The sequence below is a fragment of the Barbatula barbatula genome (genome assembly GCF_947034865.1).
Source record: "Barbatula barbatula genome assembly, chromosome: 10".
NCBI lineage: Eukaryota > Metazoa > Chordata > Actinopteri > Cypriniformes > Nemacheilidae > Barbatula > Barbatula barbatula.
Window position 1 is genome coordinate 396,615 of NC_136773.1, and position 70,014 is coordinate 466,628.

Below are 70,014 nucleotides of genomic sequence, written 5' to 3' on the forward strand. Positions count from 1 at the left end.
AGTATGGTGTTCCTAATAATACTTTAGGTGAGTGTATATATATATATATATATGAGAAGAGGCGTCTAATGGTTAGCTCTTGCCTAAATGACCGTGCTCACTACTGCGGGAGACAGGTCACTTAGGATCTCCACGTCCCGTCCAGGGGCCAGACATGGAGGTTCCAGAAGTCTGGTCACAGGTGCCAGGCCGTGCCCTTTCCCCGAGTACCTGTGCGAGGAGGCTCACTGGGGGAAAAGCGTTTCTCCGCTTGTCCCGCGGTCAGCTTTGTGCGAAGGCATCCTTGCCGAGGGGACCTCCGGTCAGGGAGTACCAACGCAGGGACACCACCCACTGCTGACTCCGGAGAGGGAAAGGTCGGCGAGTTGCAATATCTACCGTGAATATATGCCCCTGGCGGATGACATACGCTACAGCAGCTATGCTGTCTGTGTAACAGCTCTAGCTTGCCCTGAATGAGAGGCAGGGATCTCCTCATCCCAATCCAAGCAGTCAGCAACTCAGGGAGAAAGGGAGTCTCTTGGAGACCCGGAAGGGCCCGGCTTGAGGTGGGACGTGACCAGGACCGTCCCCGTGTGGCTAGACAGCGATTATATGGCTGGGGCAGCGCCCGATGTCCTGAGTCTGCCTGGGTGGTCCCCGTCCGGGCCACTACCTGGAGGGCTACTGATGGGGAGTTGATGTGGAGACGCCGTCTGGGACCTCGACATCCATGGTGAGTCACACTTCAGTAAAGGGGCAGTTTTCGTTATTAACAAACCATTAACTACGAATTTCCCCCTAATAAACTCTTAATTTGTTGCTTATTAATAGTTAGTTATATAGTTATTAGGTTTAGGTATTGGGTAGGGTTAGGGATGTAGAATATGGACATGCAGAATAAGTGATTTATAAGTACTAATAAACAGCCAAAATGCCAATAACAGCATGTTAATAACAAATAGTTAATAGTGAGAAGTTCCCCCTATACAGAAGTGTTACTCAATCATGTTTTCATTGTTTTTAGTCATGAAGTTATTTTGATGGATGTCTTGGCATTTTGGCAAAAAACGGAACAGACATCCGGACACAGAACACATTTTAAATGAGAAAAGCATTATATGAGCTGTAGCATTATTTTCCAAAGAAACATGAATCTGAACTTCAACATCATGTTAGCTGAATACTTACGAACATATTATAGTATTTTCTGTATTAAGTACTGTAAAATTATTTCATACAGCTCATTTAAAGAGTACAGAAAAAGCTCACAATCTATATATTGGCTGATTTTCTTTAATCATCTATTTAAAAAAAACTTTTGTTTGTAATAAAATGTCTACTAAATTAATTTCAGACGTTTAAGCATACACCTGTGCATTCGAGAAAAAAAAACAGTGCCGTAAATTTGCAGTAGTTGTAGAATAACAGATCGGTTACACACACCACTCTGTTACAGTATGTTATCAATTCTAGAAACCACAGAGTCTTATGGTCATCATTATGATAATATCAGACAAATATTAGCAGGTGACAGAATAAACCAGCCCTGAGTGATTGTATTAGCATTACAGTGGCTTTGGATACAGTTTTTGTTACCTAATGTTGTAATAACAATATATATATTGTTACAGTAGCTGAAGCATGTGAAGAATACTCAATATCAGGTGAGGATATAATATGAGAACTAACAGCGGTTGAGACCTCTCGCTGTGTGCATTGTTCTTTTCTCTTAGCGCCCTCTGTTGGCTGGCTATGAGATGGCAATGTCGCATATTTCCTGCTCTGTCCCACAACACCAGCTCTGCCTGAGGAGCACAGCATCCTGAGGAGTAAAACATCATGATGGGCTTCCCCTCAGACCATTCACTGATTTGTATAGGTGCTTCTCCATTTACTAACTGAATACGTCTTTGAGATTTTGGTCCAGTTTCGAAAGGCTGACTCTTGTTAAACTTGAGATGACTAACTCCTGTGGTTTCCTCATGAAGGGGGGAATGGTTTCTGTTTCTTTCCGAAGTCACTTGAGACAGGGTGAGGATACCTCCACCTTGTGCCAGCTGTACAGATGCAAGTCCAGAATGACCTCTGTCTCGGGCCATGAGGGAAACTTTCCAGCTGCCTTGAGAGCAGACGGCGGGACAGGCAGACTCCATACGCAGGGCAGAACATGCAGGAGGGCTTGTGTCTCGTTCCTGTGAAGGAAATACAGACTCTGGTTTCTTGTTAAAAAATGAGACATGATTTACCTGTTCATGTTGTTACCTGGATATGGGTCAGACAGGAGATTTTTCCAATTTAAGCAATTGGCAATGAAAAAGATCAGCAAACAATTAATACCGTCATTACTTACACCCTGTCAACACCGGTTGCTATGTGGTGCAATGCAACATGACAGAATGCAATAGAATCATAATTTTGTCCACAATCAAACCAGTTAAGAAAAAGGCATTTGTTGCGTCACATCAAGTCGCTCGCATCTGGTGTAGACAGGGCGTAACAATCATTTCATCATTAAGTTCATGTCATTCAAAGACTTCACAGAACACATTTCTTGAAAACGTAAAAGTAGTCCCTAGAACTGGGTTATATTTCATGTTTCCTCAAACCATACAATAAGCTACTGCTTGTTCACCATTAAAATTTGAACACGATGTAATAATCATGTAAACGTCACCTTGGGTATGACGGTCATATACACTACAGCATAGTTTGAGTCTGGCGAATCTTCAGCATGCACAGTCAGCGTCAGAGTGATGGATCGTTTCGTTTCAGCATTGTGAGGTGTATATAGTTCAATCTCCCTCTTCACAGAGCTTCTCTCAGGAATAAACAACTTATTTCTGTTGATCAGGAACATGTTTAACTTACCACTTGTTTAGTCATTGGCTGACAGAAAGTAATATTTATGGGCCAGAGTGATTATACTACTGCATCATCACCTGAGTTGCTCGGTGTGGGAGAGGTACCCATGGTCATCTTCTGCTGAAGGAATGAAGTGACGGTTGGGGCCGTGATTAAATATCTCAAACATCACAGTAGAGCTGTGACCTGGCAGAAGGTGTGGAGCAGAGTGGACCTGAGGACGAGGGCAACTTTTTCATTGAGCATATTTTATCAGACCATTATTCTGTGAATGTTCTGCATTTGTACCTGTATCTGCACGTGTGTCGGTTGAATCAGCTCAGAAGAAACTCTTTCCAGGAGGTTTCCCCTTCCATCCTTTCCAGTTAGACGTAAACTGAACGGCATTCTGGGTACTGAGTCCATGTGACCCACCAGCTCCTCTTCAGACCAGTAAGATGATGAGGAGTTCAGCAACACCTTCCGTAAACTCTCGCCATTGGGCCCCAATAGGGTCACATGACTGAATAAGGTGTCCTCATTAGGCGAGAGGCCTGTCACCGAAACCACTAGAAACACTGCAGTGCCTGTGAAGAAATGTGTGTTTAGATATTCAAGTATTTCTCAACGTTAAATCTGTGAATGAATCTGCAGAAAGGCATCAGACAGACCTGCTATAGGACTGCCCTCTACTTTCCTCAGTCCTGGATGTGTCTCATTGGCCTCTTTTGCAAAATAGTACAAGAAGTCCAAGCTGCTGTCACCTAGAAAACACAATTGAAGAGAATCTGAGGCACGCCTGTTAATCTGCAACATTGCTGCTTTTGCTTAAATCTGCAATCATCTACTTTTTGTAAAATGGTTAGTTTCGGTCCATGATTCGGATTGTTCAATAGCTTTACGTTATTCACAATAACCACTTCACTTGGCGATTCTGCACAGATATATATAACTTAATGCCGCATTCGAGTGCTGCAGGCATGTAGATGTGTCCGCTTTTTGGGAATATCAACTACATTTTAAAAGTAGCCTTATTCCACAGAAAAAAACTAGTGCACTAGTTAGATCAACCGGAACCAGGAACACTTCCAATAACATGCAACATGAAACGTTGAATTTATAAGTCGTTGTTATGATTGTACAGTCATGTACTTGTTCAATAAATTATTTTTGTTTCTTTTTAGCCAAAACCAGTGACAGATTGCAGATGTACGATAGAATTTTGAGCATTCAGTATTAAGGCTGAAAGACTCTTTAAAGAGTAAATATTTAAGGTCCTACTTTGGTTTATGGAGTGTCCAATAGCAGGTTTACATTCATAAATGGTGTAAAAAGTTTCTAGTAATAGGCAGTTATTATTAATTAACTTCTTGACTGACTCTCAAATGATTCGTTGGGCGATTCATCCATCTAATCCCCTCCTTTCTGACAGCCTACTCTGATCTGATTGGTCAGATGGCCTAGTCTGCTGTGATTGGTCTACTGCGTGCAGTGTCACAAATGGAACGTAGGCAGGCATTACATGGAGTACGGAAAATCTGACCTGGAACTGAAATGAGAACGACAGACGACTTGTTCGAGTGAATCAGAGTCGACTCCTTTTTTCCAAGGGAAACTCTATTTTTTTTTTTACGTTCGGCTTTAGAACTTTTCAGACTGATTACTTTCACACACAGCAACATTATAGGTTGACAACCCTGATCCTGGTTTAGGATCGTTTTGGTGCAAACATGACTAATGTTTTAGTGACAGACGCAAGTTTAGTTAGGTAAAGACTGTCTGGTTGGCCAGCATCTTTACCTTGAACGTTAAAGGTAACTGGTCCAATGGCTCTCATCGCAAGCTGCCATACACCTGTTTCCAGTGGCGGGAGTAGGCATATTCTGCTTAGACCCTGTGATGAATACAGCTCTGCCAGCGGACCATCAGATCCAGGAAGAAACTGACGAGAACCTTACAGTGAGACAATCAAACCCATGAACATGACATCACATTACACAGTATAGCCAAGCTGGAAGGTGATGTCAAGGTCGACGGGCTGATACAGTCAAGATGTCTTTGAGCAAGTGTTTGTACCTGAAGGGCTGATAAGCTCACAGTGTTTAATCTGACCAGTGATGTGCAGCTTCACATTCTCCACAGCTCCATCCACTTGAAAGGAATTGAATGAATCCATCTCGCTCTCTACGTGAAGCAAAGTCACCTATTCATAAGAAAAATTCATATTTAATTTATGATTTTATGACCGCAATGATGACTGTGAGTGAAATATATATATATATATATATATATATATATATATATATATATTTCTTTCTTGACCGAGGCTTTCGTCTACTGGACATCTTGTTGGATTTACTGCACCTTACTGGAGGTGGTAGTGTCTTCTACAATAGCTGACACTTTGTGGATGTCTTTGTTTGTTGTAAAGATGGTCATTCCCCCAGACACAGATGACAGAGAAGAATACAGAGAGAATCTATCTGGGGATAGGCTTCCTCTTCTCTTTCTCCACAATCTCCCTCTTGATGTGAGACTTGGATCCTCAGTAAGCAGAAAGTTCACCTAGTTGAGAGATAACAATGCATTAAATCAAAGGAAGGAGACATCAATTGTCAGTTTTAGAGTACACTGATGCCATAGTAGAGCCGTTTTTTAAGAAGCAATTCTTTCTTATTTCTTTATGATCGAAGTATCAATAAGGAATTTCAGGTGAAACAGAACAGGATATTAAAGGGATTCTCCACACAAAAATAAACAACAGCACAGTTTTTAGTAAAACATGCCTGTGTGGGTATGAATGGATTGTGTGTTACCTTTATCTGCTTCTCCAGTATGAGAGACTGAACTGCACTCTGCAGGTGATGATCTTTAGGGGAAGCATCTGTGAATACGAAAACCTCGGACAGCGGAGGGCTATGGGTAAGAGCCAGCTGACAAAACGCACACGCACACTTAGAGTTAACTGTGTAACTGTGCCCTAGAGATTGAAACCCTAAAATTGTCCAAACTTAAAAAGTCCACTTCTTCCTCACTTCTACCCTCTACCCTGCAACACAATGAATATCTATCATAGTTACCTGAAGAGCAGAGAGACACATCTCTGGTTCATCTCCCCCACTGAGAGCCATTAGATTCTCCATGTACTGCATGAACTCGTCAGGGTTATCTGTCTCCTTCACTGGTCCAAAATCTAAAATATAACATTCATTGAACCATTTTTGCTTTTTTAGAAAATGTTAACAATGAAATCAGGATCAGACAAGGTTCATTGAGGATCCAGTTGTAAAGGCGTATTTAAAAGTCTAGAGTTGTTCTCTTCTTCTTTCCTTCCATTAAAATGCAGGGTAAGGTGGTCAATCTAACCGGGGTCATGGAAGGGCACCAGAATGAAGGTTCCGGGCAGACTGGTTCTGCGGCTCCTTTCACGGGCCTGTATGATGGAGAACGCACGGAGACGGGCGGCCGTGATCTCTTCAAACATACTGCCGGTGGTGTCCATGACGAAGACCAGTGCTGGGGGCTGCTGGACACTGAAAAGACTACAGATCCAACACAATACATCAAACATACCGCCCATAGTTGAGGAAACCTACACAATTATTCAAGCCTAGTACAGATTTTGTTTTTGTTTATACATTTTTGGGATTATCTGTACACAGCAGAGGCTAAGAGATGTCTGGATATTTGTACAACATTTGTTTTTAATGCCCCAACATATGTGATTTAAAGTGGCTAATCTTTGGCTGTTTCGAAGCTTTGATTATGTTTTAGGCGTTAACAATGGATGTTTATGTTTCTAGTTTCAAAAAACGCTTTGTATTTCACATATTTCAAGTCTATTGTTCATTGCTGTCCCTCTTCTCATAAAAACAATCAGCTTTTTCTGGTTTGTATAAAGTCCTTCCGAAACACTCTGATTGGTAAAGCTGACCTGGTCTGTCGTGATGGGTTCCCTGCTTAGGGTTATGTGTGTGTGTCTGAAGACCAAATCAGCGAGCTTCCTCTTCTCAGGCTGTTGTGATTGGTCGGTCCCCCTCTCAGTACATGTGTATTGATAAGCTTTGGCTTTTAGCAATAAACAGTTACAATGGCGTCAGCTTCACTTCATCAGTTCGATGGATGTGTAACGGAGGTCTGATGCATGTGAAAACCTCAATCTTTGGTAGAGAATGTTTTTCCTACTATGGCGAAGGAAATGACACCGGACTGAATGGCGTCAGACAGGTTATATTAATTAACACTAATAACAGCAGCGTTAGTTTTGCCTTATTATATTGGACCCGAGTTGGATAATAAAACAAGCCGATTGACCCGGAGACATTTGCAATCAGGACTTCAGAGGATGTTTCATAGAAGTGTTATAGAGACACACACACACACACACACACACACACAATATCCGTGTGTTACACAGAACAGCTTTCACAGCCGATGTTAAAGTCATGGAAGCTGTTATTTGGTTATCTGAATGTGTGTCTGAATTCTTATCATCAGCTGTAGGACTGAGATGAAAGTGAAAGTAGTTTAGTGTGTAGCTCAGTCAAATATTTACAATCTCTGAGAACCAAACACTGCTCTAGCGGCTCCTCCTTTTCTCTAAGCAAGGCCCCGCCCCTTGTTTGGTGTATTCCTGTGGGCGGAGGTTATTAAAAGCACTCGGAATAGTGACATCATGTTCCCGGGAAGTAAAGGGCCGTGAAAAGTGAATTCTGTTTATGCTCTAACAGAAACATTACACACTAAATCAAGTTTGAAAAATGGCGCCTGAGTAAAAATTTTCCAAAGCTGGACATCACTTTGGCTGATGCTTTATCCTTGTAAAAGTAGACAAACAAGTTTTTTTCTCTTGTGATTTAGCAAAAATAAACCAACATGTCACAACTTTTGGTTGCGGTTAACTAAAGGAAATTGGCTGTTTTTAGGATGTTCACAAGAATCTGAACACATTCATTAATTTTATGTGTTCTTTAAGTGCTTAAGCACGATGGAGACCAAGCGTTGCGGTATTAAAAGCAGACAACATGGGTTCCCCTCTCTCCACCCTCCTCCCTTCTCTTCTCAAAGTAAAACTCAAATTCCTCCTTTTCACATGGCTGTAAGCTGTTGCTATAGAGCAAAACAAAATTGACCTCTGACCTGAGGAAGCTTTTGGGTCCCACCTCTTCTCTGAGGTCTTGCAGCACTCTGAGTGTTGCCGTGGCAGCCAGATGAGCTGCCTCTTTATGGAGGTAGTGATGAGGGGAGAACAGAGGAGATGTGCTGTCTTTGTTGATTCCCCCTTCAGCTCCGTGGTGACGACTGCTGTCCAGAATCCCACCGTGGCTACACTTGCCTTTAAACAACCAACAACTCATTTCCTTTCCTTATATTTTTCACAAAATATTCTGTGTGATCTCATTTGCATTTAATCATTAAAAAGCCATCTAAATTGACATGTCACTCCAAATCACCCCAAGGTCAAGACAATTTATTTTTTACAAGACAAAAACATTTAAACCATTTATACATGAAACAAATTAAAATGCATATATTGAAAAGATATTTTATATTTTGATATTTAATGGCAAACATCTTCTACACTTTTTATTGTTGTCAGAAGAAAATGGTGAAGAGAATGTGGTCATTTACAATAAATAGGGTTGACAAGGTTCACATTAGATAGTGTTCTTCTTCGTTGATTTTAATGTGCAGTGAGGTTTACATTTGCTATCAGCATTTGTTAATACAGAAGTTTTTCATCAGAACAGAATGTGATGTGCTATACTGTGTATACCTGCAGGTTTAGCCGGGAAGTCGCTGAAATAGCCAGTGGTCAATCGTGGCTCTGCCTCACCCCGGATCATTTCTTCCAGAAGATTATTATAACAACTAAACCTGTAGCATGCTGCACAGGTAGGAATGTCCTCTGAAAACAACAAACAAGACACTTAATGAACTACACTAAAAAAAGACTTCAAAAGGTTCTTCGATGCCATAGGGTTAGGGTTCCATAAAGTACCCTTAAGTATCCCAAGAACCTTTGGAGTTCTTCAGGTTATACAAAAGTAAGATAGGGATGTTTTTTCTATTGCATAATTGTGAAGAACCTTTTAAGCACCTTTATTTTGATGAGTGTACTATAAGACCTACCCAAACTAAAAGAAAGAATCCGATGGGTGTGTGATGTGCTGTTGGAGAGACTCACCAGAGGCCACAGGTACCGCAGACTCTTCAGGATGAAGAAGGTGGAGGTAAATGTCTCGCTTGCCCATCTCCACCCAGTTACTATGACTGTAGAAGTCCTGCACACACACATTTGGCACTGTATTTGTGTGTTCGCTAACTTTGGAATATTAAAAACAGTATACTTACTTTATGTAATGATATAGAATCCATGCATTCCTATCACATAAATGTCAATGGGTGGTAGTTGTTGTACCTGTAGTGAGTGGAAGAGCTGGCCCAGGCTTCGTCTGGCTCCCTGGTACTCTTTAGATTTGGTCAGCAGTAGCGTCTGTCTCCAGAAGTCACGCAGCATCTCTGTGGCTCCTTCCACCCGCTCCGAGTCAAAGTGATAGATGGGATCAGAGCGCGTGGAGCTCAGAAAGTCCATGGCAGCGTTGGCACTTGCTACCTCGCCCACAGCGTGCCAAAATCCCCGACCAAGCCCGGTATGCTACGACACAACCGGTGAATGAAAAAATATCTCGCTGTTCATCGATAAACAGGACATTCATGCAAGGAGCAGCTTGAGTTGTACTTCATAGCTTGTTATAATTGCAGATGAAGCCGGCTGCTGAGTCTTCCTGGTTAGGGTTACATGTACGCTGTGGGCAGTTGCTTTTATTTAAAGCTGCTGACAGAAGAGTATTGATAGACTGTCTTGGCCTTTATCACGAAATGTATCATGTCACCTAACCAGGAAGACTCTGCTGGTCAGCACTCTGCGGCCAGACATAGCTTTCCGGTGTCTCAGTGGTTAGAGCAGGACGCCAGCAACACGAGGTCGTGGGCTCGATCCCAGGGGATTGAAAACAAAGGTATAGTGCAATGCAATGCAATGCAATGTCTGTCGCTTTGGTTAAAAAGTGTCTGATAAATGCATCAATGTAAATGAACAGTAAATGTCAAAACACACAATACTTTACTCAATGTGCGACCATAATACCCACCAGCTCTTCTTTATCTCCGCCCTGTGCTTGTTCCATGATTGTGCTTAAGGTTTCAATGGTGATGTTAAGTATAGCCTGTTCGGTCATGTACTGATGTGTGGATGAGTCCCAGGATAACGTCAGTACACGAGACCAGAAGTTGGGCAGAAAGGCTTGACATATTGGCACAAAGAGCAGGGCACACAGTTGGGTCATGGCCCTGATGTTGACACGTTGACACATCACTGATCCAAACAGCTGGACTGCTCAGAGAGAGAAACACATCACACATGCAGAGGTATGAGACGATGTGGTGAGCCCGTACAACAAACACACACTTTGATATATTTGATAAACTCTTGAACTCTTTGCTTGTTTGCATAAAGCAGTTGAATAAAGCTACAGTACGAAAATCACTACAGATATCCAGAAAACAAAACTAGACTTATTACGCTTTTGTTATTACATGACAGATTTGGGTGTGGCTTGATTCACCTGCTTCATGTTTCCAACCATCGATTAAAGTTTCCATCAATTTCTATCACTTCACAACACTTTTACACATATTTGTATTTAGCATGAGGAAATAGAGATTAAAGTTCTCTTACCTCTTTGAATGATTTCCTTTTCTGCTTTCAGTTGAGCTTTTCTCAGCATGTGTGTTTTTTATTTGACAGGTACATGTTCTCGATTTGCCAGTCTGCATTGAGCGTCTGGTGTGGTTTTAACCCACAGGCAGAGAGATGTCGTCTCTTCACCACATAACGTGCAGCCTTTTAACTAACACAGGTTTAAATAACACGTGTGGTGATTGTGAATATTTCCGGAGATGCACCTGTGGCTCTGAAAGAAAAACATGTTTGCTACCTGCTGAAGTGAAAATGAACATGAATGTCCCAAGTACATCACGAATCCACTGGTGAATGTGTTTCTCTTCTTGTCTTCTTTCTCCTCTACACCCCCTTTCTCGTCTTTCTCCCGGCATTTGTCCCATTTCAGCACACTGCTTTGACCCCACACAATAGGCTTGAATATATTAAAGGGGGCTGGGTCCCCATTCCCTGCTTCTCTGCTGTCTTTTGCTTGCTTCCATCACTTCCCGCAGTGCTTCTATTGTGACATCACTGCTCAAAGACTTCAGACAAATCCAACCAAACTCTTTCATTAGACTTCAAACTAACTTTTTAGAGGTGATGAGGAAATCAAATTGTATCCTATTATAGATGTTTCCTTCGCTTCCTTTGTTTGAAGAGTCAATGGGTTGAAAATGAGATCGGTAAATACTGCTCAGTTCAACACCGGCTTTTTATTATACAGTGATACATCTTGCAAGCAGCTACTTGTCACAGCAGCTCATCCTGTTGTTTGTTAAATTCTGTTATCACGCATATATCTATATATCAAACTTTCTACAAAAATGGCTGTTGGGTGGAAACTAAAATAATCAATGCTAATGATTATTGCATAATTCTATTTTTATACATAATATCTATATACTTTATACATAATGATATTAGTAGACAATCTATTAGAGAATCTTCATAGAGGCTACTCAACCAGAATAATCATTCCTGTCTTTAATGGGGGGAAATCAGCAGTGGTGTCGGGGAATATGTGTGTGTGTGTGTGTGTGTTTTACAATAGTGTATAAATGGGTGTTGAAGCAGAAAATATCAGAAGGACAATAGTATGGACTGATGTTCTGACCAAATCAATGTCAAAATAAATCATTGAACTGGTTAATCCAGCAATAATGACACAAAATCAGACCGACTGTTGAATCATCTTACCAAACCATTCATTTTTTACATTTACATTTAGTCATTTAGCAGACGCTTTTATCCAAAGCCACTTACAGATGAGGAAACATTGGAGACAATTATAACAACATGGGCAACTAAATACATAAGTGCATCAAACTAGTCCATTAAAGCCTAGCACAGTATACAAAGTTAAGAATAGTGAAAGCTAAATCCATGAATGTAGAACAGACTCGTGTCTTATAAGGACATATAAGGAAAATATTAGAAAATATATGATATCCAAAGTCAATGCCTCCAGAGGCAGATAAGAACCGCAGGCATGAGCACATATATTTGAAATACATGCACTTTATATTCATACATATACAGCTCACACCAGAACATTATTCACAAGCTGGACGAAGGACGTGGCGACTCTACAAAACTTCAGCCGCTATTAGATTATTAATGATAATTTTAAATCTAACTTTTTTTTATTTTGCCTTGTTGTGCGCGCACTGTCGAGCTTGTGCAGAGGCAGCAGCTTTTGCCAGAGGGGAACTGGAATCCCCTGGTCAGGCCTGGTACTGTTTTGCACTGTTTGCCTGGCCGGGGGGGCTGCTAGAATTTGATAGTCTTATTTAATTAACACTGCATATAGGAATTTATAGTGTGTCTGATATTTGACCTGTGTTTTGACTTCCATAACCTTTTATGTTTTACTTATAGTCAATATTTTCTTGTACTGCTGCTTTGTAACAATGAAAATTGTAAAAAGGGCTATATAAATAAAGCTGACTTGACTTGACTGTACAAAATGGCCTGACTCAGGTACATCTGTAAGACATCTGCTAAAGATCTGGAGATCTGGAAAACCTCTGCTCTGTAAAAACATCTGCTGAACATCTCAGGAAGAGTACATCCATTCTAAATCATACACATCTTACAGACGTCTTCTTGAGGTCTATGTGACATCTGTCAGCAGACGTCTAAGAGGCGTATTGCAGATGAGCAAACAATGTAATGCAGACATCAAATAGACGTCTGCCAGATGTTTAGTTGAACAACAAGCTTTTGAAACACTACCCTTTAAAACGTCAACCCAGTTGAAATACTTGGGGATCAATGTCACTAAGATATTTACAGATCTGTATAAATTATCTTTTTCCAAATTATTGGAAGGAATTTTTTCAAAGACCTAAATTGAAAGAAAGAATGGGACTTCCAAACGTTCAGATTTATTACTGGGCGAGTAATATAAAGACGATGGCTTACTGGTTACAAAAACAACCCAACTGTGGGTAAGCATAAAACAAACATGCTGTTACCCTTCCTTACTTTCTGCCCTGTTATTCTCACCCCTGCCCACCGTACGTCCTGGTTTAATAGTCAATCCAGTAGTCTCACACACACTCAAGAACCGAAAGTTTTTTGCTTGGCAAGAGGGTTCTCTTCAAAGTGCTATTATAAAATATAATGAAACATTTAGTGCTAGAGAAAATTCTCTCTGAAAGACAAAGAAGAAAAATGTCATTGCATATGACAACCTTTTATAGATTACTTCAATGACATCAACCCGTTTTAAAGCAGTTAAACTGACCCACTCAAGATATATCAGTGAGCAACATGAAAAGAGGACGGAATTGTCATCTAAGGTATATAGTGGGCTAAAGCCCTCTACTCCTTTGGTTTACATACTGTATATGGTCAACTGTTGTTTGTCCCTGCTGCTATTTTTATTTATTATATATATATTTTTTTTATCAAATACATTGTAAATAATAAATGTTGTCTTCCATTGTGTCTTTCAATGGTTCTGTTATGTTCAAGGAAAAAATGCCATAAATAAAGTTATTAAAAAGACACCCCAAGAGGAAAATAAGAATAAATGCGAATTCACGTGAAGTGTTACAATAGACTGAAGTGTGTGTGTTCACGCCTTCATAACAGTTCACTTCAGTGTATGAGCACTGCCTCTTTCTCAACAGTCCTTAGAAACTGAATGTGTGAAGTGACAGCGAAACAAAACCATCCTCAGAAAGAACATGACTGGCTTGCTTCTGCTCACATGTAAGTATTACTGAAACGGCTAGATTACAATAAGCATAAGCACGTCATTTGTAATCGATACTGATGATTATATGAACACTTTCAGTGGTCTTAGTCAAGCTGCTCCTTCAGACTCAAGGTAGGCTATGTTCAAATGCTACATTCAATTATTGTAGTATTTGTACTGTTGTGTTTTTCTTCAAACTGTAAATGAGGTCACCCGCAGCTTTTGAAGGAATCTTTTCTTTGTACAGGTCAAAACATCCATCGTGCAAAGATTTACAGTGTTAACAGAGAGGTAGCAGAAGGTGGCAGCCTACAGGTTACCTGCAGCACATTTGCCTTTACAGTAAAGAGAGTTTATTTATATCTGTGTCACAACGCTAAAGCTAAAGAGATGAAAAAACAATCATATGAAGAAGACGTCACCTTTATAATCAACGGTATAGAACTGAATAACTCAGGCAATTACAGCTGTGTTTTCTCAAAAGAACCTTTGAAAAACACTCAAGTGACGGGATATGGTGAGAATTACATCTTCATTCATGTCACAGGTGAGATGTGATAGAAAAGTACAATATGAAGTTTGTTGCCGTCATGACACGATTATTTGAATACTGTGTGTGCTACTGTTAAATCTGCCAGACAAATGTGCCATAGTTTTTATTCTAGAATTGTTTTGTATTATTGAGTTGAAAAACAATGTTTACCCAGAGTCGTTTTTTTTCCTGCTGAGATACGTCTGTTTAAGGCTGAAGTGTCAGAGGGAAGTGATGCCGAGTTGAACTGTTCAACATCAAACCCTTTAAACATAATCCAGCCCAGGAAGATGATCTTGGTCTTTCACTTAAAGAATATTCAAGTGAATACTTGGGATACAACAGACACAATGACAACATTCACCCTCAGTAACGTCCGGATAGAAGATGCTGGAACATACAGCTGTGTTGTGATGTTGAACACACTCCCTCATCCTGACAAGATACTCTCTGGACAACAACAAAAGCTGTGACCTGTCAGCTGTGGCCTGGTGGTTAGAGCGTTGCGCTTGTGATCAGAAGGTTGCTGGTTCTAATCTCAGTGCCAGCAGGTCATGACTGAAGGGCCCTTGAGCAAGACACCTTACCCCTGATTGCTCTGCACTAATGTGCCACTGTATAAAACTACTTGTAAGTCGCTTTGGATAAAAGCCTCTGCCAAAATGAATAAATGTAAAATGTAAATGTAAATGAAACAATGGGATTCTTTTTTCTGACTGAAGTATTATTATTTGAGTCAATGTGATGTGAGAATATACTGTATATCTGACCCTGGACCACAAAACCAGTGTTTAGAACCACAGGAATATTTGTGCCAAAAGCCAACAGAACATTGTGCACATTTTAATTTTATGCCAAAATCTTTAGGATAGTAGGCAAAGATCATGTTCCATGAAGAATTTTTTTTACTTTTCTAAAGTAAATATATAAAATCGTTTTTTTCTGAGTGGATGTAGAACATTTTTAAACAAAAATGGTCAGAAACATGCCTACAAACTTTACTAGCTGCTGCCTGCTCTTTGGGAATCACCCACTCTAGTTTGGTCTCTATGTAAAGCTTAACACTTCTGCTTTTGGGTTCATTTACTCTCCACAATCCAAAAATGTACCCATAAGACTGGTTTTGTTCTCCCTGGTCACATATTAGCTATACTAAAATATAGAAATTCATTTATTTATTTATTTTTCTTTACAAAGCAAGATTAGCACCAACTGCTGTTGACCTATGTAAAAAAACTAACCATCTCTCTTGTATGTGTATCTTTGTAGTATCTTTGTATTAGCACCTATTGTATTATTGCTCTTGTATGACATATCACTTATTGCTTATTGAACTATTTGGATGAAAGCGTCTGCTAAATGACTGAATGTAAATGTGGTTTACGAGAGGACAAGTGTTGAGGAAACTACCATAAAACAAGTTAGATAAGCTATAACCCAGTTAACGGTTTTGTTGTGAGGATGTATCTGGGGTGGACCATATTCGTTTCAGCAAAGTATACTTGTGATTCCCACATTTATTGTGATATGGTGACATTGGACGTTGTTGGAATGTGGTGATAATGTTTTAAGATCCGCCTGAAGTAAATTAGACATAAATAACCAAAAACTTCAACACATCAAGATTTAAAGCAGATATGTATTGAATGATGAATTAACATTATCATGATCTTACATTTACGCATTTGGCAGCTGCTTTTATCCAAAGCGACTTACATTGCATTGTATTGTACATTTGTTTCTGACTGTGTGTAACCCTCTGGGATCAAACCCGTGACCTTGGCATTGGTACCGCCTGCTCTGACCACTGAGCTGCAGAAAGGGGCTCTTTGCAGAACAGAGAATACACACGCTGGAGAAGAGCATGTACATACCAGACGTGCACACTTATTAAACAATTATTATAAATTGGATTTATGGCATTCGTCTTAATATTGTAACAGGTTAGAACATTTATTTGTGAGAATGCATTCTCAGTGACAGTCTCTGTGACACTCTGACTTTCATTCACATGCACGTTCTGTTTCATTTTTTCTCACTTATATCTTCACTGAAGCAGCACAGCGCAAATTTAAAAGAAGTGACTGTTTGGAATTAGAAACAGAGGTTTGTTTTACTGTTGTAACAGATTTTATTTGAGTGTTCTTATTTTGGAATACTGAGTCCAATGCTCAAAAGGAAGAATATTTTCGTCGTTTCTTGGCTGGTCTAGACCCGGTTCTCAGAACCAAATGTCAGGAACAAGGAGCTACGGATTTAGAGGAAGCCGTCATAATTGCAGGTCGGTGCGAAAATGCTAGAGAGTCGATAAAGACTGATTATATGGCTGTTAATGCTGCTCACAGTGTTCGTGCAGATTTTCGCATGTCAATTCCAGCACTTCGCATTCGCCCTCTGAAAAAGGATTATGTGGCGGCTCGAGCCGTGAATGGACAGATTCTGTATACGCTGGGCACCATGACAATAACATTTCAGCTCGGGACTGAATCATGGCAGCATGTTTTTCATGTGTTGAGAGAAACCACACAGTCTTTTTTGTTGGGGTGGGACTTCCTGTTGAAAAATCACGCATCGTTAGAACTCAGCTGAGCTAAGTTACAACTATGGGAGATCTCAGTTCCTCTGCTCACTAACAAAGACTTTGTTCCACTTTGCTGCAATGTGTCCCTGGCGACCACAATGACCTTACCGCCCCTCAGTGAGTCAGTTGTGCCAGTTAGGGTATCCTCCCCTTATGTGACTCAGTGGTCTACCGACTTTCATGGCTATTTGGAACCTAATGTGGCAGATTCTTCCAGCTTTGTGGTGGCTCACAAAGTAACCACTGTTCACGATGGACTGACAAAAGCTCGGGTCTTGAACCCTACTGGACAGCACATTTCACTGAAAGAAGTTTTGCACCTGGGGGAGTTTTATTCTTTGGATGACACTGGCATTCAGCTGCTTCATGCCCCAGTTGATGTAGCTGCAACAACTGCATCGGGAGTCGCCCCCCCTGTATCATTGGAAAACTCACCTGTTTTAGAAACTGAAAAAGCAGAACTGTCAGCATTGCTTCTGGAATACAAAGATATCTAAAGATCAGAACTGGAGAGCAGACTCCTATCAAGCAACGCGCGTATCGGGTGTCTTCTGAAAAACGTGCTGAAATAGAGAGACAAGTGGCTAGTCTGCAAGAAGAGGGTGTCATTGAGGAGAGCTGCAGCCCTTGGGCATCGCCAGTGGTCTTGGTGAAAAATAAATGTGGCGTGTGGCGATTTTGTATCGATTATAGACGCTTGAACAGTGTTACTGTGAAAGATTCTCACCCCCTACCCCGCGTGGACAATACTCTGGATGCATTCAGCACACTGGATTTTTCTAACGGCTACTGGCAGGTGGAAGTCGCCAAAGACGATAGAGAAAAGACGGCATTCACGACGGGACAGGGGCTCTATCAGTGGCGATCCATGCCAATGGGTCTCTCTAATTCCCCTGCAACGTTCCAACGTCTGATGGAGCTGGTCCTGAGGGGGCTGCTAATTTACAGCAAATATTCAAGGAACACCTGTCTAGCCTAATGGAAGTGTTTTCAAGAATTTAGTCTGCCGGATTGAGACTGAACCCAAAGAAATGCCACCTTGCCAGAGATCATGTTGTTTTTCTGGGCATGTTATTTCTCGAAAGGGACTGCAGCCCGTGGCCGTCGGTGCAGTGCTGGCCCAGGATAGGGACGGCATCGAACATGTGGTCGCATATGCCAGCCGGGCATTGAATGGCACACAGAGGCGTTGGTCTACTTTTGATCGGGAGCTGTGGGCCATTGTGTGGGCTGTGAGAGAGTTCCGACACTACATCGGACTTGCTTCTTTCACTATTATCACAGACCACCGACCCCTGTTACCTCTGCGGTGTATGTCTATTGAAGATGATCCGACAGGAAGAAGAGGGAGATGGATTATGGAGCTTGATCCACTGAATTGGGTCACCGTGCACAAGGAGGGGAATCAGCATAAGAATGCAGACGCCCTTTCCCCGCGCCCTGTAACACTCGACTGGGGTGCAGTTGAATCTGGTGGCGAAGGGGTGGTGAAAGTTAATGTGGTGAGTTCAAATCAACAATGTACTTACTTTCCATGTTCCTCTGATAGTGTTGATCCTCCTAAGGGAGTGACTATGGCAAACTCAACGGACATTTCTGATTGCATGCTTGCTTTAAAATCCCTGTCTTTCACCACATCTGACATTAGGGCTTTGCAGCAGGCCGATCCTGACATCAGAAGGGTATTGAGATGGGTGGAGCTTTTGCAAATACCGGCAAGGGGACAGATAAAAGGAGCCTTTCATTGCTTAAGAAAACTTTGGACTGAGTTCAGTCGTCTCACCATCATTGATGGACTCTTGTATCGCTCTGTCATCTGTTTTCTTACGGGTGAGCTCAGGATCCAAATTGTTGTTCCTTCTGCGATGATTTCTGACCTGCTCTTGCAGTTGCATGGGGCCCCAGCCTCTGCACATTTCTCCGCTGAACGTGTATGGGAGCGTGCAAGAAATTTCAGCTACTGGCCTTCAGGGACATTAGAACGGTGTGAGCAATGCAAGGCATGCCAGACTCGTCGTGGTCTAGTTCTGTCCCATTGAGCACCTATGGGCGGTTCCCAAACTGTGCGGCCATTTGAGAGGGTGGCTTTGGACATTTTAGAGCTGCCTACAACCTGCAAAGGTAATCGTTATGTGCTGGTTGTGGAGGACTACTTTACTAAATTTGTCAATTTGTATGCATTGCCAAATCAGACCGCACAGACTGTAGCACACTGCCTGTTTGAGGACTATGTTCTTATTCACGGTGTTCCAGAGACTTTGCATTCAGACCAAGGTCGTCAGTTTGAGGCGCAGGTGATCCAGATCCTTTGCAACTTGATGAAAATCAACAAAACACGTACCACTCCCTACAACCCAAAATCGGATGGTATGGTTGAGCGGTTCAATCGGACGCTGATTGATCAGTTGGCTAAGACACTTCTGACCCATGGTGGAGAATGGGATGAGTATGTAAAACATGTTGCATTTGCTTATAACACATCACCCCACTCCAGCACTCATTTCACACCATACTTTTTGACTCATGGTCGGGAGGCACGGTCCCGGCTGATGTTCTGTTACCTACACATGCTCTGGACTCGCAGATGATGGTATCTCATGCTGACTTTGTTGCCTCATTACTGAAAAAGCTGGACTCTGCCTTAAGCGGTGCTCGCATGCATAGCGAGGCAGCTCATGACCGTCAGAAAATGTACCATGACGAAGGAGTGCGTCACCAGCCGTATGCTGTGGGTGCTATGGTGTGGCTGAACAATCCTGTGGAAAGTCGCATGAAACTGGCACCCCATTGGAAGGGACCGTACAAGATTGTAAAATTATGGATTCATGTGGTGAACTAGGACTAACGTATCAGATTGTCAATTCTTTGGACTCTGAGGAGCGAGCACAGATAGTGCATTATAATAGGCTGCGGCCTTATACTTTGCCTGTTCCTTCGCTGCCGCAAAAACAGACTTTTTCTAACGTGCCCAATTCTCTGCCAATGTCCTCCTCCATAGAGGCTGGAACATCAGATGGACTTGAGTGTATGTCTCATCAGAGAGACCTGAGGGTTTCACTTGATGACCTCTGTTCATTAAAGAGGTCAGATACATATGTAGGTAGGACTGGGAGGATGTTAAAACCTCCTGGCCGTTTCAGGGACTTTGTTATGTACTGAGGTTAACATTATGCTCATTGTGGGTGCTCATATTCAGGGTTTGTTCTATGTTGAGCACTGTTTGAAATGTTTTTTTCTTTCAGTTAAAAACAAAAGGCTGCCGAGTACGAATACTGAGTCCAATCGCATTGTAGTAAGTGTGTGTGTGCAATACCGTTTTCCCCTCGGGGCTCGCCGTAGTTGGGGAGTGGGCATGCGCACTTAGAACAAAAGTGCGGTGTTGTTACATGTGCGAGCTCTCAAAAAAGGCGAAGAGTTATGTACCAGAAGAAAGCATCCGTTTTTTATTTTTAGCACCACAAGTTTCAGGCAAACCTACATAAACACTCGGTTACACTGTTATGCTGGGCCGGAATTATTGGATGAAGAAAGAAGTTCCCAATGTCCTTTACGCATCCAACTTTAGGAGGGTTTAACGACACTCCGAGGATGTTTTTCGATTATCTACACAAGCTGTCGTGTTAACAACGACTTAATGCTAAATTCTGAAAAGTATGCAAAGATCTGTCAGGATTCCACACATCTCTTTAACTTTCCATTTAATGAATGTGCACTGTGCCTCTGACCGTCCCACTGTTTGTGCTGCACTTTTTCTTATTTATTTTCTATTATAAACTGTATTTTATTAGGGTTTAAGCCCGTAGGGCTAGAAGCCTATTGTATTTGTCAGTTTTCTTCTTCTTCAATTTCTTTTTATTATTATTCTTCCCTAAAACTGAATGGGCAGCTTAAACCGTAAGGCCGACAGAGCTGAGACTCGGTCAGATGGTAGTAGTCCTTGTCGCTACTCAGATACTCGGAGCCAGCCATGTCGGACCATAGGGGGCGCTACAGCGATGCTGAACAGGTTTGCACTATTAACCCCTAAACCGTTTGTCGCACACCCAAGTGTTTTATATCATTGTTATCATTGGCTCAAAACTTAAAAAACGAATATTGCATTATATGTATAACGTATAATAATTATCAAAAAAAGTTACAATTTCGATTCCGCGGTCGCTAGGGGGAGCCAAAACGTCTAAATCGGAAGTAGCATATTTGACTAAAATGGCCATAACTCGTGAACCGTTTGAGCTATCTTCATGGGGCTTGGACCATATGTGTAGACCCTCAGTCCGGGGTTGTAGTAAAAAAAGTCGTTGTTTGGACACTAGGTGGCGCAATAATAGAAATGAACTCGAAAAAAGCTCTAACTACCCAACCGTTTGCCCGGTCGACTTATAACTTGGTATGGTGTGTCTTTGTGTCATGCTTCGTGAATGTATTAAAGGACAGTGGCGTATCTGGACATGCTTCTGTTGATTGAACGGTTTGTGAGTTATCGCTGATGATGTCAAAAACCTACTTTCGCGAACTAGTCCTTGGTTTTTAGACCGATCGGATCCAAACCAATGCAGATGACTTCTGTGGAGTGTGAATGTAAATAATCATTGAAAAAAAGTTGAAATTTCCTTTCACGGTCGCTTCGGGGTTTAAACCTTTTAAATGGGCAGAGCCTATTACATTAAAATGCCCATAACTCAAGCACTATTAGAGATATCATCATGGGGCTTCGAACATATGTGTAGACTATCACTCGGAGATGACTTACAAAATACTGGACACTAGATGGCGCTATAACAGTATAAATGGCAAAATTGACACATCTTTGGTTGTCTTAAGAATTGTGTATCACCTGACATTTGACATTTAAACAAACTATCGATATCACATGAAAGCTCTCATTATCCTGAACAAATTGAGTTATCTATGATAATGTTAAGAACCTGCTTTTGTGAACTTGTCCTAGGTTTTTCAAGCAATTTCAAAATTTCCACCACAGTACAATTCTCTGGACTCTGTAGATAAATAACTATCAAAAATATGTTCAACTTTTTCATTTGCGTAACCATTACAGGGTCCTTTATTATATTCAAGTGAACGGTGTACCTGAAAGCTCGCTACTCCATAACAAATAATCCAATTGACTTGCCGTTAAGTACAATCATACATCTTACAAGCATGTATGAATGTCCCATACACTAAACAAGCATGCTAAATATGATGGTGATCGGACAAGGGATACGTTTCCTCTATCTCAGGAACACAGTGTTAGACATATAATGCATTATAGATTAAACGTTGCTCCATGTTTACACATCTATAAATATAGAACCTGTCTTGCTGGTTGTAAGATGCTGTTTTGCTAAACATAACACACACTTTTATGATGTACACCAGTTTAATTGCATGTAAACCCAAATAGCTACTAAGCAGTCACATGGCAGCAACTCAATGCATTTAGGCATTTAGACGGGGTAATTTCTTCAATGGATATGACCAAATGAAACTGAAAAGATGATTCCCCTCAAGTGTACTATATGTGCATATGTGTGTAATCATGCATATTGTCTATGAACCGTTGCTGACCGTATCTATAATTTTCAGGCGTTGGGAGTATCGTCCACTTGGGTGTTTTAGGATGAGAGTCCTCTGCCTGAAGGCAAAGCTGCTTAAGATGCCTTAAACTGCTCGAATCCGCTAAATGCTGATTGCAGCTTCAATTTTATTTTTTATTCTTAACTGGTTAAATTTAATTTTTCTTATATCTTCACTGTTCTATCAAATGGTTATTTTTCATTTCTTCTATGTAAAGCACTTTGAATTACCTTTGTTTATGAAATGTGCTATATATGAAATGTGTTTGAAATGTGCCTTGCCTTGTCTGGCCTTTTATCAGTACTCATACAATTTGTGCCTTTCAGCAAAATGATCCTTTGGGGCTGTTATTTTAGGGTTTTATGTACGCTAACCTTTTATGTTAGCAACACCAAGGTCATGGGTTTGATCCCAGGGGATCATCATACTCAGAAAGAAATGTATAGTACAATGCAATGTAAGTTGTCTGCTAAATGCATAAATGTAAATAAGTGTGTATTGAAAATTGTGCTGAACTGACATGAAAAAAGGGGGGAAATTTGTGTCCACGAACATGAATCAATTAGATGTTAAACTCTATGTTACAAACTGCCACGAGACGGGGTTGTAAACAACACAAGAGAGGACAAAAATCAATACTGTTTATTATTTACATATTATTGTATCCAGATTAAAGCTTGATTTTAAAGTTTCTTTTAGATTCATATACTGTACATAGAGATCTGTTTTTCAGATCATGAGTGAAACATGAGTTTATTGGGTTATCATAGTTATGATTGATTTACAAAAGTAAAACAGAAGAATTACTCGAGTGAATATTGTGTGTTTTTCTTTGACAGCTGCGTCTGGAGAAGTCAGATTGGCTATCATTTATTTTATTTTGTTGTTGTTCATCAGTCTGTTACTGGGTATTTGCCTAATAATACAGAAGCGAGGTAAAGAAGCTCTCAACCCTTTTTTCATTAACTGCAAAAAATGTTTTAACTTCTGTTAACAAGTATTTCTTCTTTAATAGCTTGCATTGGATGCCTCAATGAAAGGTAAGAAATATACAGTATATATTTCATTTGAATACAAATCTCTGATGTTTTTGACAGAACTAATTTGTTTGTGATGAACAGATGTTTGGACAATGAGGACCAGCGCATAGAAACTGAAGTAGCCTATGAAGGTATCTGTTATATGTGTATACTGTATGTATTTTCAATACGTACACAGCACAACTGTATTCATATTGCATTCATCCTCCACCACTAGTTTGTCAAAGAATTAAAATTCTGACCTTCGGAACACAAATTATAATAGATCTGATGAGATCCGTAGAAATTGTTCTGAACCCCTTAGACCACAACACAACGTACGTACAGGGCAAGAAAGCTCTCAGACCTCAGCTTCAGTGTTCTGAAGAACAATGAAGGTCTTACACTCTTGAAATGACTTAACAGTGAGAAATTCCATGAAAACATTTGTATTCTATTAGTGCACTACTGATGATACATTCAGACTCGCTGTTCAAGATTGTAATGGACAGCAATGATGTCTCTGTAATCATTTGTATGCTTACTGTATGTAGTGCTTCTTGCTCTAAGTATAGAAGTAAATCGAACTTTACATTGTCACTTTTATACTGTGTGCAGCCACTAAAAACCTTCTGTACTTTTTCTTTGCTATTTCCTTCAAGAAAAGTCTTACTCGGAGCTCTACCGGTGAAACACAAAGCGTCTGGTAATCCACTAAAGAACAAGCTTCATATTTTATCTTTCCTTGTTTATCTGTATTTCTTTTGTTCATTGTTAGCGACATTTTTTAAAAGAAATATAAATTTCATCCTGTTTCAATTACAGTCCTTTTGGCTCAGACTGTTTTCTTGCCGTTTTCTGTTCTTCATTGTTCATTATTTTTGTCTGTTCCTTATTTCTGGGACTGATTCCTTACAGCGTTATCCTGCATTATGCATTATCCTATACATTTTTACGTAGGTATCTGCAATACAACCCACAACCTTGCATTGTTAACGCAATGCTCTTAGCACTGAGCTACAGGAAAGCTAGATGGAGACCCCTTGCCAAAACCGGTACCTCCCTTTTCGGAGCTGTTATTCCAGTAAACGACCCACTAAAACCCTCCTCGATGCCTCTTGAAACTCCATCATCCAAACTGTCTCCCTAAGGACCCTCCAATTTTATCTCATTGCATGGAAAAGCTTCAAGTTGTTTTACCAGGCGATCAACATTACATTTTTCTGTCCTCACCATCACCTCTTACATCTCCTTCTTAAACTCAAAAAACATCCAAGCCAGCTCAAATAAAGGTATATACAAGAAGGCTGCACCCGTGTGGAGTGAGCGTCACTAGTAGAGGCGCAGGGCGCGTACTGGGCACGACAGGCAAAGGGTTGGGACTTCCTCCCAGGGAAAGCGCCTGCAGGTTCCCCACCACCTAGTCCGCGCGGGGGTGGTGGGGACTCTGGGCATGTGCCAGGTTGGGGTTTAGCCCACGTGGGGTACCCCAACTCTAGGCACCTACTGGACACGGAGAGTGCTTGCTGATCCCCTACCCCTTCTGATGGAGCGCCAACAGGAGAAGCGTTTTCATCTTTCGAGAAAGGCCGGGCTCCCCAGGGGCTCCAACGGGGCCTTACACAGGCCCATCAGGACCATGTTAAGGTCCCAGGAGGGTACAGATAACGACAGGGGGATTAGCCCCCTGTGTGCCCCTTAGAAATCTGCTGATCGGGTCTGCTGCCCAACACGACACAGATCGAGGCACTCTGTGCTGCAGGAAGCACAGCAGGGCGAGAAGATGCGCCACTTATAGCGACAGTCGCCTAGTGGTAGTGCTCATGCCTGAGGGACCATGCTCACGAGAGCGGGAGACAGGTCTCTTCGGATCTTCTCGTCCCGTCCAGAGTCCAGACATGGGGTCCCAGAGGTCTGGTCTCAGGTGCCAGACCATGCCCTTCTCGCCAGGGGGGAGTGGCCATCAGAGTGTGATCTCCGAGAGCCAAGTCTGGTTGGGCCAATCGGGCGCAACTAGCAGACTTCGAAGCTCCTCCACCCTGGCTCCGCAGAGTATCTGTGTCGGGAGGCTCACTGGGGGGGAAGATGTACTCCCGCTTGCCCCGCAGTCAGCTCTGCGCGAAGGCATCCGTACCGGAGGCATCCGTAGTCTCAGTTATGGCGTTCCTAAGCGGTCAATGGGAGGTGTGCAGGGGCAACAGGACTCCCTGTGCCTGCCCGCATTGCTCCCAATGCGCTGGATCGCAGGGATGGAGTCGCCAACTTCCGCGGAGCGACCTGCAAAGAGCACAGCGGCTGTTTGATCGAGGTTGTCCGGGATATGGATGGCCCGAAGGGACACCACCCACTGCTGACTCCAGAGGAGGTGTCGGGCGAGTTGCGTCATCTGCCATGAACGAACGTCACCTGACGGTTGACATACGCTAGGGCAGCTATGCTGTCTGCAGCATGTGCTTGCGCCAAATGAGAGGCAGGAGCCTCTACATTGCAAGGCAAGCTGTCCGCAATCTTAGGCAATTGGATTGCCACTGCATACAGGGGCCCGTCCAGCGCCCCAGCACTGACTGCCCAATGCACACCGCACCCCAACCGAGCAGGGATGCGAGTGCCGTACAACGGCACGCCTGGAGTGGGACATTCTTCAGAAGGGTGGCGACCTCGAGCCGAAGTACGGGAGCGCACTCACCTCTGATGATAGAGAATGTCCCATGACTTGGGCGAGTGCCTGGCAAACGATCGCAAGGCCGAGACGGATCATCCTCACTAGGCACCGTGCTGGGGAGCTGTGACCAGGCCCCAAGACATTGTGACAGAGGAACTGGCGGGGAGATCTGCTTCATTGCCCAGTGGGGGGAGGTTTTGTGGTGGCAGTACAGCTGTCTGCTGACTTACCTGCCTTAAATCTTTGCTGCCAAATGCACAGTCGCGTGGAGAGTGCGGAGGGCTGCGGAAGTGGCATGTCACAACGTCAAATTGAGGCTGTTGCATGCTGTGGGCACCCAGGAAGAAGAATGCCAAGTGGGCACAGGGCCTGAGAAGTGCCCGGCCTGATTCGGGACGTGGCAAGGACCATCCCATGCAGCTTGACACCGATCGTGTGGCCGGAGCTGCGCCCAATGTCCTTGGTCTCCCCGGGTGGCTCCTGCCAGCTGTTTCCTCCGTTGTAACCACCGTCGGGGGGGGCACCTGAGGAAGGTACGGAGAGGCGGGGCTGCTGGGATGCAGACGCCAATCAGGACCTCGACGTCCTAGTGGGGGCCGGGTCGCGGCGGAGAGGCTGATGGCCTCCGTCTGCTATTTCATCAAAAGACTCGAAAGTCTTCGACGATGTCCAAGCAGCCCACGCTGTGCGATGGGTGCAGCAGGAAAGCAGACTCTCTCGACGCCTGTGCAGAATTGAGCCAGAGGTGTCTCTCTTGGGCCACAAGAGAGGACATTGTCAGACCCAGTGTGTGCGCCGTCACTTTGGTCGCCCGGAAAGCGAGGTCTGTTACGGTGCGCAGGCCCTGCATAACCACTGGGTCCTGTTTTTCCTCGTCTAACCACTCCAACATCTTAGCCTGGTGGATCTGCAGGATGGCCATGGCATGAAGGGTGGAGGCAGCTGACCCGCCCCAGTGAACTCGCTTCGGAAGGGAGCCTTGGTTGGTGGCTCCGGGGTGGCACGTCTGTGGACACAAGTGCACTTGTGCCACAAGAGCATGCTCTTCCTGGGATACCGACATAGCCCTTAGCTGCTCCAGAGTTGAGAGAAGTCAGGGTGACCGAGCCGCGCCGAAATGCGGCATTCCCGGTTTTCGTGAGCTTGTCATGCACTGCCGGGAAACTGGCACCAGGGCCGAAACCAAGGGAATCGCAAACGCCAGAACAAGTTCCGCTGCTTTGCGTCGTAGATCCAGTAGGTAGAATCGAAGGTCGCTCAGCATAAGCCTTGCAGGTTCCGAAGAACAAAAAGGTGAATGAATTGGCGCTTCTCGGACAGCATGCCAAATACGCATAACCTTCATAACCAAGCTCTTTATTGTCTCTATCAACATCACTGTTATCTGCGCAGGTGAATCTTTAGTACCTATACAGTAGTATAGCATACATCATATCTTCAAATAATCTTTAGTTTGATCACATTTATAACAGGGAATTTTAATTAAGGAACACCATTTGGAGGATCAAAATTAGCCCCTACCAGCAGAAGAGGAACAACCAATGACTTAAGCAAATGCTGAATGTCTAAACGCAAATAATACGAAACATCGGTAATGACATGTTTTAAACACTGGGAAAACACACATATTGTATTTACTTTACAAACATGAAAATGGAAACGAAGTCCAGACATATTGTAACATTTATGCCACAGAGGAAATCCAATGTGATTTTGATGGCACGAAGCAAAACATGAAAATATTTACATGTAATTCAGCTCAGATAGCAGTACTTGGATTTAATCACTCTGCAAACAGTGCCGCGAAAAGAAAAAAGAAAACAGGACTACAAAAGAATTAAAGGCACAACAGTCAGAGTGCAGACCACAAATTTGGCAAGCGGAACCATCATTTTCTGTAATGCAGGCAATAACGACTTAAAGTCCCACTGCATTTGATAATTTTATTACTAAAAACTTGGTTTGCAAGTGGGTGAAAGTTTTTTTTCCGCTGTGATAATTTCTTGATGCCTTAAAATTACTTTAATATAACAACACATTAGGGCTGTCACAATATCCAATTTTCACAACACAATTATTGCGCTTTCAAAAAATCTTGATAATGGTTTATCAAAATTATAATTATTGATGCCCTCACTAAAATTCATTTTCAATTTTGTGTTTTGTGTATTATTTGGTCAATGAATTAGACTTAAAATAAAAGTATGAAGGAGAGAGAGTTTGCAATCAGTAAGCGTCTGTTCAAGGTAAACGTGCATTAAATCACAGCTTTAAACTACCGTCTTTAAGACTATTTAAGACTTCAGCATCCACCATAATTGTATACATTATGAGAATATACTGATAAACACAATAATATGATGCTTGTGGTTTGGATATTTATTCTGTATTAGAGCTCACGTGAATATTAGCCCCCGTCAGCTAATGACCGAGAGAGTGAAGACAATAACGTGTTGATAAATCAACTTAAAAAAGTTAAAATATGGATAAAATGTATTATATAATGGCTAAAAACATTGTGTATTTTGGCAGGGTAAGAGACACTACGGACACAAGATGGCTGGTGTAAACAACCCCGTCTTTCTTTTCTTTCTTTAATTCAAATATAATTTTTTCATCAGAACCTTATATTTACTGAAGAACCGATAAGTGTGTCTGTGTTTAGTTTGGCTGCCTAGCTGTGCGTGCAACTAGTTTACATCATCGAAAAAGAACATGGCGGCCTCCTCAGGTTAAAATGAGTATTACATTTAGTTTTTGAATTGAAAAGAATGGAAATTATTTGATGTGTTTCTAACGACAAATGCTAGTAGTGTAAGGCTATTACAACACATAAAGCCATACATCTCGCTATACCCTGGGTACCGTTTAAGAGTTTAAGTGATTTAGTTTTAGAGATTGTAAACGTTTTCTACTGTAATAAAAAAAAGAAAAGCTTGAAATGTACATGAAAAGAAATGTAGATTGAAGTACATAAACAGGATGTTTAAATTCTGGATTAAACTGTGGTTTCTTTCGACCACAGAAGAAGATCAACATGTCACTTTAAGCCACTACTGTACATTCAGCTCAGACATTTGATTCTGTTCATTTCTTCTGTTGCTTCCCTCACTCTACAATGTATGAAAACAATGTATGAAAACACAGCTGCCCGTCTATGTCTGATGAGACAATGATCTGTGAGATTTACATTTCTTTCACAACTACATTCGGACATGGAGGGAATATGTGCAGCGAATGCCACAGTGCATCAGGACAATAGATGTGAATGCTGTATGTGAAGATTTGAGATTTAACAATAAACAATCATGCAGCTATTTTCTAAATCTGGATTTCATGAAGTGTCTCTCTTCCATTTCTCACCGGTCAGGTCAATGATTATGCGACAGTATGTTGTTTTAGAAAATGTTGTTAGCTGTGAGGGTAAGTGAGCTGACAGAACTGAACTTTACCACACTTGTGGCTCAGCTCCTTCTTCACCACGACAGACCGATACATCGACTGCATTATTGCAGAAGCTGCACCGATCCGTCTGTCAATCTCCTGTTCCATCCTTCCCTCACTCGTGAACAAGACCCCAAGGTACTTAAACTCCTCTACTTGAGACAGGAACTCTCCACCAACCTGAAGTTTGTAAACCACCCTTATCCGACTAAGGACCATGGCCTCGGATTTGGAGGTACTGATTTTCATCCCAACCGCTTCACTCTCAGTCTTAATGCTAAAACTCGACTCACTAGGGCCCAGGACAGGTCACAGACAGAATGGCATAACCAACGGTCTGCTTGCCGTCTACTGTCAGAAAACACACTAAATGCACAATATGCGATAATACTTTCTCCCAAACATCATAAAATAGAGACTGTGTCTGTCCCCCGGATTAGCAAACATAAATAATAATGCGTAAACCTCTCAAAGGTAATTTAATTAACGTTAAACTAACTAAACATGAATAAAATACAGATAATCAACTGTTACGACTCGGATTGCTAAATCTTAGATCTCTCTCTAATAAAGCACTTTTTGTTAATGATATGATAACAGATCATAAAATAGACATGCTCTGTCTGACAGAAACATGGCGAAAGCCAGATGATTATCTTGCTCCTAAATACAATTCTTTTGAAGTCATGGTATTTAATGCATCAATACCTAATACTAAGGACAAAACATCTTTAAAATGTATTCTGGCTATTGTATATGGATGTGGATGAAGCACTGTGAACGAACATTTCAGGAGGCAAAGAAACTGGTGATGTCAAACACAGTGTTGACCCATTTCGACCCACACAAACCCGTGAAGCTAGCCTGTGATGCCTCACCATACAGGATAAGTGTGGTTTTGTCGCATGTGATGAGTGATGGGAAGGAACGCCCCATAGCCTTTGCTTCACGCTACCTTAGTGCTGCAGAGACAAACTAAGCACAGATAGACAGAGAATCTTTAAGCCTGGTATGGGGTGTAAAGCAGTGTAATCAGAATTTGTATAGAGATGAGTTCACCTTGGGTTACGCACCATCAGCCCCTGCTTTCCATTTTCAGTCCTCAGAAAGGAGTTCCACTGACAGCTCATGCACGAATGCAGAGATGGGCACTGTTTTTGGGAGGACACAGATATCAAATTGAATTCAAAAGAACGCTCAGACATGCAAATGCCGACGGACTGTCACGTTTACCCCTAAATGGTCACGGCCTAGAGTCAACAACGGAAAGCACAGCCCTGGATGTTTATACTCTGGTGCAGCTTGAGAATTCTCCCGTCACAGCTGAAATGATACAGAGAGAAACCAGAAGAGACCCTACCTTGTCACAGGTGTACACAGCCACTCAAACTGGCTGGAGCGTAGAACATTAGCTAGATTTACGAAGTTCTATCAGAGGCTTGATGAACTCTAGATGGAGGGTGCATCATGTGGGGGTAAAGAGTCGCGGTCCCACTAAAATTGCACACTCGAGTTAGAAGAGCTGCATACTGGTAAAGATGAAGACGCTCGCAAGAATTTTCGTTTGGAGGCAAAGAATTGAACAGCAAATAGAACAGCTTGCCATGTGTTGCTGGGGATGTCAGCATGTTCAAAAGATGCCAAAGACTGCTCTGTGGCATCCTTGGCAACGAATAAACGTTGACTTTGCAGGGCCATTTATGGGGCATACTTTTTTGGTTGTTGTTGATGCATGCTCTAAGTGGCCAGACATTTTTACAAGACCACTACAACAGCTAGCCTTACCATTGCAGTACTGAGAGATCTTTTTGCATTGACTGGTGTTCCAGAACAATTGGTGAGTGACAATGGGCCACAGTTTGTGGCTGAGGAGTTCCAGATATGGAACAATGGCGTCAAGTATGTATCATCAGCCCCATACCACCCCGCCACAAATGGTTTGTCGAACACCTGTCATGCTGTTCATGGGAAGACCTCTACGTTCAAGGCTGGATTTGATGAAATCTAAATTGAAAAGAACTGTGGAGGACCGCCAACTGAAATAATTAACAGGAGGAGAAAAAACACGAGAGTTGGAAATTGGAGAGTGTGTGCTCGCTAGAGAGATTACAGAGGTGATCACAAGTGGATGCCTGCAAAGGTCAAAGAACAAACTGGACTGCTCTCTTATAGAGTAGAGGTTGCTCCAGACACCACTCAGAGACGGCATATCGATCAGCTGAGGAAATCAAATGGTGCTCAGGAAAATGTGGAGAATGTGTCTCTTTCCCCTTCTGTGCCGGTTACCAACAGTAATGATAGAACAACACCACAAGATGTTATTAACACAATCAGTGATACACCACAGACCCCAACTCCATCCTGTGTTCAAGGACGTTATCTGACATGTTTAAGGAAACCTCCAAATGGTCTTGATTTGTAAGAAATTAATAGACAAAAAACGAATGAAACAGGACAATATTGATATGCCATTGGTAAAATGTGTGTCATGTTCTGAAGACAATGTCTTTGTTAACCACCTTCTTATCTTCTTCTTAGATGAGGAATTGTAGTGTATGGAGTGTTTAAGAAAATTATTTCTAAGAGTGTAACTCTTTGTATTGATTTGTTTGGCCAACCCTGTAACGGGCAGTCAACGTTGTTCAGTAAAAAGAAATACAGTCCATAATCTTTATTTGTGTTAAGGGGTACAAACACACTAGTCTCTTTTTTGTATTTAGACTTTTGTGTGGTTTTCATCTTTGTCTGTTCATAAATGTTTTATGCACTGTGTTTGTTGTTCATCTATAAATTAACTCATCTGCCTTATTTGGTCACGGGAGGCGTGGTGGAAGAACCCAATTGCAAGGCAGCGGGGATGAAGGGATTTGGACTTTAATAACTACAAGAACAAAAAACCCCCGATGGGGAGCACTAACTAAACACAAAACAACCACTTCCCACAAGGGGGGCAAAAATAACCAAACACACTAGGTAACTTAGAACTATACAAACAGGGTACAGGGTACAGGGTACAGGGTACAGGGTACAGGGTACAGGGTACAGGGTACAGGGTACAGGGTACAGGGTACAGGGTACAGGGTACAGGGAACAGGGAACAGGGAACAGGGAACAGGGAACAGGGAACAGGGAACACGGAACACGGAACACGGAACACGGAACACGGCTACTACATACATACAGGGCAGGAAACATGTACAACAAACAAGCACAAGACAATAGACAATAGGGCATTATATAGGGAGACTAACAAAGGAGATAACGATGGGCAGGGGTGGGTAATGAGACACAGGAGGAAAGCTATACTAGGAACGAGAGGGGCGGGGCCAATGACGAGATTGGAGAGAATGCATATTATGTCCTGATTGACAATAACATGCTTCTCTCCACATAAAACACGTGGGTCTGTCATGATTCTGCCCCTAGACCAGAAAATCAAGACAAGACAAGACAAGAGAAGGCAGAATCATGACAGGTTCATTATAATAGTTTATTTATTTATACTTTTGACAGTACCCTGTGGTTCAAGGGTTGACTTTATATGTCATCCAACATCTTGTATATCACTTTATTCTCTTCTACAGAATCTTTCTTCTTGAGCTCTCCTGCAGTCTTCATAAAGGTAGGATGTGTTTTAATGGAATAAATGTATGCAAGTTGTATGGCACCACTTTATGTTGAATATTTTTAGAACCTCATCTTTAAGCTGTATGTAAATAAGATATATAGTTTTAGTGGATAAGAAGGTATGTTATGTTAGAATATTAGAAGATATATTTTAAGAAAATAAGGTAAATTCACAAAACTCTAAAGTGTTTGGTTAATGTTTTATTAGCTTTATCTGCACCATTTGCCTTTATAAGTAAATTGTTGTAGAAAACAGGTAATACAAAGTTTGTTTAATGTCTGCTTATGTTTTAGTTTAAGACAAACACACTAATTATCAGGAAAATAATTTTTTGAAGTGTGATTTATCACATCCCCAAAATAAGTATTTTTGTTCATGTCTGGCCTAGTTGTCACAAGGATTACACTATCAAGTATAAAAGTATTTGTGTACAGTATATTTTTTTTAAACACTGAGCCCCAAAATCTATACAATTGAATTATTGTTTCTAAAATGTGTGTACTCATACATTCTCTAGCATTAAGGTGGTATAGCGGTTTGGTCGGTCTCCTAATTAGTAATTATACTGTGTATTTAAAGGGGAAAATGTTTTATTTATTTATTTTGTTGTCATTTTGTTTAAATGTCATATTCTGTATTATATGTTGTAAATTGTGTAAAATATTGTATTTTGTTTTCAAAAGAATTTCATTTTCTCACCTTGTTTGTGTCGAATCATGGTCAAAGTGAAGCGGCGAAGTTAAAAATCAGAAGGAGGAAGTGAAGGGAAGAAAAAACATGGCAGAAGTGTGTGTCAGCAAAATCATAGCGGTGATAATGTAAACAATAAACATGTAAGTTATGTGTAGATTAGAGGCTGTCAGAACGAAAAGCCTGATACATATTTAGTACGTTTATCTGATGTAACCAGGACTTTCAGCTTGAAGTTCAGATTTGACATCACATTGCTGTGAGCTTGAGTGGATAACTCAGCCTGTGTTGCGCTAACTCAATCTGATTCATGGCTAAATCAGTAGACGATTAAAGCAGAGAGAATTTAGAGACTTTACATCCTGTTTACGGGAAACTTAAGGATATCGGAGGGGAACCCGGTTAGCGCTCTGAGGTACCAGGTGACGTTCAGAGTTCCTCCGGCCACGAGGGATTCATACGTGTCATCGTGAGTCAACGTTATCTGAGGTCGGATGCATCTAGTTTCGAGCTTCTGAATACATCAATGTGCTACATTCTGTTACGTAGTTTTTTCATCATCGGATGGTATGCGTGTGGAGAGACTAAATCCTACTGGTCAAGGTACAGTGTTGTTTTTTTTCACACTGTGGTAATGGAACTACGGAATCTTCGTGTAAGGGCACCAACGAGTAACATTACAAGCTTGCAACGGGTGTAAGGACTTGTATTTCTTTATTTTCTTTTTGACGATTGTACATTTCACAGGGACTAATGTGATGTGAATGTATTGGATCATTGTTTTATCTGATACACATTTAAGTATTTTTTTCTAGATTTGATTTGATTTTCTTTTTGAAAAGTTGCCTTTGAGTGATTGTTTAATACTATTGACACTCAATACTCATTAAAACTTGTAGCTTTAGCACATTTTATTGGTGTTGTTACCTAATTGATGCATTTAAACATATTTTAGTGTTTTTGTATGTTATTGTTCTTAGGACATTAATCGTCAGTTTTTGAAACTTAATCTTTGTATATAGGGAAACCGTAGGTGAATGCTGAGCAGAGGGAGAAACAAATATAGTGAAGCAAACTCGGGGCGCTGTCTCTGCTTAAGGGTTATAAAAGCGCTACATGTACACTACCATTCAAAAGTTTGTAAACACTGTAGAAACTGTAGACTGGCACAACCGAATTGTGTTGCAAATACAAGCATCTAAAATAAATCTAAACCATGTTATCTTTTAACATCTTCAAATTTACCAGCCTTTTACTAAAATTTAAAGAATCATTCTCGTGGCCTTGTTCTTTCAGCTTCTTGAGGTCTCAGCGTGGGAAGGTTATAAAAGACTCTTATTGGCTGCATTTTCCTCATTTAATGGTCTGAGTCATCAATTAAATATATAAAGTTATTTTTTAAATATATATTTTTTTCTAATGAAAGAGTGTTGTCTAATGTTTTTAAATTTAAGCACACACCTTGAAATATTGTTTTCTCAAGATTATTGAAATCATTTCAGTCGAGCATTTACGACCCTTTGAGTGGTAGTGTATGTGCAAAGATGTTATGCAATCAGCGGTTATAGATCAGAATATTTAATAACGACTTTGCATACAAAAATAACACACAAACTCTGTTCCTACAGAAGTAGAATGGATCTGAAGGAGTACTTCAACAGGATTGGGTTTACTGGCCGATATGACAAAGCTGACCTTTACACTTTATCCACCATCCACAAGCTGCATGTTATGAATATTCCCTTTGAGAACCTCAGCATCCACTGTGGTGAGAAGAACACTATGGAACTTTCAATCATCTATGATAAAATTGTCAAGAGCGGTCGAGGTGGCTGGTGTTGTGAAAACAACCTCTTGTTCTCATGGGTCCTAAGAGAGATGGGTTACAAATGTACAACGCTAGGCTCCAAGGTGTTTAATAAATTAAAAAATAATTTCTACCCTGTCGATTCTCATCTCATTAATCTGGTGGAGATTGATGGAAAACCTTACATCACCGATGTGAGCTATGGCGTTTCGTGTCAAATGTGGTATCCCTTAGAGATGATTTCAGATAAAGATCAGCCACAGCCTCCAGGCGTGTTCCGTCTCCTAAATGACGGGATGAGGTGGGTTCTGGAGAAGACTGGAAGAAAGCAGCTGGTAAAGGATAACGCCTTTGCTAAATCTTCCCTTATCGACCAGCGCCTGTTGAAAACCATGTATTGCTTCACATTAACACCACGTGGGGCCGATCACTTTCTGGAGACATCAGAGTGCCTGCAGACGAGTGCAGACTCTCGGTTTGTCCTCAAATCCATTTGTTCTCTGCAGACCCCTACAGGCTTTAGAGCTCTGATTGGCTGGACATTTAGTGAGATCACATTCAACCCACGGGCGGACTTTGACTTGGTGGACATGAGGGAAATTCCAGACTGTGAGATAGAGGCTTTGCTGAGGGAAAAGTTTAATGTGGTGTTAGTAAATAAGTTCTCACCTAAGAACGACAAAGCTCATTACTGCATGTAATACTCCGTAAATATTCAACTATGAGGTTATGAGTGTACCTTTCATTTTTAATGACAAGTAAGCAAAGACTACTTGGTCTTCACCGCTGCCTTATGTTTTCACAGAATCAAAAAAGAAATGAAAATGCAAAGTGAAAACATACAAGAAATGTAATGTAAATCTACACTGTAAAAAAAATAAAAGATAAGTTGATCTTACAAAATATACCAACTGGCTGCAATGCATTTTTCAGTTTATTCAACTTCAGCAGTCGAGGTTGGGCTAACTTGTACATAAAAGTTCAGTGAAACTATTGGTTTAAATTAAGTCAACCTAACTCAATCGGTTTGTTGAAAGTTAGGAGACTCTGATGCAGGAGAAATCCTAAGAAATGGTGATCAACATCAACTGCACATGCTTATAACCATCTGTACACTGTTTTACTGCCGGACTTGGAGTTGTTATTTAACTTGGCTTTAAATGTTAAAAAAGTTTAGTGAAATAAAAAGACGTCTCAGTTACGTATGTAACCTCCGTTCCCTGATGGAGGGAATGAGACGTTGTGTCGATAGAATGGAGTTTGACTTGAGAACCTATCTCTGACTGACTTGAAAAAGACTTTAAATTAGCATTCCGGTCTCCGCCCCGAAGCCTGAGAATTGTGTCTCGACTGCTGCAGCGGGCGGCCAGCGTTGTGGCATGAAGGACACAACGTCTCGTTCCCTCCATCAGGGAATGGAGGTTACATACGTAACCGAGACGTTCCCTTTATGTCGGTCTCTCGACATTGTGTCGTCAGAGATTCCTAGGACAATGCCACAGTTCTGTGCCGCTTCACAATCTCTAGCGGAACGACTCTGACTGTGCTAGGCGTGTCAGACATGAGAGCTAGCGCGTAATTGTAACCTTCCAGTGGAGAGGTAGGGGTCCCAGAGCTTGAAAAAGATGGGGAGCCCCTTCCACCGGACGTCACAGGCAGAGGCCTAGTTTCTCTGATGTCGAGAAGCCGCTCGGCACCGTAAGGGCTACTGGGGATCGCTATTTCCTCACTGAAAAAACGCGCTAAGGAGACCACTTCCAACCGCAGGGAGGAGATTTAGTGGAGACACTCACATAGTCAAGTCAAGTCAGCTTTATTTATATAGCGCTTTTTACAATTTTCATTGTTACAAAGCAGCTGTACAAGAAAACATTGACTATAAGCAAAACATATAAGGTTATGCAAGTCAAAACACAGGTCAAATATCAGACACACAATAAATTCCTATATGCAGTGTTAATTAAATAAGACTATAAAATTCTAGGCCAGGCAAAAAGTGCAAAACAGTATGCAAACGGTGACAAGGAACCCAAAACATTCATCTTTCCCTCGATTGCAACCAGTCGTCCTGTCCCTGCAGCTGAAAAACACCCCCACAGCATGATGCTGCCACCACCTTGCTTCATTGTTGGGACTGTATTGGACAGGTGATGAGCAGTGCCTGGTTTTCTCCACACATACCGCTTAGAATTAAGGCCAAAAAGTTCTATCTTGGTCTCAGACCAGAGAATCTTATTTCTCACCATCTTGGAGTCCTTCAGGTGTTTTTTTAGCAGACTCCATGCGGGTTTTCATGTGTCTTGCACTTAGGAGTGGCTTCCGTCGGGCCACTCTGCCATAAAGCCCTGACTGGTGGTTGACTTTCTACAACATTCTCCCATCTCCCGACTGCATCTCCGGAGCTCAGCCACAGTGATCTTTGGGTTCTTCTTTACCTCTTTCACCAAGGCTTTTCTACATTTACATTACATTACATTACATTTAGTCCTTTAGCAGACGCTTTTATCCAAAGCGACTTACAGATGAGGAAACATTTGAAGCAATTGTAACAACATAGGCCACAAAATACATAAGTGCATCAAACTAGTCCATTAAAGCCTAGCACAGTATAAAAAGCTAAGAAAAGTGAGGTTAGTAAGTTTTGTTTTATTATAAAGAAGGAAAGGGAAGAGAATTTGAAAAAATCAATCAGCGACGTGTTGACGGAAGATGCCAACAGAGTCTGCTGATCTTGTAGCAGCTGGTAGATCATTCCACCAATGTGGAACAGATCCAGAGAAGGTACAGGAGAGTGACTTTTTTCCTTTTTGGGATGGTACCACTAGTCGTTGTTCCTTTGCAGACCACAGTGATCTGGCAGGAACATAGATCTGCATTAGCGAGTGGAGATACGATGGTGCAGATCCGGTGTTGGTCTTGTAGGCCAGGAGCATAGCGTTGAACTTTATGCGGGCGGCAACAGGGAGCCAGTGTAACCTGATGAAGAGCGGAGATACATGCGCTCTCTTCGGTTCATTGAAGACCACTCTTGCCGCCGCATTCTGGATCATCTGGAGAGGTTTGATTGTGCAAGCAGGAAGTCCAGCCAGAAGCGCATTGCAATAATCCAGTTTGGACAGGACAAGAGCCTGGACTAGGACTTGCGTAGAGTGCTCCGATAAGAAAGGTCTAATTTTCCTAATGTTGTAGAGGATGAATCTACTGACTTGTGAGGTTAAGCAGATCATCGATTACCACTCCCAGGTTTCTGGCTTTGCTGGACGGTGTAAACGTTGATGAGCCTAGTTGAATGGCAAGGTTGTGGTCATTCTTCTTTGGTTAAATGTGGTTTCTGATTATATTACTAATACTCCCATATATTCTAATGTTCCTATGAATACTTCTTAATACTAAAACAGGTAGATTATAACTGTGGTATATAATACTGCACTTTGCATGTGAAAGCATCATCATATCATCTCAAAACAACCCAGATATTACACAATAGTTCCCATGTCAGCGAACCTGTGACCTGCCTTCGGTTGACTTCACCGCTTCTGTGCACCCCTGGTTGGGGACCCGCACTACTCACCCACTGGTGAGACCGTGTAGGTATTCCACGTATTATCTCCCGTAGGCAGATGTGGTATCCGTTTCCTCCATCAGGGAACCGAGGTTACATCTGTAACCAAGATGTTTTCAATCTTGTTACTTTAGTTGTTAAATTATAAGTAAGATTTACTGTAATTCATTATATAGTGAAGGAAAAAAGTATTTGATCCCCTGCTGATTTTTTATGTTTGCCCACTGACAATGAAGTGAAATGCTATTGTCTCTCACTGTTAAAATAAACCTACCATTACAATTATAGACTGATAACTTCATTGTCAGTGGGCAAACAAACAAAATCAACAAGAGATCAAATACTTTTTTCCCTCACTGTAGTTGAATAGTAAAGAATGCTATAGTATACATTCACAAAGTGTAGTCACTATACTACAGTATACAACAATTTACTATAGTAGCCTAAATATTAAGTATGTCACAGTGTTTGTTTCATCTTTGATACTCATCATCTGGACACTTAGACATTATTAGTCAAATAATTACTTGTTAAGTGTTTCAGTATTTTGGAGACGTGTATAATAACTCAGGATGCTAGTGTGCTTCTTGCTTCTCTGACCAATGAAAACAAACGTGCATCACCTCTTCTAAAAAGCCTATGACCAACATAAATACACATCCCTAACGTAAAATAAATGTTCAAAACAAGTGATGGCATTGTGCACAAGTCAGAAATACATGTTATTGTGTGTTTGTCTCCCTCTGGAGGTCTGATAGACTCACTGCGGGTCATGTGTTGGTCATGTTAAGACATGTTCCAGCTCCTGTACCGACTGTCCAGAATTGACTTTGAGTGTCATTATTCTAGGCTTTTATCTCGTCTCAAGTACGGATGTAAGTTTGGATGCCTATATGAAGACTATTAAAACAGTCAGTGAGGGTGAGTAGAGCTGTGCTTGATTTGTGTGGAACGTGATAGAAGCGTATGATGCTTCTCGGGCAGTTAGCTTTGAACAAACTAGTATTTTATGATGACAGTAACATATGTTCGGCTTTGGTCTCAGGCAGCGACACTTAAAAAGTTTGGAGATAACGCTTCACTTTATGAAATCAAAAACAAAACAAAATGTGTTACATGAATCGTCCAAACAAAAGTTCAGTTGCGTATCGTTGTTACGAAGGTTAAACTAGTGGATATGAAACAATTAATTTGTTATTTTATACAATTCATTATTAACAGTTTCTGCCATAAAATCAGTAAATTGCGTATGCATCAATAATTGTTCTACAAATGATTATAAATGTTTGCTGTAAAGCAAATAATATTGACTGACACATTCACAACCTGCAAGTTTGATTTAGCTTTTATGGAGAGATTATTTGTCACGCCTACAGCGTCCATCGACTGCACGTGCAAGCAGCTCAAATTACATTCACATCCACTATTTAACAGCGTAAAAGTTATATCTCTGACATCACACACAGTGCAGTTATATCTCTGACATCACACACAGTGCAGTTATATCTCTGACATCAGTGCAGTTATATCTCTGACATCACACACAGTGCAGTTATATCTCTGACATCACACACAGTGCACATTGCAGTTATATCTCTGACATCACACACAGTGCAGTTATATCTCTGACATCACACACAGTGCACATTGCAGTTATATCTCTGACATCACACACAGTGCAGTTATATCTCTGACATCACACACAGTGCAGTTATATCTCTGACATCACACACATTGCAGTTATATCTCTGACATCACACACATTGCAGTTGTATCTCTGACATCACACACAGTGCAGTTATATCTCTGAGATCACACACAGTGCAGTTATATCTCTGACATCACACACAGTTCAGTTATATCTCTGACATCACACACAGTGCAGTTATATCTCTGACATCACACACAGTGCAGTTATATCTCTGACATCACACACAGTGCAGTTATATCTCTGACATCACACACAGTGCAGTTATATCTCTGACATCAGTGCAGTTATATCTCTGACATCACACACAGTGCAGTTATATCTCTGACATCACACACAGTGCAGTTATATCTCTGACATCACACACAGTGCAGTTATATCTCTGACATCACACACATTTCAGTTATATCTCTGACATCACACACAGTGCAGTTATATCTCTGACATCACACACAGTGCAGTTATATCTCTGACATCACACACAGTGCACATTGCAGTTATATCTCTGACATCACACACAGTGCAGTTATATCTCTGACATCACACACAGTGCAGTTATATCTCTGACATCAGTGCAGTTATATCTCTGACATCACACACAGTGCAGTTATATCTCTGACATCACACACAGTGCAGTTATATCTCTGACATCAGTGCAGTTATATCTCTGACATCACACACAGTGCAGTTATATCTCTGACATCACACACAGTGCAGTTATATCTCTGACATCACACACAGTGCAGTTATATCTCTGACATCAGTGCAGTTATATCTCTGACATCACACACAGTGCAGTTATATCTCTGACATCACACACAGTGCACATTGCAGTTATATCTCTGACATCACACACAGTGCAGTTATATCTCTGACATCACACACAGTGCAGTTATATCTCTGACATCACACACATTGCAGTTATATCTCTGACATCACACACATTGCAGTTGTATCTCTGACATCACACACAGTGCAGTTATATCTCTGAGATCACACACAGTGCAGTTATATCTCTGACATCACACACAGTTCAGTTATATCTCTGACATCACACACAGTGCAGTTATATCTCTGAGATCACACACAGTGCAGTTATATCTCTGACATCACACACAGTGCAGTTATATCTCTGAGATCACACACAGTGCAGTTATATCTCTGACATCACACACAGTGCAGTTATATCTCTGACATCAGTGCAGTTATATCTCTGACATCACACACAGTGCAGTTATATCTCTGACATCACACACAGTTCAGTTATATCTCTGACATCACACACAGTGCAGTTATATCTCTGACATCACACACAGTGCAGTTATATCTCTGACATCACACACATTGCAGTTATATCTCTGACATCACACACAGTGCAGTTATATCTCTGACATCACACACAGTGCAGTTATATCTCTGACATCACACACATTGCAGTTATATCTCTGACATCACACACATTGCAGTTATATCTCTGACATCACACACATTGCAGTTATATCTCTGACATCAGTGCAGTTATATCTCTGACATCACACACAGTGCAGTTATATCTCTGACATCACACACAGTGCAGTTATATCTCTGACATCACACACAGTGCAGTTATATCTCTGAGATCACACACAGTGCAGTTATATCTCTGACATCACACACATTGCAGTTATATCTCTGACATCACACACAGTGCAGTTATATCTCTGAGATCACACACAGTGCAGTTATATCTCTGACATCACACACAGTGCAGTTATATCTCTGACATCACACACAGTGCAGTTATATCTCTGACATCACACACAGTGCAGTTATATCTCTGACATCAGTGCAGTTATATCTCTGACATCACACACAGTGCAGTTATATCTCTGACATCACACACAGTGCAGTTATATCTCTGACATCACACACAGTGCAGTTATATCTCTGACATCACACACAGTGCAGTTATATCTCTGACATCAGTGCAGTTATATCTCTGACATCACACACAGTGCAGTTATATCTCTGACATCACACACAGTGCAGTTATATCTCTGACATCACACACAGTGCAGTTATATCTCTGACATCACACACATTGCAGATATTCGTCATCACGGAAGTTGATTATTTGCAAGCATTTTGAAGTTGTGCCTGTTTCTTCTGACACATCCGACCGGCGTGCACACAGACACAGCACAAGTCCCGAACAAAGTTCTCTTTCACGTGTTATTAGGTATTTAGCTGTAAAATGCACACAAGATCATGTCAAAAACATTCAAAGTTCACATAAACACAGTGGCTAATGTTATTAGTGAAGTTAGCGAACTGGATGTGTGTCATTAGCATTAGCTATTAAAGTGACAGTACTAATACACCTGTTGATGTCTCTGTTTTGGGAATAAATATACTTATTATAATACTTGACAGTAATACTGGTAAAATGTGAATAATATAATGGTAAAATTAAAACCGTATTTTCTACGGTCTATATAAAGGTTATTGAAATTTGTCAATCATTTTACCGATATGGAATGATATGAAACATTATATGATACAATGATATATTTTTCCCTTATACTGAAGTGATCTCACCTGCTTCACAAGAAAGAATGTTTATCTGACAGAGTCTAGCCTTGTTTTAATGTTTTCAGTCATTTTGGTTGTACATGTTAAACTATGTGTGAATCCCAATTTCTAACCATTCTCTTTAGTTAGGCCGATTGATCAAAGATGAGTTTTCAACATGCTACTACGATCAACTGTGCAGTTCTATACATGTGTGAGCAAACCTTTTGACTTGAGGAATCTAAGTAACCCAATTTAAAATATATATAAATATGAATGAACTAAACCCCTGATGACAGAATCTAGACATAATATCAGCCTATACACACGTTTATTAATTTATAAGAGGGTAAAATTCATGCGTTATGGATGTGACAAAAAAAAAACATGCTTCTGAGAGACCACACGACATACTTTGTACGATATCTGTGAATTAAAATGTACAAATCAGAAGCAATAAAACCCAAGAAATGATTAAGGGATGGCCCTTCATATACACACAGCTGTTATTTCATTTGTGCTCATTTATGAGGAATATGGACCGCTATGGATTGTATAATCCACTTACCTGACTATAGAAAATTGCATGCGAGGGGACCCATAGCTATTTCTAAGGTAAAACATAACGCTTCATTGTGTAAGCTCTTTATACACCTCTGAAGACATAGCTTTGTATATTATATTGCATTTCTATCAATAGATCATCACAAAAATGACACACTGGACCTTTAAGTAAAACCTTTTTAAAATATGTTTTATAGTTTGGATTTTATCAGTTGTATTACATTTCTTGTTGGAAAATGTAAAAGTACATTTTCTGAATGTCCAGTCCCATGGCAGGACATGTTGGCTTTAGGTCAAACCCAGCACATGTGACGGATGTTTATATTTACAGTGTGTTCACAATCTGAATGAATGTTTCACTAATGATCCTTCCTGTCAGTTTTTATTTTGTTTTATTTCTGTATTATTTTGTCTAAGAAAACATAATTTAGTTTTGAACTTACGTGTTATTTTGGAAAAAGAGTTTTATGTTTAATTGTACCGACGTCATGACGTCATTACTGTTCTGGCCGTGCTGCGTCCTCAGTATGCTTTGAGCGCGCTGAGGAGAGGTAAGCTGCTAGCGGTGCTCCTTCAATATTATGTATAAAAGTTCGTAGAAGTTGAATTGAGTACATGATATTCAGTTATATTCATGTTTAACGTGTTAGAAATGTATTACGAAGTGTTTTATGCATGGATGGATTGGATATAATGGTTTTATAGCGGAGTACAGCGGTTTGAGTATGTGTGTGCGTCAATTGAATGCGGTGATTTTGGCCGATTTATGATTTGGTCTTTGATCTGTGCAGGTGATAAAATCACAGCAGCAAACATTTCATGCTGTATCTCTATTCCATCCAGGTATGGTTTATATTTGTTCATTGTGACAATTTATTAATTGTTGTGACGATTTATGTTCCTTAAATATTGTTTGTAATGTGTCTTCATCCATTTTATTGTTAATTTGACCATTTACTGTTATTGTGATGTCCTGAGTATGCTTTGAGCGCGCTGAGGAGAGGTGATAAAATCACAGCAGCAAACATTTCATGCTGTATCTCTATTCCATCCAGCCACAGAAAATAAACTCTCCAGACCAGCAGCAGATCCAGTTGTCCTATGTTTTCCTTCAATTACGCAACACAACGCAGATCGTAATAGAGCCCTTAATCGTCTGATGGTCAGAATTGGGCCGGTTACAGTGGTGCCGTGACCCGGATGAAGATCAGCTCGTCTTCCACGATCTTCGTCCAAGAATCAATGCCGTTTGGTCGCCGGTGGATGCTGCACTTCACTCAAGGTTTCAATGAACAGTAACACAAATAGGTTCATTTTTGCTGAACGGGACATTTCACTATAATTAGCGCCAGTATATTTACTTTTTTTACTTTAGTATCCTACAATCATTTGTTGTGTTGGCGCTTAAGAAGTTTTCTTTTACATTTGGTGTTTACGTTACTCATTGTTTAATGAGGAATGATGGCACATGGTTTCAATGTAGACAATTTTAATGCTGATGGGAACATGTCAGATTCAAGTTTTGGGAGAGGTAGACTTTTCAGTGACCGTACATTCACACCTGTTGCAGGGAGGGGTAATGTAGAACGAACATCACCTGAACTTTGTTCCACACGAGTAATTGAACAAACACCTAGTCAGTTAAGGGGTAATCCATTGTCAGTCTGCCCAGACTTAAGTGATCCAACATGGTATAATCTCATAACACACATTGCTCAGGAAGTAGGACAGACTATAATTTCTACTCAAAGTGGGGTAGCGTATGGGGAAAGAGAAACCAGCACTGCACAGACTCGGAGTTTAGGTGCAGGTCAGTCATTCTCAGAGGCACCCTCACTTAACTTGACAGGAGTTAAACTAGTCATGCAGTCTGAAGCAAAAGAGCCTCCTGTTTTCCGGGGAGATGGAACAGATAAATTCAGTGTGCACGAGTGGGAGGATTTGATGGACACTTACCTACGGAAAAGAGGCATACCAATGTTGGAGCACCATCATGAAATTCTTTCAAGGCTGATGGGTAAAGCCAAAGACATTGTTAGAATTACTCTTCGCAGTAACACTTCCCTAAGACCCTCTGAGAACCCCAAAGTGATATTTGATATACTGAAACAGCATTTCAGCGAGGTCAGATATTCCTACATGCCTTTAGCCGATTTCTATGGCACAGTGCCTGTTGCCGGAGAAAACCCAGTCGAATACTGGGTCCGGTTAAATAAGGCTGTGGATGTTGCAGAGGAGGCTTTAACTAGACTTGGGCGAAAGATGGATAATCCATGCCAGGAGGCAGCCATGATGTTTGTCAAACACTGCCCGGACTCAACTCTGTCAGCCATTTTCAGATTGAAAGCACCAGATAAGTGGACAGCGAGCGAGGTACAAGAGCATCTTGACCGATATCAGACTGAGCAAAAGGAACAGTTGGCAGTCAAATCCAAGCGTAACTTTGCTGTGAGAAACGTTACAACTCATACCCAGTCACCTATGGAGTGTGAGCTCGCCACTGGTGTTTTTCCTGTCGTACCATCTGATAATGTTAATCCAAACACACCACCTCATCCACAGAATGACGATAACTGCATGAAAACCCTCATCGGTTTACTTGATCGTGCTCTTTCCCAAAATAGTCAAGCAGAAATGAGGCGTCCTCGGCCAAGCCAACCTCCTGTGAGAGCATGTAAGGTATGCCATTCCTCTGAGCATTCAACTTTAGCACATTGTCGACGACAACGACTTTGTCTTGCCTGTTTCGAACCTGGTCACATAAAGAGGGACTGTGCAAATATCCAACCCAGTGATCGCAATCAGGTTGCACAGCCACACCAAGGTTCACTGACTTTAAAATAGTCAACCCACACCTGGAGAGGGGACGTGTGGGTAGAGTGGAGCAAACCCTCGAAGATGATGATCTTATGCAAGTTTATGAAAGTGCCTGTGCACAAGCTCCTGTTGAAGTTAAAGTGATTGCGCAGAATATGCAAACCCTTGAAGTGTTTGATCAATTGTTTTATGCTCCCGTCTGTGTTAACGACAAATTCCAGATGATGGGAATGTTGGACTCCGGATCCATGGCATGTACTTTCAGTGAAGCAGTAGAGAGCAGAATGCTGAGTGAGGGTGTGTTGTTGAAGCCCACACCATTGTCACAGGACGTAATGTTAATAGGCTGTGGAGGTAAAGCAACTAAACCAAAATGTATGTATGAAGTTGAGCTGAAAGTGTATGGCGAGAAATGTTTGGTACCTGTTCTAGTTGTGCCTGGACAAAGGGACGACTTGATCATTGGTACCAACGTGATTAAGTTCCTCATGCACAGGATGAAGATCAGTGATGATTACTGGAGGATTGTGTCTAACAGTGTCTCAGAGCCATCTTCATCGTGTGAACAGTTCTTGAATATCATGGCAAATACTTGCCGCTGGAGAGGAGGAGATCCACCTGACAAGGTTGGAACTGTTAAGCTTCAGCAGTCAGTCACCCTAATGGCCAAAAAAGAGCACCTTGTCTGGGGAAAGCTGCCGAGTAATACTGCCATGTCACCAGGGAGTACTGTGATTGTGGAGGCCACTTCTTCCAGATCCATGCCACGGGACATCATCGTTGGCCGAGTTGTTACACCGTTGTGGGGAGATCGTTGGGTTCCTCTAAAAGTTACCAACCTTTCAGACAAACCTGTCACCCTAAAAAGAAATCGTAAACTTGCAGATGTGTTCCCATGTCTGGCTGTGGAAGATTTTGAACTCTTGCAGGGTTTCAGTCATGTACAGTTGCCTACATCTGGGAATCCTTGTCAACTTGGTACCACAGCTGATTTTAAACAAAGACTGAAGGACATAGGGCTCAGTGACATCGACATTGAAACATGCTCTGTTAAGGATGCAGCAAGAGAAAAGCTTGTTCAACTGCTTGAGAAATACCATGATGTATTTTCTAAGCATGCTCTGGATTGTGGGGAGGTCAGCGGTTTTGTCCATCGCATTCGCTTGACAGACGAGCGTCCATTCCGACTGCCATACCGTCGAGTACCACCCGCTCACTATCAAAAATTACGCCAGGTTCTCTCAGAAATGGAAGAGCAAGGAATAATTCGAAAATCAATGAGCGAGTATGCTTCGCCTTTAGTTCTAGTATGGAAGAAAGACGGCGGTTTGAGGATTTGTACGGACTTTAGATGGCTGAACGCCAGGACCATTAAGGATGCACACCCACTCCCACACCAGTCTGACTGTCTGGTTGCCTTGGGTGGAAACACTCTCTTCAGTACTATGGATTTAACGTCAGGTTTTTATAACATCCCCATGGCTGAAAAAGATAAAAAGTACACAGCGTTTACTACTCCAGTGGGACTTCATGAGTACAACAGGATGCCTCAAGGGTTGTGCAATAGCCCAGCATCGTTCATGCGCATGATGTTGAGTATTTTTGGAGACCTGAATTTTAGTAGTCTGCTGTGTTACTTAGACGACCTACTGGTGTTTGCGCCTGACGAGAATACAGCTCTGGAGCGTTTGGAGGTAATATTCCAACGATTGAGGAGCCACAATCTCAAGTTAAGTCCAAAAAAGTGCCATCTGATGCGGGCATCCGTCAAATTTTTAGGTCACATCATTGATGGAAGTGGTGTTTCTGTCGATCCTTCGAAGGTTGAGGCCATAGTCAAGCTGTCAAAAGCTGATCTCATGGAAGAAGATGGGTGCACTCCATCTGTGAGGAGGATTAAGTCTGTTTTGGGAATGATCCTTTATTACCAGCACTTCATCCCAAATTGCTCTTCCGTAGCCAAACCACTCTTCTCCTTAACAGCCGGACAGAAAAGGAAGTCAAAGGTCAGAACCGAGGCCAAGGCAGGCACATACAGAAAGCTCAAGCCAACTGACTGGACTTTAGAGTGTGATGATGCCCTTTCTAAGCTGAAAGAGAGCCTACTGGATAGTGTGGTCTTGGCACATCCTGACTTTTCTCTTCCATTGATCTTGTCGATTGATGCTTCTCTGGATGGACTTGGGGCTGTGTTATCACAAATACCAGCATGTGAGGAGAAAGCTCGTCCCATTGCATTCGCAAGTAAGTCCCTAAGTAGCTCTCAGAAGAGGTATCCGGCACACAAACTCGAGTTTTTAGCCTTAAAGTGGAGCGTGTGTGAGAAATTCAGTCATTGGTTGAAGGGCCACACGTTCACTGTATGGACGGACAATAACCCGCTCACTTATATTCTAACCAAGGCTAAACTCGATGCTTGCGAAATGCGCTGGGTATCTAAGCTTGCGGCTTACACCTTTGACCTCAAACATATTGCTGGAAAGAAGAACATTGTGGCTGACGCTTTGAGCCGAGATCCTTTTGCAAAAACAGTCAGTCACAGGCTCCTTACAGAGCGATATGGTGGTTTACTCACTGAAGCTGCAGGTGTAACTGAAGACGGAATTCAAGACACTTTCCGTTTACAAATGAACAGTCTTCAGCCGAATTCTGCAGTGTTCTGTGATCACACAGCAGTCGGAACTCATTTGAACCTCCATAATCAATGGGAGACTGTAACTGAGCTGAGGGCTATGCAGGCAATTCAGGCTATTCAGGATGCAGTGCCGCTTGGTTATGACACAATTTCTGCAATCCCCCTTGAGGAAATCCAACATGCCCAAGAGTCAGATCCAGTCATCTCAAAAATTATGCCCTATCTGAATCAGAAGAAGCGTCCATCAAGGCGAGAGAGGGTTGGAATGGATGCCAGGGCTCTAGCTCTTCTTAAGCAATGGGATCGGCTGAAGATTCAAGATGGAGTAGTCTATCGTGTCTCGAAAGATCCTCTAAGCAAGCACAAGAGGTTTCAACTTGTACTTCCTTCTAGTCTTAAGATTGAAGCCTTAACCGGCGTACACGATTTTGCTGGGCATCAGGGACAGTCAAGAACTCTCCAGCTAACCCGACAACGCTTTTTCTGGCCTAGAATGGAGCGTGACATAAGGGACTACGTCAAGTGTTGTCAGAGGTGTATATTGGCCAAAACACCAGAGCCATCTGCACGAGCCCCGCTTGAGAGCATTAGAACTTCTACCCCTATGGAGCTAGTATGTTTGGATTTTTGGAGTGCCGAGGACAGCAAGCAGCGTTCTGTAGACGTATTAGTTGTGACTGATCACTTCACAAAGTTGGCACATGCCTTTCCATGTGTAAATCAAAAGGCAAAACAAATTGCAAAGAAGCTGTGGGATCACGTCTTTTGCATTTATGGTTTTCCAACACGCATTCATACGGATCAAGGGACCAACTTTGAAAGTACCCTCATAGCAGAACTGCTCAAGCTGGCAGGTATTGAAAAATCCCACACTACAGCATACCACCCGATGGGAAACGGTGGGACAGAGCGGTTTAATCGGACTCTGGGCACTATGCTTCGTTCTCTGCCACTCAAGGAGAAGCACAAGTGGCCCGAGCAGATACAGACTCTGACATTCGCATATAATGCCACAGTACATGAGACCACTGGTTATGCCCCATTCCAGTTAATGTTTGGTCGCATCCCAAAACTACCTGTTGATGTCATGTTTGGGCAGGTGTTACATGACCCGGTGATTGTTGACCATGGCAGCTATGCGAAAACCCTCATGTCTTACCTGCATGAAGCAACTCGCATTGCTCAGAAACACACTGAAAAAGAGCAGAAAAAGCAGGCCAAGGGTTACAATCGGAAGGTTAAGGGTACATGTTTGAACATCGGAGACAGAGTGCTCCTTGCAAACAAGAGTGAAAGAGGAAAGAGAAAGCTCGCCGATAAATGGGACCCAACTGTCTATACTGTAAAGGATCGGAACCTTCAGACAAACATATACAAACTGGTTGACGAGGAAGGCAAATCCAAAGTGGTGCATCGAAATCTGATTCTGGATATCAGCTTCCTACCCATTGAACCACCTCAAGATGACATGGACATACAGTCTAAAGCTGACAATGTGGAGAGCGAGTCTTGTGTGTCTGAGTTGTCTGACTCGTTGGAAGAGGAGAGTTCTGATGAGAGAACGAGGGCATGGGTGCTTGAAGGCCGAGATGATGCTCTGGAATCTGATCATTCAGTCTACAGTCGAAGAAGTGTCTGCGAACAAAATCCCAGTGAAAATGAGGCTGTTGGGGGTTCTGATCACGTACCTGTCATAGGGATCGAATCTTCTGCTAGTAGTCCTGACTCATTAACAGAAACTGTGAATGACACGCATGATAACAGTAGTACTGGCACACAAGCACAAATTCCAACTGACACACAAGCACAAATTCCAACTGACACACAAGCACAAATTCCAAATGACACATTGGGTGTTAGGACCCGTGCAGGGAGGGTGGTCAGAAAAGTCAACCGTTTAATTGAGTCCATGGCACAGAGACCATTTTATGTTCAGAGAATGGGGTCATCCTTAGCAAGGAGATCAGAATCATTTCTTTCTCTATTTTAAAAGGTATTTGGTTCTAGGAAATACTGTGAAAATGTATGCAAGACGTGAATTTCACGAAGTGTAATTTAGACCAGATTATTGGATGTTGTACAAGGCAGCATACTGTTCTGAGAATGTCTAAGACTTGATCAACCTTGGACTTTTCTTGACCTGTAAAGCGGGTAACTTACTATGTTGAACTACGAATGAGTTTCGTTAAAAATCTAGGTCTGTTGGATCAAATGTGTTATTTGGTCAGGATATTAGTGAAATTCAGGAGGGGTGAATGTGACGGATGTTTATATTTACAGTGTGTTCACAATGTGAATGAATGTTTCACTAATGATCCTTCCTGTCAGTTTTTATTTTGTTTTATTTCTGTATTATTTTGTCTAAGAAAACATAATTTAGTTTTGAACTTATGTGTTATTTTGGAAAAAGAGTTTTATGTTTAATTGTACCGACGTCATGACGTCATTACTGTTCTGGCCGTGCTGCGTCCTCAGTATGCTTTGAGCGCGCTGAGGAGAGGTAAGCTGCTAGCGGTGCTCCTTCAATATTATGTATAAAAGTTCGTAGAAGTTGAATTGAGTACATGATATTCAGTTATATTCATGTTTAACGTGTTAGAAATGTATTACGAAGTGTTTTATGCATGGATGGATTGGATATAATGGTTTTATAGCGGAGTACAGCGGTTTGAGTATGTGTGTGCGTCAATTGAATGCGGTGATTTTGGCCGATTTATGATTTGGTCTTTGATCTGTGCAGGTGATAAAATCACAGCAGCAAACATTTCATGCTGTATCTCTATTCCATCCAGGTATGGTTTATATTTGTTCATTGTGACAATTTATTAATTGTTGTGACGATTTATGTTCCTTAAATATTGTTTGTAATGTGTCTTCATCCATTTTATTGTTAATTTGACCATTTACTGTTATTGTGATGTCCTGAGTATGCTTTGAGCGCGCTGAGGAGAGGTGATAAAATCACAGCAGCAAACATTTCATGCTGTATCTCTATTCCATCCAGCCACAGAAAATAAACTCTCCAGACCAGCAGCAGATCCAGTTGTCCTATGTTTTCCTTCAATTACGCAACACAACGCAGATCGTAATAGAGCCCTTAATCGTCTGATGGTCAGAATTGGGCCGGTTACAGTGGTGCCGTGACCCGGATGAAGATCAGCTCGTCTTCCACGATCTTCGTCCAAGAATCAATGCCGTTTGGTCGCCGGTGGATGCTGCACTTCACTCAAGGTTTCAATGAACAGTAACACAAATAGGTTCATTTTTGCTGAACGGGACATTTCACTATAATTAGCGCCAGTATATTTACTTTTTTTACTTTAGTATCCTACAATCATTTGTTGTGTTGGCGCTTAAGAAGTTTTCTTTTACATTTGGTGTTTACGTTACTCATTGTTTAATGAGGAATGATGGCACATGGTTTCAATGTAGACAATTTTAATGCTGATGGGAACATGTCAGATTCAAGTTTTGGGAGAGGTAGACTTTTCAGTGACCGTACATTCACACCTGTTGCAGGGAGGGGTAATGTAGAACGAACATCACCTGAACTTTGTTCCACACGAGTAATTGAACAAACACCTAGTCAGTTAAGGGGTAATCCATTGTCAGTCTGCCCAGACTTAAGTGATCCAACATGGTATAATCTCATAACACACATTGCTCAGGAAGTAGGACAGACTATAATTTCTACTCAAAGTGGGGTAGCGTATGGGGAAAGAGAAACCAGCACTGCACAGACTCGGAGTTTAGGTGCAGGTCAGTCATTCTCAGAGGCACCCTCACTTAACTTGACAGGAGTTAAACTAGTCATGCAGTCTGAAGCAAAAGAGCCTCCTGTTTTCCGGGGAGATGGAACAGATAAATTCAGTGTGCACGAGTGGGAGGATTTGATGGACACTTACCTACGGAAAAGAGGCATACCAATGTTGGAGCACCATCATGAAATTCTTTCAAGGCTGATGGGTAAAGCCAAAGACATTGTTAGAATTACTCTTCGCAGTAACACTTCCCTAAGACCCTCTGAGAACCCCAAAGTGATATTTGATATACTGAAACAGCATTTCAGCGAGGTCAGATATTCCTACATGCCTTTAGCCGATTTCTATGGCACAGTGCCTGTTGCCGGAGAAAACCCAGTCGAATACTGGGTCCGGTTAAATAAGGCTGTGGATGTTGCAGAGGAGGCTTTAACTAGACTTGGGCGAAAGATGGATAATCCATGCCAGGAGGCAGCCATGATGTTTGTCAAACACTGCCCGGACTCAACTCTGTCAGCCATTTTCAGATTGAAAGCACCAGATAAGTGGACAGCGAGCGAGGTACAAGAGCATCTTGACCGATATCAGACTGAGCAAAAGGAACAGTTGGCAGTCAAATCCAAGCGTAACTTTGCTGTGAGAAACGTTACAACTCATACCCAGTCACCTATGGAGTGTGAGCTCGCCACTGGTGTTTTTCCTGTCGTACCATCTGATAATGTTAATCCAAACACACCACCTCATCCACAGAATGACGATAACTGCATGAAAACCCTCATCGGTTTACTTGATCGTGCTCTTTCCCAAAATAGTCAAGCAGAAATGAGGCGTCCTCGGCCAAGCCAACCTCCTGTGAGAGCATGTAAGGTATGCCATTCCTCTGAGCATTCAACTTTAGCACATTGTCGACGACAACGACTTTGTCTTGCCTGTTTCGAACCTGGTCACATAAAGAGGGACTGTGCAAATATCCAACCCAGTGATCGCAATCAGGTTGCACAGCCACACCAAGGTTCACTGACTTTAAAATAGTCAACCCACACCTGGAGAGGGGACGTGTGGGTAGAGTGGAGCAAACCCTCGAAGATGATGATCTTATGCAAGTTTATGAAAGTGCCTGTGCACAAGCTCCTGTTGAAGTTAAAGTGATTGCGCAGAATATGCAAACCCTTGAAGTGTTTGATCAATTGTTTTATGCTCCCGTCTGTGTTAACGACAAATTCCAGATGATGGGAATGTTGGACTCCGGATCCATGGCATGTACTTTCAGTGAAGCAGTAGAGAGCAGAATGCTGAGTGAGGGTGTGTTGTTGAAGCCCACACCATTGTCACAGGACGTAATGTTAATAGGCTGTGGAGGTAAAGCAACTAAACCAAAATGTATGTATGAAGTTGAGCTGAAAGTGTATGGCGAGAAATGTTTGGTACCTGTTCTAGTTGTGCCTGGACAAAGGGACGACTTGATCATTGGTACCAACGTGATTAAGTTCCTCATGCACAGGATGAAGATCAGTGATGATTACTGGAGGATTGTGTCTAACAGTGTCTCAGAGCCATCTTCATCGTGTGAACAGTTCTTGAATATCATGGCAAATACTTGCCGCTGGAGAGGAGGAGATCCACCTGACAAGGTTGGAACTGTTAAGCTTCAGCAGTCAGTCACCCTAATGGCCAAAAAAGAGCACCTTGTCTGGGGAAAGCTGCCGAGTAATACTGCCATGTCACCAGGGAGTACTGTGATTGTGGAGGCCACTTCTTCCAGATCCATGCCACGGGACATCATCGTTGGCCGAGTTGTTACACCGTTGTGGGGAGATCGTTGGGTTCCTCTAAAAGTTACCAACCTTTCAGACAAACCTGTCACCCTAAAAAGAAATCGTAAACTTGCAGATGTGTTCCCATGTCTGGCTGTGGAAGATTTTGAACTCTTGCAGGGTTTCAGTCATGTACAGTTGCCTACATCTGGGAATCCTTGTCAACTTGGTACCACAGCTGATTTTAAACAAAGACTGAAGGACATAGGGCTCAGTGACATCGACATTGAAACATGCTCTGTTAAGGATGCAGCAAGAGAAAAGCTTGTTCAACTGCTTGAGAAATACCATGATGTATTTTCTAAGCATGCTCTGGATTGTGGGGAGGTCAGCGGTTTTGTCCATCGCATTCGCTTGACAGACGAGCGTCCATTCCGACTGCCATACCGTCGAGTACCACCCGCTCACTATCAAAAATTACGCCAGGTTCTCTCAGAAATGGAAGAGCAAGGAATAATTCGAAAATCAATGAGCGAGTATGCTTCGCCTTTAGTTCTAGTATGGAAGAAAGACGGCGGTTTGAGGATTTGTACGGACTTTAGATGGCTGAACGCCAGGACCATTAAGGATGCACACCCACTCCCACACCAGTCTGACTGTCTGGTTGCCTTGGGTGGAAACACTCTCTTCAGTACTATGGATTTAACGTCAGGTTTTTATAACATCCCCATGGCTGAAAAAGATAAAAAGTACACAGCGTTTACTACTCCAGTGGGACTTCATGAGTACAACAGGATGCCTCAAGGGTTGTGCAATAGCCCAGCATCGTTCATGCGCATGATGTTGAGTATTTTTGGAGACCTGAATTTTAGTAGTCTGCTGTGTTACTTAGACGACCTACTGGTGTTTGCGCCTGACGAGAATACAGCTCTGGAGCGTTTGGAGGTAATATTCCAACGATTGAGGAGCCACAATCTCAAGTTAAGTCCAAAAAAGTGCCATCTGATGCGGGCATCCGTCAAATTTTTAGGTCACATCATTGATGGAAGTGGTGTTTCTGTCGATCCTTCGAAGGTTGAGGCCATAGTCAAGCTGTCAAAAGCTGATCTCATGGAAGAAGATGGGTGCACTCCATCTGTGAGGAGGATTAAGTCTGTTTTGGGAATGATCCTTTATTACCAGCACTTCATCCCAAATTGCTCTTCCGTAGCCAAACCACTCTTCTCCTTAACAGCCGGACAGAAAAGGAAGTCAAAGGTCAGAACCGAGGCCAAGGCAGGCACATACAGAAAGCTCAAGCCAACTGACTGGACTTTAGAGTGTGATGATGCCCTTTCTAAGCTGAAAGAGAGCCTACTGGATAGTGTGGTCTTGGCACATCCTGACTTTTCTCTTCCATTGATCTTGTCGATTGATGCTTCTCTGGATGGACTTGGGGCTGTGTTATCACAAATACCAGCATGTGAGGAGAAAGCTCGTCCCATTGCATTCGCAAGTAAGTCCCTAAGTAGCTCTCAGAAGAGGTATCCGGCACACAAACTCGAGTTTTTAGCCTTAAAGTGGAGCGTGTGTGAGAAATTCAGTCATTGGTTGAAGGGCCACACGTTCACTGTATGGACGGACAATAACCCGCTCACTTATATTCTAACCAAGGCTAAACTCGATGCTTGCGAAATGCGCTGGGTATCTAAGCTTGCGGCTTACACCTTTGACCTCAAACATATTGCTGGAAAGAAGAACATTGTGGCTGACGCTTTGAGCCGAGATCCTTTTGCAAAAACAGTCAGTCACAGGCTCCTTACAGAGCGATATGGTGGTTTACTCACTGAAGCTGCAGGTGTAACTGAAGACGGAATTCAAGACACTTTCCGTTTACAAATGAACAGTCTTCAGCCGAATTCTGCAGTGTTCTGTGATCACACAGCAGTCGGAACTCATTTGAACCTCCATAATCAATGGGAGACTGTAACTGAGCTGAGGGCTATGCAGGCAATTCAGGCTATTCAGGATGCAGTGCCGCTTGGTTATGACACAATTTCTGCAATCCCCCTTGAGGAAATCCAACATGCCCAAGAGTCAGATCCAGTCATCTCAAAAATTATGCCCTATCTGAATCAGAAGAAGCGTCCATCAAGGCGAGAGAGGGTTGGAATGGATGCCAGGGCTCTAGCTCTTCTTAAGCAATGGGATCGGCTGAAGATTCAAGATGGAGTAGTCTATCGTGTCTCGAAAGATCCTCTAAGCAAGCACAAGAGGTTTCAACTTGTACTTCCTTCTAGTCTTAAGATTGAAGCCTTAACCGGCGTACACGATTTTGCTGGGCATCAGGGACAGTCAAGAACTCTCCAGCTAACCCGACAACGCTTTTTCTGGCCTAGAATGGAGCGTGACATAAGGGACTACGTCAAGTGTTGTCAGAGGTGTATATTGGCCAAAACACCAGAGCCATCTGCACGAGCCCCGCTTGAGAGCATTAGAACTTCTACCCCTATGGAGCTAGTATGTTTGGATTTTTGGAGTGCCGAGGACAGCAAGCAGCGTTCTGTAGACGTATTAGTTGTGACTGATCACTTCACAAAGTTGGCACATGCCTTTCCATGTGTAAATCAAAAGGCAAAACAAATTGCAAAGAAGCTGTGGGATCACGTCTTTTGCATTTATGGTTTTCCAACACGCATTCATACGGATCAAGGGACCAACTTTGAAAGTACCCTCATAGCAGAACTGCTCAAGCTGGCAGGTATTGAAAAATCCCACACTACAGCATACCACCCGATGGGAAACGGTGGGACAGAGCGGTTTAATCGGACTCTGGGCACTATGCTTCGTTCTCTGCCACTCAAGGAGAAGCACAAGTGGCCCGAGCAGATACAGACTCTGACATTCGCATATAATGCCACAGTACATGAGACCACTGGTTATGCCCCATTCCAGTTAATGTTTGGTCGCATCCCAAAACTACCTGTTGATGTCATGTTTGGGCAGGTGTTACATGACCCGGTGATTGTTGACCATGGCAGCTATGCGAAAACCCTCATGTCTTACCTGCATGAAGCAACTCGCATTGCTCAGAAACACACTGAAAAAGAGCAGAAAAAGCAGGCCAAGGGTTACAATCGGAAGGTTAAGGGTACATGTTTGAACATCGGAGACAGAGTGCTCCTTGCAAACAAGAGTGAAAGAGGAAAGAGAAAGCTCGCCGATAAATGGGACCCAACTGTCTATACTGTAAAGGATCGGAACCTTCAGACAAACATATACAAACTGGTTGACGAGGAAGGCAAATCCAAAGTGGTGCATCGAAATCTGATTCTGGATATCAGCTTCCTACCCATTGAACCACCTCAAGATGACATGGACATACAGTCTAAAGCTGACAATGTGGAGAGCGAGTCTTGTGTGTCTGAGTTGTCTGACTCGTTGGAAGAGGAGAGTTCTGATGAGAGAACGAGGGCATGGGTGCTTGAAGGCCGAGATGATGCTCTGGAATCTGATCATTCAGTCTACAGTCGAAGAAGTGTCTGCGAACAAAATCCCAGTGAAAATGAGGCTGTTGGGGGTTCTGATCACGTACCTGTCATAGGGATCGAATCTTCTGCTAGTAGTCCTGACTCATTAACAGAAACTGTGAATGACACGCATGATAACAGTAGTACTGGCACACAAGCACAAATTCCAACTGACACACAAGCACAAATTCCAACTGACACACAAGCACAAATTCCAAATGACACATTGGGTGTTAGGACCCGTGCAGGGAGGGTGGTCAGAAAAGTCAACCGTTTAATTGAGTCCATGGCACAGAGACCATTTTATGTTCAGAGAATGGGGTCATCCTTAGCAAGGAGATCAGAATCATTTCTTTCTCTATTTTAAAAGGTATTTGGTTCTAGGAAATACTGTGAAAATGTATGCAAGACGTGAATTTCACGAAGTGTAATTTAGACCAGATTATTGGATGTTGTACAAGGCAGCATACTGTTCTGAGAATGTCTAAGACTTGATCAACCTTGGACTTTTCTTGACCTGTAAAGCGGGTAACTTACTATGTTGAACTACGAATGAGTTTCGTTAAAAATCTAGGTCTGTTGGATCAAATGTGTTATTTGGTCAGGATATTAGTGAAATTCAGGAGGGGTGAATGTGACGGATGTTTATATTTACAGTGTGTTCACAATGTGAATGAATGTTTCACTAATGATCCTTCCTGTCAGTTTTTATTTTGTTTTATTTCTGTATTATTTTGTCTAAGAAAACATAATTTAGTTTTGAACTTATGTGTTATTTTGGAAAAAGAGTTTTATGTTTAATTGTACCGACGTCATGACGTCATTACTGTTCTGGCCGTGCTGCGTCCTCAGTATGCTTTGAGCGCGCTGAGGAGAGGTAAGCTGCTAGCGGTGCTCCTTCAATATTATGTATAAAAGTTCGTAGAAGTTGAATTGAGTACATGATATTCAGTTATATTCATGTTTAACGTGTTAGAAATGTATTACGAAGTGTTTTATGCATGGATGGATTGGATATAATGGTTTTATAGCGGAGTACAGCGGTTTGAGTATGTGTGTGCGTCAATTGAATGCGGTGATTTTGGCCGATTTATGATTTGGTCTTTGATCTGTGCAGGTGATAAAATCACAGCAGCAAACATTTCATGCTGTATCTCTATTCCATCCAGGTATGGTTTATATTTGTTCATTGTGACAATTTATTAATTGTTGTGACGATTTATGTTCCTTAAATATTGTTTGTAATGTGTCTTCATCCATTTTATTGTTAATTTGACCATTTACTGTTATTGTGATGTCCTGAGTATGCTTTGAGCGCGCTGAGGAGAGGTGATAAAATCACAGCAGCAAACATTTCATGCTGTATCTCTATTCCATCCAGCCACAGAAAATAAACTCTCCAGACCAGCAGCAGATCCAGTTGTCCTATGTTTTCCTTCAATTACGCAACACAACGCAGATCGTAATAGAGCCCTTAATCGTCTGATGGTCAGAATTGGGCCGGTTACACACAGAAGATTTGAACCAAGTCAAGTGACCCCAACAAGCTCAACTAGAATAATGACAACAGTATTGGGTGAAAAAGTCTTTCTCATACCTCCTACAAGAGACTAAAGAATGTGTATCCTATTTAAGGGTTAAAAAACAGCCAATGTTCTAAACACTTAAAGAGAGACTTTACATGTATTTGTGTATTTAAACCACCAAATATTGACATATGATGGTCAACTCAAGGTCACTCCATATGTTGTTTATAATAACATGTTTAATAGAATTGATTTGATTTAAAATATATTGTAATATTAATACAGCACTTTTATAGGTTTAAAAATAAAACTCCCTATCCCATTTGCACAACCCAGCTGTACCTCAGAACTAGAAAAACTGATTAACCAGCAGATGGTGGTGTAGATCCATAAAAAACACATCATCTTTTCTTTGGAATGACGGCTTCAGACAGGGCAGACTACGCCACCACCAGGGGCCCCCTTGAGCACCAAATCAAACACACTAAGGAACAAGACGCTATTTTTATAACTTGCGGATTCAACTGTAGACATTTCCTTTTTAAAACCTAATTTATTGAATTACTTTACTCGGTCTCAAATAGGGATGGGCCGGTATGAGATTGCACAAACCTATCACGGTTTCACGTGAGTCGCGTCTCTGTTGGTCGGGGTGTGAGGTTTTTACACAGCTCTTCACTAGCTGGCCTCCGTTACATTTGCTTGCGGTAGAAAGCAGAATGGTATTTATTTTAACAGTGCTAAACACGCAAACTCTCTTAGATGGTTGCAAATGTTTATTTAAAGACAGCATTGCCTTGAATTTAGCGAAGAGTGATGGGTGGTGCTCCCGTAGATGGGCTATTATATTTGACGTATTGCCCTCCCGAGCAGCCGCTCTTTTTAAAAAAAAATACAAGTTAGATGCCCTTCCTCCTCCAAGCCGCTGCCGTCTGACCTTTTTCGGTACCCAAAAGATTCCCACACGGCAGACCTCGTCTTTTTTGACGGGGGAAAAAGTTCGAAAGATTCACCTCCTTCGGCCATCCTCCATACACGTGACTCACTCCCTCTGACTGCGTGTACCAACCGGAGAGGGAGGAGGGTCATGTGACTCGTTCCGTTCGCACACAACCTGAGGGATTCCTGTAACTTACTTTTCGTCTATGACGACGAGAAAAAGCGCGGACATTTTTAGTGGTTTTGAAACCGCGGGGATATTAAACCGCAGTAAACCGTGAAACCGTTTATGTAGTGCGCATGATGTGATGATGTATCTTTACATATGGCCATGGCTTTAAAACCGAACTATCTGTCTATAACGGAAAAAACGCCAGAAACGCTAAGCAAAAGTACAAGAAGGTAAAATTTACAAATTTCCTGGTCCACTTCTGAGGTGATGGAACGGTAAGTTGCTAACTAGTCTGTGAAATACTTATGTTACTGTAAAATGAATAAACAATGACCCCTCTCAATGTATGTCCAATATAAAATGAACCGTGTCCTTTAAAACTCCCGTATGTCACTAAGTATCAGTTTGGTCTCATCAGTATAGTTTGTCAGTAATATAGCGGTGTCTTTCTGCGGTCCAATAGACGGCAATGTGCTCGTGGCGTATGTCTGTTGAATTGTGATTCAACACCAAGGTGTTACCTAGTTGGTAAGATGGAAAGCTATTAAGTATTAATCTTTGTCATGTCATTATAAGCGTTTGATCGCATAATTTGACCGATCATTGCAAACAAATCTGTTTATGTAGCCTACTGTATTCTACAGCACTTCCAAACTTTTGACTGGAACTGTACTATGATATACACATAAAGGTCTATTTTACTCTGGTGAAAGTCTGTTCAAAAATCCGACGGTTAACAAGCCGACAGCGGAGAAAAAGCACTACTGCTGGTAACAAAACCCAGATCTGACAAGAATATCTGGCTTCATTGTTTAAAATGTTGATTATTAATATAGTAAACACTTGATACCGACTGTTAATGGATCCTTAAAACAAAGACGGAGCCATTGTAATGCCTGTTGTCCTGTTTATACGTGACTGTCATCTGAGGAAGATATTAACTAATCCTGCTGATCACGTGCCAAGGCATATAAATATTGTTTTCTTTGTGGTTTTATGGTCTGTCTCTGTCTTGTTTAGCTTTGTATTGCATTTGCATCAATAAATAAAATCAAAAAGGTAGCCTAACTAAGGAATGACAGCACGTTTAAAATAAAAAATAAATAAACATCTGTGAGAATTTATTGTGACAGTTGACGACCCTATTTGTAGTTCTTAGGAGGAAAATACAGGCTTTAAATATGGAAAAGGGTACCAGTCATATGCTAAGGCCAAACTTGCAGTGAAATTGCCATTTAAAAATGTCAATATATTGAATATATTCTAATATATTTCTAACGGACGAACGACCGCTCCAAACAAGTTATGGACAACACTGCTTATATTCAACGAAAAAATAAAACCTTAACAAAAGCTCTCCTCCACCTTGACCTGTCAATCATCAATCATCGATGTAATAAATGGATAGCCATTGTGGTTTTTCATGATTCTGCTGTAGGTGTTTTGTGCATGAGCCGCACACACGTGCATGACCTTGAACTCAATCATCCAGAAGTTATTTTGAGTAAACTGTTATTGACAATTTACCGACCATCGATTAATCATTAACATCCCTATATCCAAGACATCCATTTGGGTCAACCTGATTTAAGGTCAAAATATCAGTTGCCTTGCAGCTTTAAATGCCCTCAATTCAATCTTACATTAAATGGAGGAAGATCTGGAAATGTTTTCCTCAACAACCTTGGATTAGTTTCTAAAGAATAAAGTGAATGATTCCTTTAAGTCTTTCCATTTTGTTAACTCTTTATTCACCAGCAGATGTCCTCAGCATGCAGTGTTTTGGGTTCTTGAAACATTTTGAGAAAAACTTGTTCACAATTACTCTCTATTGTTTACAGCTGCATGTCAGACCTATTTAAAAGAAAGGCGTGTAGATTGTGTGTGCGTGGGGATGTAATGAGTGTTGCACCTGAGCAAAAGTGAAGCAGTAATTATCTGAACACAGGAGGTCTCGTCCTCTCACACACTTTATACTTTAGCCTCCCGCAGCCTCTCACCTTCAGCAGACTCTTCTCCATTATTCCCGGAGAACACCTCAGGAGGTCTATCCAACAAAATACTTGCTCTGTAATTACAGGAGCAGAAACAGATTGACTGACTTCAGCTTTTCATTGTTCTTAAATGTGAAAAATCTTCTTCAAACACAAAACACTTCAGAATTCGAACACTTCCAATATAAATCAGAGTAGTTGGACCTCATGGGTGACAAGTAAAGCCCATCAAACCGGGCTCCTGATCACCCAGGTTTTATTCTGCCATAACACCCGACTGGATGGACGGGATTATTTCATGCGATGAGGTCAACAATGGAAGCGATTGGAACAACATAATGACAACAAAAAGCTTAAGCAGAGTAAAACTGGTCTCATATAGCCTACCACAGTATACAAAGCTAGTTTAAGGCTAGAAAGAGTAGAGAGGAGACAAAAGTCAGAACTGATCGGTCAAATGTTGCAGAAGAGGATTCTTAAAGATGGCCACAGAATCTGCTGATCTTGTAGCAGTGGGCAGATCATTACACAAATGTGGAACCGATCCAGAGAAGGTATGTGAGAACGATTTTTTACCTTTTTGGGATGGCACCACAAGACTTCATTGGTTTGCAGAGCGTATGGGTCTGGCGGGTAGATACATCTGCATTAGTAAAGATAATGGGGAACCCGTGGTCGTCTTGTAGGCTATGAGCAGAGTCTTGAATTTGATGCGAGCGACAATAGGGAGCCAATGTAACTTAATTCAATTAAATTTAATATATATAGCGCTTTTCACAATGTGCATTGATCCAAGGCAGCTTTACAGGAGCCCGTCCCTCTGGACAAGATGTCTTAGGGGTGACAACCCCTACTTCATCTTCCCAGAGTAAGGTGGGGGAATCTTGGCCAGAGGGACGGGCTTGTTTGCCCCCTTCTCCAGAAGGGTGGTGACCTCGGGCCGAAGCATGGGAGCGATCTCGCCTCTGCTGAAGTTAGAGAATGTCCCGAGACTTGGGCGGGTGCCTGGCAAACCAGATTGCACAGCCGAGACGGATCGTCCTCACTAGGCACCGTGACGGAGCTGTGTCCAGGCCCTCAGACATTGTGACGGAGGAACTAGCGGGGAGATCTGCTTCATTGCCCCCGTGGTGGGGGGATTGAATAAATAATGACAGAATTTTGTCTTTTTTTGTGTGAACTACCACTAACTCTATTTTTGACGGATAGAGTTCATTAATCTGGCAGAAGGCTTTTAGAGACTTGGAAGGGTAAAGACCTAACAGACTCTAGCAGGGACTGTTGTGTGGATGTTTTTGTCGGTTTTGTTCATCTGAGGTTTCATTACAAACACAAAGGTACTTTTTAGAGCCTGAAAGCGCAGTTGAAGTGTGTGTTTGTGGGTAGGAGGCTCTTTTGTCTCTGGCAGTGTGTTTACCAAGGGCTATCAGCATGTGAGCGGCAGAGATTACACGTAACAGAAAAGATGCAGGCCACAAACGCACGTGCTACACAGATGAACGCATGTTGACGAATGCACTCTTACAGAGTTTGCATACTGTTTTGCACTGTTTGCCTGGCCGGGGGCTGCTAGAATAGTCTTATTAAATTAACACTGTATATAGGAATTTATAGTGTGTCTGATATTTGACCTGTGTTTTGACTTCCATAACCTTACATGTTTTGCTTATAGTCAATGTTTTCTTGAACAGCTGCTTTGTAACAATGAAAATTGTAAAAGGCACTATATAAATAAAGCTGACTTGATTTGACATGACAGTGTTGATCTTGGACATCAGCCCATCTCACTAAATCTTTAGATTCAAGAGTTACACATCTCTGTTGTGTGCGTGTTAAACACACAATGTTATTTACTCTTTCAGTAGTGAAGTGAGCTGTCAGTCATCAGCGGATGATGAGTGAAGTGTGAACGGATGTTAAGAGCTGGAAAACATCACAGGAAATGCTTCAAAATAATGATAAGGTGTCTTTCCCATATGCCTCCATACTTACAGTATAACACATTTCACAGTATCTCACAAAATCACCTCAGTGTAACCTATGGTGTCTTACCCTTCACCAACATCATCATGCCTCGAGTATGTGCAGAAGTGTACTCAGCTTTTTTTCACATGTGGCTTGAAACGTGTAGCCTGAAGTGCTTCTCCTTTTTGGTTGTTGATGTGTGATGTTGTGTTAGGATCATTTGACTCATGTTGTTGACCGTAATTCTATGTGCTACGTGAGATTTTAGCGGACAGACGTCAATAGTATGATTATATTACTGACGTCGTGTGCATATAGCCCATTCCCTGCTGAAAAAAACAGCCTAAGCTGGTTTTAGCTGGTCACCCAGCCTGGTCATAGCTGGTTTATCAGGCTGATTTTAGAGGGGTTTTGGCCACTTTCCCAGTCTGGTTTTAGCTGGACATGCTGGTTTTATTTGATCAGGCTGGTTTTAGCTGGTCAGGTTGGCTGGTCTTAGCTGGACATGCTGGTTTAAGCTGGTCAGGCTGGTTTTATTTGATCAGGCTGGTTTTAGCTGGTCAGGTTGGCTGGTCTTAGCTGGACATGCTGGTTTAAGCTGGTCAGGCTGGTTTTAGCTGGTTTAAGATTACCTGGCTGGTTCAGTCAAGTCAGCTTTATTTATATTGCGCTTTTTACAATTTTCATTGTTACAAAGCAGCTGTACAAGAAAACATTGACTATAAGTAAAACATAAAAGGTTATGGAAGTCAAAACACAGTTCAAATATCAGACACACAATAAATTCCTATATGCAGAGTTAATTAAATAAGACTATCAAATTCTAGCAGCCCCCCCGGCCAGGCAAACAGTGCAAAACAGTATGAAAATGGTGGCGAGGAACCCAAAACTCCATTGGAGGAGAAAAAAAACCTCAGAGGGAGACCAGGCCTAACCAGGGGATTCCAGTTCCCCTCTGGCAAAAACTGCTGCAGCCTCTAAACAAGGCAAAATAAAAAAAAGTTAGATTTAAAATTATCATTAATAATCTAATAGCGACTGAAGTTTTGTAGAGTCGCCACGTCCTTCGTCCAGCATTTGTCAGGTCTGGGTATGCATTGCACCCTGCCCGCTCCGGTAACCTTGGACTGCGTCCTGCCCGCTCTGGTAACCTTGGACTGCATCCTGCCCGCTCCGGTAACCTTGGACTGCATCCTGCCCGCTCTGGTAACCTTGGACTGCGTCCTGCCCGCTCTGGTAACCTTGGACTGCATTCTGCCCGCTCCGGTAACCTTGGACTGCATCCTGCCCGCTCTGGTAACCTTGGACTGCGTCCTGCCCGCTCCGGTAACCTTGGACTGCGTCCTGCCCGCTCTGGTAACCTTGGACTGCATCCTGCCCGCTCCGGTAACCTTGGACTGCATCCTGCCCGCTCTGGTAACCTTGGAACAATGAGACAAGACTGGCTGAGAGTAGAGTACTGTTCTGCACTCTTTGATGCAACAAATGCATCAGTTGTTATTAGAAGTGTTCCTGGTCCGGTTGATCTAACTAGTGCAGCCTAGATATTTGAAATATATATATTATGATATTGTAGTGTATGCAAGATTAGAAAGATGCGTCTTTAGTCTAGATTCTAGGTCAGATTAATTGATTGATTGATCACAATTTTCCTGTCAGTGGGTGTTGCGATAAATAATGTAAATAATTCTAAATTTACTTTGAATAATCTGCAGGACCACAAGCAACCATTTAAACATTTTTGCAGCCCCTTAAAAGTTAAATGAATTAGTTAATATTCTAACCGATACATACAAAAAGATTGGAATAATTAAAAAGCTAACAACTATAATAAAAATGAACTGTGAAGATAATCAATAACAGAATTATAAACAAATAAACATTTTATTTTTCCTTTCTTTTTTTATTATGTCCTGTATTTTTTGGGATAAGTAGTAGCCCACTTGTTTCTCCCTCTTCTCTCATTCTCTTCTTTTTTCAGCCAGTCACTGAAACGAACTTAAAAGAGAAAAAAAATGTGATTATGAATGTGTGACAAACTATAGTGTCATGTCTTTGTGGCTAATTTAGAAACATGCCCCTGATAGGTGCGGGTCTGTTTCAAAAAGAGGGACTTCTCTCTTTTTGGCTTTTCTTTCTTCCAAATTTTTCAGAAGGCTTTTTCTTTTTTCAGTTGCTTCAGCAGTCTTTAGTGTTTTCTGTAAAGCACAATTATTGATAAAAAGAATTATGAAATATGATGTATGAAATTCTAATAAGTCATCAGCTTTCTACAAATGTGACATTGTCAAATATAATATAAGGTAGAGGCAAATAAAACGTTTTATATCTGAATGTTACATTGACAAATATAATTTACATTGCTTTAAAGAAATAGACTGAGGCTGAAACGAATTTAGTCATACAGGTTTGGAACAATGCCAGTGAGTTTAGCTCCAAACTGAGAAGATTCTAGTGTGCCTAGTTATAGCTGGTTCAGACCTGTATTGGTGTCTTTCTTGTGCTGAAAACAAAAGAAGATACTTTGAAGAATGTGGGTAACCAAAAAGTTCCTGGTTCCCATTGACTTCTATAATTTGAAAAAAATAATTACGGCTACCATCAACTGTTTGGGAATTCACATAATTCAAAATATTTTTTTATGTTCAGCAGAAACTTAAGCAGGTTTGGAATAACTCAATGGTGAGTAATTTTTGGTTGAATGAACAATTTAACATTTCAGCTATACCATCCTTGTGTATTACAGTGTTGAGCCAGCATACCTGAAATATTCCACATCATGCGTTAAAATTGTGTTATTCTCATATACTTGTGAATTATAATTTATGCAAGTCACGCAGGCTAATTAGTCAGAATAGTCTAGAAACGAATAAAGAAAGTTAATGGCTAATCTGTGGTTTCATAGGAGGGAGACCAATCAAGGATAAACAGACACGCTGTTGACCAAACCTCAGTGGACACAGACAGGTTTGGGTGAACGGGGTGTCGATGAGGAAGTGTAGGTGTATGTAGTTATCTGGGGTGGGGGTGATTTGTTAATGTAGGTGTTTCACAGTGCAGTTCTTATCATGTAGTGGTGCTGTGTTTCTCTTTGTCAGTCTATTATCTCATTATCTTAGAAACCTCTGCATCACACAATTGATTTAGTAGTTTTTGGTGTTTGTATTTATAATTCTAAAATAATTTTCTCTTTGGAAATAACTGTATAAGTATATGTGAAATAGTACAAAATGAAAATCTGTACATACTAAACATCCTCAATTAGTCCCCAGTATTCTGCCCCTGCTTCTGTATGTGTGTGAGTGGTGTGGTCTAGCCTGCTACATTAGTTCGGCAGACAGATAACAGTTTCCCCAAGACACAGAATGAAGCGTGTGTATCCTTTCAAAACTTTACTCAGGAAGCACTGTAAAACTACAAAGATACATCTCAGTATTTTACTCAGATACAGACGTACTTGAAATATTGTCTGATAAAATACTGTCTCTCTATATGAAAATAGACAATACACATGATTTTATGTTCTTTTTTGCGATGTCGGCTTGGAGTGGAAGACACGCACTGGGTCACAGCTCAAGAGTGTCTGGCGTTGTGTGGCAGCTCCAGGATGGTTTGTGGAGACAGAAGAGCGCTGGTTCTCAAAAACAAACCTGCGTGTGCTTGATTTAAACAGCCTGAAATGCAAGATTAGCTTTAGATCCCGTTTAGAAACATGCATCTGTTTCCTCCGCCAAAGACCATTTTCTCTTCTAAATGAATTTGTTTTATAAAAAAACATTAAAACATTTAATTTCGCAGCAAAAATGACCAGTAAGGCTTAATGCATTACTGTAACTCAAACACAGTTCTTTAAGACTGAAGTCAGATTCATATTCAGTTTAAATGCATTATACAACCAAAGTCATTTAAAGCACAACAATACTTATAATAAAACTAGTGAAACAATAATAATATATCATTTGCCGTCATTTTTACAAAACATAAATATCCAGTAAATTTCCACTAAAAAAGACAAACCTCAGCTGGAGTTCGGTTGGCTGTTGGTTGCAGCAGTGATCTCCTTACAAACAGTTTTTCACTTCTTCTGATTTCACTTTTCAAGGTTAAAGTTTAATTATTGAAATCATAAAAGTCCCTTTTTTGGCCGGATCACGTTTCTCCATGTTGCAAAATCTAGGGGCTAGGCGTCATACACCATGAATTTATAGGGGTATGATATGTCAATAAGGTGCGTTCATTCATACGATGAGATTGGCGGCATACAAATGTAAGATAAATCACGTGTGATCCCTGTCGTATCATTTCTACGTTTAATTGATAAATGAAGCTCAATGTCATTACTGTTATTGTCAAAAGGCACTTATGATCTTCTTTTACATTTACATTTACATTTATTCATTTGGCAGACGCTTTTATCCAAAGCGACTTACAAGTAGTTTTTTTTTCAGTGTCACATTACTGCAGAGCAATCAGGGGTAAGGTGTCTTGCTCAAGGGCCCTTCATCCATGACCTGCTGGCACTGAGATTAGAACGGCAACCTTCTGATCACAAGCGCAACGCTCTAACCAAATTGATGGACGTGATTGTTGTGGATTCGTGTTGAATTGCAGTATATGAAAACATCCATGCAAGTGTTTGTTCAACAATTCATATGTGCATGCTATAATAAAGAGAAAAACTTTTCATAATATTTTATTAAACCATTTTAGTAACTTTTAGATTCACATTAAGGAAAAGGTCTGGTGTATACAGTATCAGCTGGAATTGACATGGTTTAATTGAATTCCCTGTTAATTACGACTGGTTTTGTACTCAGATGAACCATTCTTCTATTATAAACGTGGCTTTTGGTTTGATATCAAG

At 41.6% G+C, this 70,014-nt stretch overlaps 2 protein-coding genes and 1 long non-coding RNA gene across 3 annotated transcripts; 2 read left to right on the forward strand and 1 right to left on the reverse strand.

Annotated features, from left to right (window-relative positions):
• Positions 1 to 1,384: 1,384 nt before the first annotated feature.
• Positions 1,385 to 10,644, reverse strand: vwa7 (von Willebrand factor A domain containing 7). Its single transcript, XM_079466416.1, has 17 exons — positions 10,565 to 10,644; positions 9,978 to 10,219; positions 9,245 to 9,481; positions 9,011 to 9,107; positions 8,600 to 8,731; positions 7,963 to 8,158; positions 6,190 to 6,365; positions 5,904 to 6,016; positions 5,640 to 5,756; positions 5,188 to 5,388; positions 4,900 to 5,026; positions 4,624 to 4,776; positions 3,495 to 3,587; positions 3,133 to 3,410; positions 2,922 to 3,058; positions 2,657 to 2,822; positions 1,385 to 2,174 (listed from the first exon to the last, which is right to left on the reverse strand). Exons 1-17 carry the CDS (start codon positions 10,611 to 10,613, stop codon positions 1,608 to 1,610), a joined length of 3,081 nt encoding a protein of 1,026 aa, XP_079322542.1. The 5' UTR covers positions 10,614 to 10,644; the 3' UTR covers positions 1,385 to 1,607.
• A 3,040-nt stretch (positions 10,645 to 13,684) lies between these two features.
• On the forward strand, positions 13,685 to 16,198 carry LOC306899258. The gene is made up of 3 exons (XR_013787178.1): positions 13,685 to 13,768; positions 13,854 to 13,886; positions 14,002 to 16,198. It is a non-coding gene; the product is annotated as an uncharacterized lncRNA (long non-coding RNA).
• A 16,792-nt stretch (positions 16,199 to 32,990) lies between these two features.
• LOC306899274 (arylamine N-acetyltransferase, pineal gland isozyme NAT-10) lies at positions 32,991 to 36,593 on the forward strand. The gene is made up of 3 exons (XM_079465421.1): positions 32,991 to 33,044; positions 33,154 to 33,191; positions 35,516 to 36,593. Exon 3 carries the CDS (start codon positions 35,523 to 35,525, stop codon positions 36,393 to 36,395), a length of 873 nt encoding a protein of 290 aa, XP_079321547.1. The 5' UTR covers positions 32,991 to 33,044; positions 33,154 to 33,191; positions 35,516 to 35,522; the 3' UTR covers positions 36,396 to 36,593.
• Positions 36,594 to 70,014: the final 33,421 nt, after the last annotated feature.

Coding starts and splice junctions, on each gene's coding strand:
- vwa7 (XM_079466416.1), bottom strand. CDS start 10,613: ATGCTGAGAAAAGCTCAACTGAAAGCAGAAAAGGAAATCATTCAAAGA. Junction 8,732..9,010: donor TGCGGTACCTGTGGCCTCTG/GTGAGTCTCTCC, acceptor TGTTGTTTTCAG/AGGACATTCCTACCTGTGCA. Junction 4,777..4,899: donor TGAGCTTATCAGCCCTTCAG/GTACAAACACTT, acceptor TCTCACTGTAAG/GTTCTCGTCAGTTTCTTCCT.
- LOC306899274 (XM_079465421.1), top strand. CDS start 35,523: ATGGATCTGAAGGAGTACTTCAACAGGATTGGGTTTACTGGCCGATAT.